The sequence below is a fragment of the Ranitomeya imitator genome, chromosome 2 (genome assembly GCF_032444005.1).
Source record: "Ranitomeya imitator isolate aRanImi1 chromosome 2, aRanImi1.pri, whole genome shotgun sequence".
NCBI lineage: Eukaryota > Metazoa > Chordata > Amphibia > Anura > Dendrobatidae > Ranitomeya > Ranitomeya imitator.
Genome location: NC_091283.1, coordinates 640,818,041 through 640,890,129, shown reverse-complemented (window position 1 = coordinate 640,890,129; position 72,089 = coordinate 640,818,041). Strand labels below are relative to the sequence as shown.

Here is a 72,089-nt window from a genome sequence, read left to right as displayed (position 1 = left end):
GCGCATGCGCAGTGCGCCCGCCTAATCTGGCAGATTCGTTCCAATGTGAATTTTGATCACTGTGATAAAACCTCACAGTGATCAAAATAAAAAAACAGTAAATGACCCCCCCCCCCCCCTTGTCACCCCCATAGGTAGGGACAATAATAAAATAAAGAATTTTTTTTTCCCACTAAGGTTGGAGTTAGGGTTAGGGTTCGGTATGTGCACACGTATTCTGCTCCTCTGCAGATTTTTCTGCAGCGGATTTGATAAATCCGCAGTGCTAAACCGCTGTGGATTTATCGCGGATTTACCGTGGTTTTTCTGCGCATTTCACTGCGGTTTTACAACTGCGATTTTCTATTGGACTAGTTGTAAAACCGCTGTGGAATCCGCAGAAAGAAGTGACATGCTGCGGAATGTAAACCGCTGCGTTTCCGTGCAGTTTTTCTGCAGCATGTGTACAGCGATTTTTGTTTCCCATAGGTTTACATTGAACTGTAAACTCATGGGAAACTGCTGCGGATCCGCAGCGTTTTCCGCAGCGTGTGCGGATTTTTCAAAAATGGTGCTGAAAAATCTCACACGAATCCGCAACGTGGGCACATAGCCTTAGGGTTAGGGTTGGAATTAGGGTTGTGGTTAGGGTTAGGGGTGTGTTGGGGTTAGGGTTGTGGTTAGGGGTGTGTTGGGGTTAGGGTTGTGGTTAGAGTTATGGCTACAGTTGGAATTAGGGTTAGGGATGTGTTGGGGTTAGTTGGAGGCAGAATTGAGGGGTTTCCACTGTTTAGGCACATCAGGGGGTCTCCAAACGCAACATGGCGCCACCATTGATTCCAGCCAATCATGTATTCAAAAAGTCAAATGGTGCTCCTTCACTTCCGAGCCCCGACGTGTGCCCAAACAGTGGTTTACCCCCACATATGGGGTACCAGCATACTCAGGACAAACTGCGCAACAATTTTTGGGGTCCAATTTCTCTTGTTACCCTTGAGAAAATAAAAAATTGCTTGCTAAAACATCATTTTTGAGGAAAGAAAAATGATTTTTTTATTTTCACGGCTCTGCGTTGTAAACGTCTGTGAAGCACTTGGGGGTTCAAACTGCTCACCACATATCTAGATAAGTTCCTTGGGGGGTCTAATTTACAAAATGGGGTCACTTGTGGGCGGTTTCTACTGTTTAGGCACACCAGGGGCTCTGCAAACGCAACGTGACGTCCGCAGACCATTCCATCAAAGTCTGCATTTCAAAACGTAACTACTTCACTTCCGAGCCCCGACATGTGCCTAAACAGTGGTTTACCCCCACATATGGGGTATCAGCGTACTCAGGAGAAACTGGACAACAAATATTGGGGTCAAATTTCTCCTGTTACCCTTGGGAAAATTAAAAAATTCTGGGCTAAAAAATTATTTTTGAGGAAAGAAAACGTATTTATTATTTTCACGGCTCTGCGTTATAAACTTCTGTGAAGCACTTGGGGGTTCAAAGTGCTCAACTCACATCTAGATAAGTTCCTTGGGGGGTCTAGTTTCCAAAATGGGGTCACTTGTGGGGGGTTTCTACTGTTTAGCCACATCAGGGGCTCTGCAAACGCAACGTGACGCCCGCAGAGCATTCCATCAAAGTCTGCATTTCAAAACGTAACTACTTCACTTCCGAGCCCCGACATGTGCCTAAACAGTGGTTTACCCCCACATATGGGGTATCAGCGTACTCAGGAGAAACTGGACAACAACTTTAGGGGTCAAATTTGTCCTGTTACCCTTGGGGGAAAAAAAATTGCGGGCTAAAAAATCTTTTTTGAAAAAATAAATTTTTTTTTTAAATTTTCATGGCTCTGCGTTATAAACTTCTGTGAAGCACTTGAGGGTTCAAAGTGCTCATCACACATCTAGATTAGTTCCTTTGGGGGTCTAGTTTCCAAAATGGGGTCATTTGTGGGGGATCTCCAATGTTTATGCACACAGGGGCTCTCCAAATGCGAAATGGTGTCCACTAATGATTGGAGCTAATTTTCCATTTAAAAAGCAAAATTGGCGTGCCTTCCCTTCCGAGCCCTGCCTTGCGCCCAAACAGTGGTTTACCCCCACATATGGGGTATCTGCATACTCAGGACAAACTGGACAACATTTGTGGTCCAATTTCTCCTATTACGCTTGGCAAAATAGGAAATTCCAGGCTAAAAAATCATTTTTGAGGAAAGAAAAATTATTTTTTATTTTCATGGCTCTGCGTTATAAACTTCTGTGAAGCACCTGGGGGTTTAAAGTGCTCAGTATGCATCTAGATAAGTTCCTTGGGGGGTCTAGTTTCCAAAATGGGGTCACTTGTGGGGAAGCTCCAATGTTTAGGCACACAGGGGCTCTCCAAACGCGACATGGTGTCCGCTAACAATTGGAGCTAATTTTCCATTCAAAAAGTTAAAAGGCGCGCCTTCCCTTCCGAGCCCTGCCGTGTGCCCAAACAGTGGTTTACCCCCACATATGAGGTATCGGTGTACTCGGGAGAAATTTCCTAACAAATTTTAGGATCCATTTTATCCTATTGCCCATGTGAAAATGAAAAAATTGAGGCGAAAAGAATTTTTTTGTGAAAAAAAAGTACTTTTTCATTTTTACGGATCAATTTGTGAAGCACCTGAGGGTTTAAAGTGCTCACTAGGCATCTAGATAAGTTCCTTGGGGGGTCCAGTTTCCAAAATGGGGTCACTTGTGGGGGAGCTCCAATGTTTAGGCACACAGGGTCTCTCCAAACGCGACATGGTGTCCGCTAACGATGGAGATAATTTTTCATTCAAAAAGTCAAATGGCGCTCCTTCCCTTCCGAGCCTTACCATGTGCCCAAACAGTGGTTTACCCCCACATGTGAGGTATCGGTGTACTCAGGAGAAATTGCCCAACAAATTTTAGGATCCATTTTATCCTGTTGCCCATGTGAAAATGAAAAAATTGAGGCTAAAAAAAATTTTTTGTGAAAAAAAAGTACTTTTCATTTTTACGGATCAATTTGTGAAGCACCTGGGGGTTTAATGTGCTCACTATGCATCTAGATAAGTTCCTTGGGGCGTCTAGTTTCCAAAATGGGGTCACTTGTGGGGGAGCTCCAATTTTTAGGCACACGGGGGCTCTCCAAATGTGACATGGTGTCCGCTAAAGAGTGCAGCCAATTTTTCATTCAAAAAGTCAAATGGCGCTCCTTCCCTTCCAAGCCCTGCCGTGCGCCCAAACAGTGGTTTACCCCCACATATGAGGTATCAGCGTACTCAGGACAAATTGGACAACAACTTTCGTGGTTCAGTTTTTCCTTTTACCATTGGGAAAATACAAAAATTGTTGCTAAAAGATCATTTTTGTGACTAAAAAAGTTAAATGTTTATTTTTTCCTTCCATGTTGCTTTTGCTGCTGTGAAGCACCTGAAGGGTTAATAAACTTCTTGAATGTGGTTTTGTGCACCTTGATGGGTGCAGTTTTTAGAATGGTGTCACTTTTGGGTATTTTCAGCCATATAGAAACCTCAAACTGACTTCAAATGTGAGGTGGTCCCTAAAAAAAATGGTTTTGTAAATTTCGTTGTAAAAATGAGAAATCGCTGGTCAAATTTTAACCCTTATAACTTCCTAGCAAAAAAAAATTTTGTTTCCAAAATTGTGCTGATGTAAAGTAAACATGTGGGAAATGTTATTTATTAACTATTTTGTGTCACATAACTCTCTGGTTTAACAGAATAAAAATTCAAAATGTGAAAATTGCGAAATTTTCAAAATTTTCGCCAAATTTCCGTTTTTATCACAAATAAACACAGAATTTATTGACCTAAATTTACCACTAACATGAAGCCCAATATGTCATGAAAAAACAATCTCAGAACCGCTAGGATCCATTGAAGCGTTCCTGAGTTATTACCTCATAAAAGGACACTGGTCAGAATTGCAAAAAATGGCCAGGTCATTAAGGTCAAAATAGGCTGGGTCATGAAGGGGTTAAGGGAGAGGGAGTCTTTTAGGCCGGTTTCACACGTCAGTGGCTCCAGTACGTGAGGTGACAGTTTCCTCACGTACCGGAGCCACTGACACACGTAGACACATAAAAATCAATGCATCTGTTCAGATGTCATTGATTTTTTGTGGACCGTGTCTCCGTGTGCCAAACACGGAGACATGTCAGTGTTCGTGGGAGCGCACGTATTACATGGACCCATTAAAGTCAATGGGTCCGTGTAAAGCACGTACCGCACACGGACGTTGTCCGTGTGCAGTCTGTGTGCCGTGCAGGAGACAGCGCTACATTAAGCGCTGTTCCCCCCACTGGTGCTGAAGCCGCGATTCATATCTTCCCTGCAGCAGCGTTTGCTGTAGAGAAGATATGAATAAGTGTGTTTAAAATAAAGATCTATGTGCCCCCCGCCCTCCCACCCCCTGTGCGCCCCCCCGCTGTTCTGAAAATACTCACCCGGCTCGCTCCCTCGCCGGCGCTGCTTCCTCTCCTGGCCGCATCTTCTCCTGTATGCGGTCACGTGGGGTGGAGCCGCATATTCATTATTGTAAATGAGCGGCCCCACCTGACAGCTCATACAGTACAAGGTGCGGCCAGGACAGGGCGAGGTGAGTATTTTAATCACAGCGGTGGGGGCGCACAGGGGGTGGGAGGGGGTGGGGACCTGGATATTGATTTTACACACTAATATTCATATCTTCTCTACAGCAAACGCTGCTGCAGGGAAGATATGAATGGGGCTTCAACACGATGCTGGGGACAGCGCTAAACTTTAGCGCTGTCTCCGGCACGGTGCGTGTGGTACCCAGTGGGCACACGGGCGGCACACGTGTGCCGCACATGTGCCACACTGATGTGCCACAGAAACGCACCGGCACACGGATAATTCTGGTACCGATTTTTCCGGTACTGGAAATATCTGGACGTGTGAGACTGCCCTTATACAGGATCTGGGTGGTGAGTATGCTGGCATTCCTGCATGGAGGATGAAGGGGACACCATGCAGGGGTGTTGGCACTAACGCTGCATCTAATACCCTGCAATATGTGAACATTGAGTTTTATGTGAATGATCAAACTGAAATATGTTCAAGTCCTATAGCGGGACTAAGTAAATAAAGGTAAAAAAGTAATAAAAAATAATAGAAAAAAAATAAAAGAATATACAAATTAAAAAAACGTTTTGCCAGTAATTATGGTAATCATTTTTTAATGTAAAAACAAAACTAAATAAAAACATACTCACACATATATGGTATTGTCATGTCATAAAGACCTGATATATAAGACTGTCACAACTGTAGATGAATTCACTGATGAATGTAGTTTGTAAAATTGGGTCAACTTTGGGGTGTTTTGCTGGTCTAGCACCTCAAGGGTTCTGCCAATGGTACATGGCATCAGGAAACCAATCCTGCAAAATTTGGACTTGAATATGACTTTCTGAGCTTTGCAGTGTGCCCCAGCAGTAGTTTCTGACTACGTATGAGGCAGGGGCGGACACTGACAGCTTGGGGTCCCTGTGCAAGAATTGTGTCTGGGTCCCCCTCCTTTTATGGCGACAAACCTATATATATAGAGAGAGAATTATATATAGCCACACACACATACATGTACAGTGGGGCAAAAAAGTATTTAGTCAGTCAGCAATAGTGCAAGTTCCACCACTTAAAAAGATGAGAGGCGTCTGTAATTTACAACATAGGTAGACCTCAACTATGGGAGACAAACTGAGAAAAAAAAAATCCAGAAAATCACATTGTCTGTTTTTTTAACATTTTATTTGCCTATTATGGTGGAAAATAAGTATTTGGTCAGAAACAAAATTTCATCTCAATACTTTGTAATATATCCTTTGTTGGCAATGACAGAGGTCAAACGTTTTCTGTAAGTCTTCACAAGGTTGCCACACACTGTTGTTGGTATGTTGGCCCATTCCTCCATGCAGATCTCCTCTAGAGCAGTGATGTTTTTGGCTTTTTGCTTGGCAACACGGACTTTCAACTCCCTCCAAAGGTTTTCTATAGGGTTGAGATCTGGAGACTGGCTAGGCCACTCCAGGACCTTGAAATGCTTCTTACGAAGCCACTCCTTCGTTGCCCTGGCGGTGTGCTTTGGATCATTGTCATGTTGAAAGACCCAGCCAAGTTTCATCTTCAATGCCCTTGCTGATGGAAGGAGGTTTGCACTCAAAATCTCACGATACATGGCCCCATTCATTCTTTCATGTACCCGGATCAGTCGTCCTGGCCCCTTTGCAGAGAAACAGCCCCAAAGCATGATGTTTCCACCACCATGCTTTACAGTAGGTATGGTGTTTGATGGATGCAACTCAGTATTCTTTTTCCTCCAAACACGACAAGTTGTGTTTCTACCAAACAGTTCCAGTTTGGTTTCATCAGACCATAGGACATTCTCCCAAAACTCCTCTGGATCATCCAAATGCTCTCTAGCAAACTTCAGACGGGCTCGGACATGTACTGGCTTAAGCAGTGGGACACGTCTGGCACTGCAGGATCTGAGTCCATGGTGGCGTAGTGTGTTACTTATGGTAGGCCTTGTTACATTGGTCCCAGCTCTCTGCAGTTCATTCACTAGGTCCCCCCGCGTGGTTCTGGGATTTTTGCTCACCGTTCTTGTGATCATTCTGACCCCACGGGGTGGGATTTTGCGTGGAGCCCCAGATCGAGGGAGATTATCAGTGGTCTTGTATGTCTTCCATTTTCTAATTATTGCTCCCACTGTTGATTTTTTTCACTCCAAGCTGGAAAGCTTCTTTTCTAAAGGAGGAGCTGATGGACTGGTCATCTGGTCACAGGCTCCTCCATCAGCAGTCATTTAATATCTAAAAAGAGAGGGGACTATATCATAAAAGAGGGCGCTGTGAATAACACAATTAACAAGAATACACTATGTAAGAAACAGTACTGTACTTAACAGCAGAGCAAGCTATATAATAAGGAATGACACCATATATAACTAGAGATGATGGTCCGTAATAAGGAATGATGTTATACATAATAAAAGAGGAAACTATGTAACTAAGGATGTATTATAAATTCTGCTAGGCAAAGCTGAGAGGAAACGAGATTTCCAAAGGGTATTGTTCTATCAGGAGGGAGAAACAGTGGGACATATGCTGTCGGTAGTGGCTGCTGCTCAGAGAGGTTCTTCATATATACACTCTTTGGATTCTGCTAGTGGAGGTAAAATAACGGAAACACCTGAAATTTTGAGAGCCTTTGCGGACTTCTATGCAGATTTGTATTCCTCTCGGGTTGGTGAATCGGTCGAGGATGCACTGACTTTCTTGGAAGGTCTGGATTTGCCGAGACTGAGTGAGGCAGATAGGGAGAGCCTTGAGGCCCCTATCACTGAGGAGGAATTGAGTCGGGCATTGATGTCTATGGCCAATGGGAAGGCGCCTGGGGTCGATGGGTTACCCGCTGAGATCTATAAAGGGTTGGCAGAAGTGTTGATTCCTAGATTAAAAATGGTATTGGAGGAAGCTAGGTCTTGTGGGCGCTTGCCAGCCTCTATGAGAGAGGCCATAATAGTGGTCATTCCAAAGGAGGATAAGGACTTGGGGAAACCGGAGTCGTACCGCCCAATTTCTTTACTAACAATTGATGTCAAGCTTCTGGCCAAGGTGTTGGCTCTCCGCCTCTCTAGTGTTATTGCGAGTCTGGTGCATTCGGACCAATCTGGCTTTATGCCGGATAGATCAACGGCGATCAATTTGAGGAGGTTATATGTAAATTTGCAGGTAGAGTCTGATAACTGTGGTCGAAGAGTGATTGTATCGCTAGATGCACACAAGGCGTTTGACAGCGTCGAATGGGGGTACCTCTGGCAGGTGCTGGAATGTATGGGGTTTGGCCCGCAGTTTGTGGCCTGGATACAGCTGTTGTACTCATTACCATCCGCCAGAATTAGAGTAAATGGGGAGCTATCTCGTCCTATAGGGCTGGCTAGGGGTACTAGGCAGGGATGCCCGCTTTCACCCCTCCTGTTCGCGTTGGCTGTAGAACCTCTTGCTGCTAAGATTCGGCAGTCGGATGGGGTCCCTGGGTTTAGGTATGGCAAAGTAGAGGAAAAAATAGCGTTATATGCGGATGATGTTTTGCTGTTCCTGGAGGATCCAGACAATTCACTAAGAGGGGCCGTTGAAATTGTTGAGAGATTTGGTACTGTGTCGGGACTAACAATTAATTGGGATAAGACGGTTCTTTTTAGAGTGGATGACGTAGGAGAGAATGTGAGTGAGGATGTTGGGGATGAGAGGCTGAAGGTGGTTTCCCAATTTAAATATCTTGGAATATGGATTTCGGTGCCGGTGGCGGAGTTTCTGCAAAGAAATTTGACTCCTGTTATGGGGGTACTCAAGGCAAAGGTAGACGCCTGGAATAAGCTACATCTATCGGTCGTCGGTAGGGTAAACCTTATTAAAATGGTCCTTATGCCCAAAATTCTTTATGTTCTGCATAACGCACCAATTTGGATCCCTCGGGGGAAGTTCAGGCAGATTAATGCCCTTTAGAAGTTTGATATGGGGTAGACAATATCCACGTATTAGCTTGGAGACGCTTCAACGACCCAAGGAAGATGGTGGTTTGGCTTTGCCCAACCCGGAAATATACTTCCTTGCGGCCCAGAGCCAGCATTTGAAGGGCTGGGCGCGAGGGGCGTCATCCAGTGCAGTACAACAGCTATTGGAAGAGGTGACGGACCGACGACTGATGGCCAGGTGTTTGGAGGATGGCTCATTGGGCGCGCTGGGGAAAATATACCCAACCCTGTTCCTGATTCGTAAATTATGGAATAGATTAAGGCAGATTCGTGGGGTTACAGGGTTGACTAAATTCACACCGATATGGTCTAACCACAACTTAAAGGATTTTGAGGCCCTGGGAGGATTGATGGAATGGCAGAATAAGGGAATTTGCTTTGTTCACCAGATAATCCAGCAGCAGGAGCTGAAGTCCTTTTCCCAATTGCAGGAAGAATTTGGTTTGCGATCCACAGGGGAATATCAGTATGTGCAGATGAGACATGCCTTTAGAGCTCAGAATAAGAAGGCTGATATCAGGGTTCAAGATGATATAGTGTTGGAGTATGTGTGTGGTGAGGGTACTACAAGGGGAGTTATTTCCACTCTGTATAAGGACCTTATGCACACATTTCTGCTAGATTTCCCTATAAAGGCGAGAGCTAAGTGGGAGAGAGAAGTGGGGCCGATGGAAAATGAAACCTGGGAATCGGTGATGGAGTGGGTTCCGCGACTATCCTTGAGTGAACCATATAGGCTCTCGCAGCTATACATTTTGCATAGGGTATATAAATCTCCGGAAGTGTTATACAAAGCGGGATTGCGTGCCAATTCTGGGTGTCCGAGGTGTGCGAGTGAGAAGGCAGGAATATATCACATGATGTGGACGTGTCCGAGACTGGCTGCCTTTTGGGTGGTGGTTTTGAGCCGAGTTGAAGCAGCGTATAAGTGCAGAGTTGTTAGAGACCCGATAGTATGTGTGCTGGGATATGTGGAAGAAATTGGAGTTGACAATACTTGGAAGATTGCAATTGCTAGGCTACTCTACATGGCCAGGAAAGTAATAGCACGAAACTGGATAAACGCGGAACCACCTGTGAGAAGGGAATTTCTCCAATATGTTCAACATGGTCTAAAATTGGAAAAGGGGGTGTACAGTAAAAGGGGGAAAATAGAACTCTTTAATAAAATATGGTCTCCTTGGCTTGATTTGGATTGAGGAGTATAGGCGTCGTGTTTCCTAAGACCTGGAAGAGGATAAATTACAAGAGGCAGATAATGCCTCGGTGCGGTGGAGATTGAGACTGAGCTGTCTTATGGGGGAGGGGGGTAGTTGGGGTAATGTTGGGGTTTATTAAAAGTAAGAAAATGTGTATCTGATATAATGCAATGTAAATGGCATTCTGTTGTTCTCCTTTTTTTATATTGTTAATAAAAATCTATTTAAATTAAAAAAAAAACTAAGGATGTATTATACAGAATTAGTGAGTACAGTATATACTAAGGGACTGTGTTATACATAATAAGTACGCACACTCTATACTAAGGGACTGTTAGACATAATAAGCGATAATAATGTCTTCCTCCACCTCCCCCTGCTTATAAGTCCATTATAAGTCCCCCTTCTTCCCATTCCAATCGCCCACACCCCTCATCGTCCTCCTCCCCCACATCCCATTATTTTTCTCTTCACCACCCCCATCATTGCCTCCTTCCCCACTACCACCATCATTGTATTTTTCTCCCCCACCAGCCCATCATTGCCCTTTCCACCACACCCATCATTTCCTCCTCCCCACCATCCCTATTATTGCCCTTTCCACCACCATCTTTATCCTTTCCACCACCACCATCCTTGCCCATTCCACCACCTGGGTCATTCCATGTCAAGTTAACCAATGATTTTTACCACTATATTTTTAATTTTTTTGAGATTTTGTTATTTGGTAACAGTGTGTCAGAGAATGTAAAATGTGAAGAAGAAAAAATTCTAGATTTTTTTAAATTTTTTATTGATTTTGAAAGTTCGGAAAAAGTGCGAATTTCGGTGTTGTCTGCCTTTACATTTCTCCCCATAACTCAGGCTAGAAAAGAGATAAACAAAATAAACACCATTCTACTCAGAACTGTACAGGCTATCACCAGATATGTCATAAGATTATCTTTGATAATATTTTACCTATGCGAACGCAAGCGCAAAACTTTAAAACGCATTTCCGAAAAAAACGTTTAATTTAAAAATTTCAAAATCTGCACATGTGCCTGCTATGCTCCTATCCACATCTGTACCAAAATACAAGATGGGATCGTGATGGGATCATATTTTAAAAAATATAACTATTAGGCTGCCGTCACACTAGCAGTATTTGGTCAGTATTTTACATCAGTATTTGTAAGCCAAAACCAGGAGTGGGTGATAAATCCTGAAGTGATGCATATGTTTCTATTCTACTTTTCTTCTGATTGTTCCACTCCTGGTTTTAGCTACAAATACTGATGTAAAATACTGACCAAATACTGCTAGTGTGACGGCAGCCTTACAGTGTCAGTTCAAAAATCTTGATTTCAGATCTGTTCAGCCTGTGGTCTAAATGTGTGGGGTCTAGATTTACCAAATAATCCATGATTGCTAGATATTACTGTATTATTTTATTATGTTACCACTTAGAAGCAGGAGAGGACAGAGGAGAAGCTTTGTTAGGGCTGAGAATGACCAGGCGTAGACAGTGACTGCAGAGCAGATGACCGGCCGGCAGCTCGGGCCTCCACAGACCGTATTCACACCAAATCTTATCACCCAGGCAACTCCTCAAATGGAGGGAGAAAAATATTCTTAACATCCAGTTCATGTATTGTACAAACCAGGACTACGAAGAGGAGAGTTTGTGAAAACCTCGGTTACAGGAAGCAGAAAGGGGACTCAGCAATACCGCACTGTCATCCCATGTAGTATCATGATTAAGGGTGCTTTGTCACCAGAAACGCGTTGATATCGCTTTTTATCCTTTGTATTGCTGATGTTTTTATCCTCCACTGAATATATTTCCAAGTGAATAAAGAAAGAAGTTTTTTTCACTACCTCGTTGAGCTGGATTTCTCATTTCTTCTTTGAGTGGAAATAAAGACAGTGATGACCATGACGTGGTAGAAGGCGGCACAAGATCGGCAATGGATGATAGAACTTGTGAATATGATCGGCGCTGGCGGCTACTGGACTCTCCAAAGATTGTGAAAATGAAGACGTAGAAGTGACTTTTCTGCACTTTCTGGTCCAGCGCCATCCTTTGTGTATCCAAGAAAATCAGACATTGTAAAAGTGAACAAAAATCAGATATAACTCAGGTGGAGCCGAGCACCATAACAGGCCGCACATACTCTGACACAAAAGGAAACGGCCATTGCTACTGAGCCCTTATGGACAAGATGACATTTCACCCACTAGAAGGGACACATTGATGATAAAAGGCCAGCGTAAAAACCTACTATTGTTTGATTAGTTCATATTTTATAGAACGAGGATTTAACTACTGTACTATTCTTCTTAAACACTTCAGAAATGACGTTTAGTGATATAGTAGAAAAGAAATTGTTCCATTTATAAATAGGTGGTAGAAATATTGGTTCTTTTAATCTTGTTTTTAACATATAATTAGGATCAGACTGTATTTAGAAAATCACACTTGAGGATGTGATCACTTTTTATGATTTTGGCTTGTTCAAAGAATTCAGGTTGAAAATGCTGAGCAAGTTGTTATGATGATTAAGATGTATTTATTCTGGCACTTCGGTATTTGTTTTTTGTGTTTCTTTATTGTTACATATAAATGTTGAATGCAATAAGTTGTAATTTGAAAAGAAAAAAGGAAGAAACTCACACAAACATAAAATAAGATGAATCAAGGCTTAAAAAAAATACAAATTTTTTATAGATCCCAAGTTGAGTCCCTGTACAAATATAAACAAGGACACGAGTAACACACATGCATGTTTTCACAATTTTAAAACATACGTTTTTTTCAGAATTGCGCATCAAAATATTAAATTTGATTTCTCCAAAACAAAATATAAAGAAACATAGTCTTGTGACATATCAAATGAAAGCTAGTACCGTTCTGAGAAAAATGATGCCTCTGCCACCTCTATATCTTAATTCTAGCCCGAGATATGATAAAAAATGTAAAGCCATACCAGGCCAAAATCCGCGCTTTTTCAAAACTTTAAAAATCTGTAAAAAATTATCTGATGAAGAAAAAAATTCTAAACTTTTAATTTGTAATTAACTAAAGTTGTACTTCATAAAAACAAAAAATAAAAAAAAATCTCAAGACGTAAGGTAAAAAAATATTCATATTTGGATCACTTGATATGGAATGACCCACCTCCATCATTTCATCCCCCCTCCATTATTGCCTTTCCACCACCTCCATCATTTCCTCCCCCACCATCATTATCCTTTCTACCACCACCATCCTTGCCCATGCCACCACCTCCATCATTTCATCTCCCCTCCATTATTGCCTTTCCACCACCATCATTTCCTCCCCCACTCCACCATCATTATCCTTTCCACCACCACCATCCTTGCCCGTTCCACCATAGTTGCCCTTTCCACCATATCCATCATTTTCTCCTCCCCCACCATCCCCATCCTTGCCCTTTCCACCACTTTCATCATTTCCTCCTCCCCATCATTGCCTTCTCCCCATCAGCACCTTCATTGCCCTCTCCTCCCCCTACAGACACAGCACCATTCACCTCTACACATTCCCCCGCGCTACGCATGCATGCATGCACACACACACAGCACCTCTCCGCATGCTCTGCCGCATCACCATCGCCTTCTGCTCTCTGGCAGTCAGCCGCTGAATGATGACATCATCCAGCGGCACTGCTGTCTGTGAGAGGAAGCGCGTGCAGGAAGCAGGACAGATCGCTGCAGCTCCGCTGCTATTTTCTCTTGTAGGCAGCGGAGCTGCAAGGATCTCTCCCTGCCCGCTGCACATTAGGACAATCTGGCCAGGGGCCAGATTGCCCTCATTATTAGCCACTCAGCAGGGGCCCCCCTCCACCTCCGGGCCCCGATGCAGCCACACATGCGGTATGTCCACCCATGATATGGGGTATATGCATGTTCAGGAGAAATTTTGTTAGAATTTACCGTCTCTTTTCTCTTATTACCATCAACATTTTAGTGGACAAATTCTGTGTAGCAATTTTGCATACAAAATGCTCACTACATTCCTAGTTTCTAAAATGGGGTCACTTGTGGAGGTTTTCTGCTGTTTCGGCATCTCAGACCTCTGTAAATGCGCCATGGCATCTGCAAACTATTCCAACCAAAATTTCACTCCGATAGAAAATAACGCACCTTTCCTTCAAGTCCTGCTATGTGCAGAACAGTAGTTTCCGACCACAAATATAGTATTGCTGTATTTGTGAGAAATTGTGTTATCAAATTAAGAGGTTAATTTTCTCAAATTACCCTTTGTGAAAGTTAACAATTTGAGGCAAAAGCAAAATGGAAAAAACATAAATTTTAATTGTATCAGCACTCTGTTATAAATTCCGTAAATCACCAGTGGTTTCAAAATGCTCACTACATGAATTTCTTAAGGGGTCTAGTTTTCAAAATGGGGTCATTTGTGCATATGTTCTGCTGTTTTGGTACCTCTGTGGCTCTAGATATGCAACATGGCATCCGCAATTTTTCAAGCCAAAATTCCTCTCCAAATGTCAAATAGGGTACTTCTCTTCTGCGCCCCGGCATGTGGCCAAAGTGTAGCTTCTGACCACATTCAGGGTATCAGCGTACTCAGAAGAAATTGTATAACAAATTGATAAGTTCATTTTTATCTATAGTCCCTGGTGAAAATGTAAAATTTGGAACTAAAGCAACATTAATAAAAATAATTGATAAAAATCCTTTTATGTCCAAAAATGTCAAAACTATTCTAGGAGTGATACCTTTATTGGCTAACCTAAAGAATTATGTTTGCAAGCTTTCAGAGAACAGAGGACCCTTCTTCAGGCAGGTTTACAAAGTTAGGAAACGTGTCACGGCCTTCCTTTTGTAAAACTGCCTGAAGAAGGGTCCTCTGTGCTTTGAAAGCTTGCAACCATAATTCTTCTGGATAGCCAATAAAGATATCACTCCTACAATACTATTGTCAATTTTGGGCATAAAAAGATTTACATCAATTATTTATACTAAAATGTTACTTTAGTCCCAAATTTTTCATTTTTACCAGGGGCTATAGGTAAAAATGAACTTCTCAATTTGTTATACAATTTCTTCTTTCTTTTCTGGCTAACACGATACCACAATATAATTTTTTTATTGTACACCATAGTAAAAATTATGTCATTTCTAATTTTTTATCTTACACTTTGCTTTAATACCTGTGAAGAGTTGAACTTCATGAATGCGGCACTGAATACTCTGTTTATTTCTGACAGTAGGTTTCTCAAAGTCACTTAAAAGGTAGGTTCACATTAACATATATATATAAAAAAAAATAAATAAAAACAAAATCGGTCAGACTATCATCCAGAAAATTGGGATGATTATCTTCCCACTCGTCTTTGTGCAATCTATATACAGTGCGTTGCAAAAGTATTCGGCTCCCTTGAACTTTTCAACATTTTCCCACATATCATGCTTCAAACATAAAGATACCAAATGTAAATTTCTGGTGAAGAATCAACAAGTGGAACACATTTGTGAAGTTGAACAAAATTTATTGGTTATTTTAAGATGTTGTGGAAATTCAAAAACTGAAAAGTGGGGCGTGCAATATTATTCCGCCCCTTTACTTTTAGTGCAGCAAACTCACTCCAGAAGTTCATTGTGGATCTCTGAATGATCCAATGTTGTCCTAAATGCCTAATGATGATAAATATAATCCACCTGTGTGTAATCAAGTCTCCATATAAATGCACAAGCTCTGTGATAGTTTCAGGGTTCTGTTTGAAGCACAGAGAGCATCATGAAGACCAAGGAACACAACAGGCAGGTCCGTGATACTGTTGTGGAGAAATTTAAAGCTGGATTTTGGTACAAAGTGATTTCCAAAACTTTAAACATCCCAAGGAGCACTGTGCAAGCGATCATAATGAAATGGAAGGAGTATCATACCACTGCAAATCTACCAAGACCCGGCTGTCCCTCTAAACTTTCATCTCAAACAAGGAGAAGACTGATCAGAGATGCAGCCAAGAGGCCCATGATCACTCTGGATGAACTGCAGAGATGTACAGCTGAGGTGGGACAGTCTGTCCATAGGACAACAATCAGTCGTACAATGCACAAATCTGGCCTTTATGGAAGAGTGGCAAGAAGAAAGCCATTTCTCAAAGATATCCATAAAAAGTGTTGTTTAAAGTTTGTAACAAGCCACCTGGGAGACACACCAAACATGTGGAAGAAGGTGCTCTGGTCAGATGAAACCAGAATCGAACTTTTTGGCAACAATGCCAAACGATGTTTGGTGTAAAGGCAACACAGCTCATCACCCTGAACACACCATCCCCACTGTCAAACATGGTGGTGGCAGCATCATGGTTTGGGCCTGCTTTTCTTCATAAGGGACAGGGAAGATGGTTAAAGTTGATAGGAAGATGGATGGAGCCAAATACAGCACCATTCTTGAAGGATACCTGTTGGAGTCTGCAAAAGACCCAAGACTGGGAAGGAGATTTGTCTTCCAACAAGACAATGATCCCAAACATAAAGCAAAATCTACAATGGAATGGTTCACAAATAAACACATCCAGGTGTTAGAATGGCCAAGTCAAAGTCCAGACCTCAATCCAATAGAGAATCTGTGGAAAGAGCTGAAAACTGCTGTTCACAAACGATCTCCAGCAAACCTCACTGAGCTTGAGGTGTTTGCCAAGGAAGAATGGGCAAGAATTTCAGTCTCTCGATGTACAAAACTGATAGAGACATACCCCAAGCGACTTGCAGCTGTAATCGCAGCAAAAGGTGGCGCAACAAAGTATTAAGTTAAAGTGGCCGAATAATATTGCACGCCCCACTTTTCAGTTTTTGAATTTCCACAAAAATTTTAAAAAAAGCAATAAATTACGTTCAACTTCACAATTGTGTTCCACTTGTTGTTGATTCTTCACCAAAAATTTACATTTGGTATCTTTATGTTTGAAGCATGATATGTGGGAAAACGTTGAAAAGTTCCAGGGGGCCGAATACTTATGCAACGCACTGTATCTGTCCACTTTGAAAACTATTGGCTGTAGCCCCCTTTTGTGCCTTATCTATAGTGTGTCACTTTAAAGCCATACCCACCATTTTCCCCTGTTTTTGTACTTGTCTGGTTCCTCTATTTTTATGTACTTTTATAAACCTGTGTTTTTTAACTGTTGTGAAAAAATAAAAAATATATTTTTTATTAATCCAAGAAAAGCGTTAGTGTTGGTGGCTAAATCACAGCTGACATCAAACCCAACTACCATTACCCAGCTTGCCACGCGCACCAGAGCAATGTGCCAGAATTGGGCATCTAATGTGATATGACACTTCTGGGGCATGGTATTTTCAAGCTGTATAAAGCCTAATAACCAGGGACCTTCCCAGTCTAATATAAGCCCACAGCTGTTTGCTTTACCTTTGCTGGTATCAAAAATAGGGGGACCCCACATTGTTTAACCTAATAAATAATTTAAAAAAATAAAGTTAAACACCATTTAGTACCTCATAAAAGGCACTAAAGGGTGTACCTTTAGAATATGTAAGGGGCTTGTGAAATTATTTGTCTACAGAATTTCTATCTATCCTGGGGGTTCTGGCTTTGAATTTACTGTACTTGGCTGATATTTATTGTTTCCTTTGAGACGTGTGGGGGAAAAAAAAAAATAATAAATCGGACAACATACGCATGATGTTTTTTTTTTTTTCTCGCACCCATTGATTTACCAGTCTCGTCCGATATACATGTCCATACGCAGCATCCGGAGATTTTTCCTGCAGCCTGATTACAGCTGAGGAAAATCTTGCAGATGAGCACTGACTCATTGAGCTCGTGAATTGTATTCATGAGTAGGAGCAAGGCCTTGAAGCGCAATAGCTCTTTTACATTTTTATTACATATATAAACATAATAAGATGCTTTGTAATATATCTTATCAGAGAAATCTGATTTTTTTTATCCTCCAGGACTGATAATTCAATTCTCAATTCAAGGGTAAAATCTGAATTCAGATAAGACAGATTTTTACATTACAGAGATAACAGCCATCTCCTATGTAGATGAGATGTGGAAGAAGCTCTGCCTCTAATTTATCTGCCCCCCCCCCCCCCCATACATTGGAGATGACAGTTGCTAATAAGATTCTCTCAGTAATGTAACTTTGTCATCACTGAATACAGATTTTACCCAGGAATAGAGAATTTTGAAAATTAAGGATTCCTAGAGGAGTAAAAAGCAGATTTTTTACATAAGATATATTACAAAGTGGCCCGTTTTCATGTGTACTATTAATTTATGAAAAATTAAAACGGTTACAACTTCCTGTAGGACACATACAAAACTGTACTGACCTTTTCTCTTCACAAGCATAGGTGAGGGGTGCTAAACTAATGTTTGTGCTAAAAATGAGGCACATTATTAACAAGCCTATATTAAACCAAATTCTTGAGAAAAATCTGTATTCGAGAGTTAGGAGATATTATATTATTGTCTATGAATGTTCTTTATAATCTCAGCTATAGCAAAAGTAAACGTCACAGTATGTCCTATAAATACTGTAACATGCTGGATGTTGTCTAATACCATTAGATGAGTTTTACTCAGTGATGACCACACTGTGGTAGTCCAATCGCAACCAAACGGGTTGTCCAAAAATAGGCCACCAGAAGGCAAGCTACTGAAGCACTGGCAATCAGCTGGAAATGTAGAAGCTGGGGTGTCAACACATGACATAGTACATTGAGTCTACCAGAACTTAATCCATACTTTCCATTAGTTCTCTCCATCAGTAATTAAGGAGGTGGATTCAAGAGATGCCCAATATTGGCAATACAATGGAACACACACAGAAAGGCACAATAAAATCCAAATCAGTATAATTAATTTAACATAGAAACATAAATGGACATACATCAACCAACACTACAATCAGATCAAAACAGTGGACAAAACTTTCTAATTATTATACAATGAAATATTATTAAGTATCCACAAGACTTGTGTGCAGAATCTTGATTATAATAAATTTCAGTGTTGACTAATTTGTAATTTATGTTCATTCATTTAAAAGCAGATCAACTTCTGAATCAACCGAGTAGTCAACAAATAAGGCAGAGAATAATGGAGAGCGATAAGAGCAAGGCTTCTGAAGTACATAATATTGAGTCACCACAGGAAGACAAATTAACATAGATCAAAAGGAAAAGTTCTGGTTTCTTGGGCTACAAGAGTTACAGTATCTAGCTCTCCTAGGGTTTTGTGTGATTTTCATGATGTTTAAGGAAACGAGATCTCCGCGTAAAACTTTTCCCACAGTCAGAACACGAAAACGGCTTCACGCCTGTGTGCATGGACTGATGTTTTATGAGATTGGATTTCCGAGTGAAAAATTTGCCACAAACAAGGCAGGAAAAGGGCTTCTGTCCTGTGTGCATTATCTGATGATTAAGGAGAACAGACTTCTGTGTGAAAGATTTTCCGCATTGATTGCAGGGAAAAGGCTTCTCTCCTTTATGAATTCTCTGGTGTATGACAACATCAGATTTCTGTGAGAAACACTTCCCGCATTCTGAGCAAGAAAACGGTTTCTCCCCGGTGTGGATCCTTTCATGTCGAACTAGATCAGATTTAAATTTGAAGAATTTGTCACAATCGGGACACGAAAAAGGCTTCTCACTGTTATGAATGAGCTGATGTTCGTCAAGATCAGCCTTTTCCGAAAAGAACTCACCACAATCAAAACATGGGAATGGATTCTCACTGAAGTGGCTGCGCTGATGCTCCAGAAGAACAGATTTCCTTGTAAAGTATTTCCCACAATCGGGACAGGAAAATGGACGCTCTTCTGTGTGAACCTTTTGATGCTTGATGAGAATCGATTTCTGGGTAAAGCAGCGACCACACTCAGAGCATGAAAATGGCTTTTCACCGTTATGAATTCTCTGGTGTTGGATCAGAACAGATTTCTGTGAAAAAGACTTTCCACAGTCCATGCATGGAAATGGCCGTTCTCCAGTATGGATTCTTTGGTGCCGAACCACATCTGACTTGTGGGTGAAGCATTTTCCACATACGGAACATGGGAAAGGTTTCTCGCCTGTGTGGATCTTTTGATGTCGCATGAGATTTATTCTTTGGCTAAAACACTTGCCACATTCAATGCATGGAAAGAAAGCGTCAATGGCATGATCCGACTTTAGCGTATCTGGACACACATCTTCATAGTTGGAGTAATCATGCGGGCTACTGGAGTATTCGCCCTCATTCTCTTTCATTTTAAAGTCTGAGGCCTTATCACTACTTTCCCCATCTGTCAAAATAATGAAATAACATAGTAAGATGAACATCATTAAACGTGAAGTACCTAAATATTTTATTATCCTGAATATAATTGTGAACACACAACTGGTTCTGACATCAGAAGGCATCTATGGCCTCATTGGAGCAACCCCCAAAACCTCCCACGGTAGTTTCCAATACCCTCTAGTTTTAAAGGGAACCTGTCACCCCGTTTTTTGAGATTGAGATATAAATACTGTTAAATAGGGCCTGCGCTGTGCGTTACTATAGTGTATGTAGTGTACCCTGATTCCCCATGTATGCCGGGAAATACATTACCAAAGTCGGCGTTTTCGCCTGTCAATCAGGCTGGTCTGGTCAGGTGGGCGTGTTCACAGCGTTCTTTTCTTCCCCAGGTTTCCGTTGGTGGCGTAGTGGTGTGCGCATGTCCAAGGTCCGGATTCCCTGTGCCCACGTGAAGACACAGCGCGCGATCTGCGCTGTCATTCCTTTCATCGGTGGGGGCGGCCATCTTCCTGGGGCCGCGCGTGCGCAGATGTAGTGCTCTGCTGCACGGGGCTTCAGGAAAATGGCCGCGGGATGCCGCGCATGCGCAGAAGAGATCGCGGCGGCCATTTTCCCAAAGCCAAGTTTGCATCTCGGCTTTGGGAAAATGGCCGCCGCGATCTCTTCTGCGCACGCGCGGCATCCCGCGGCCATTTTCCTGAAGCCCCGTGCAGCAGAGCACTACATCTGCGCACGCGCGGCCCCAGGAAGATGGCCGCCCCCACCGATGAAAGGAATGACAGCGCAGATCGCGCGCTGTGTCTTCACGTGGGCACAGGGAATCCGGACCTTGGACATGCGCACACCACTACGCCACCAACGGAAACCTGGGGAAGAAAAGAACGCTGTGAACACGCCCACCTGACCAGACCAGCCTGATTGACAGGCGAAAACGCCGACTTTGGTAATGTATTTCTCGGCATACATGGGGAATCAGGGTACACTACATACACCATAGTAACGCACAGCACAGGCCCTATTTAACAGTATTTATATCTCAATCTCAAAAAACGGGGTGACAGGTTCCCTTTAATGTTCACCCCCACACCTGTCAAAGCAACACTCCAATTTTTATTGTACAATGTTTTTATTCTGGTTAGACCAGTGACAAAATGAATATATTTTATATATATTTATTAACTTATTCATCCAAAGGCCACCTCTACAAGTGGCTATGACACCAGCAAATCATTTTTTATATCAGCCTCATACATATTCACACAAAGTCAGGGAAAGCTGTGTAGTGAAGTGTTAGTAAGGACACTGCAGTTTTTTTAAGTGTTGAAAATAAAAAGTAGTGTCATCACTCAGAGGTTTGTCCAATAATTTTCTTTATACGTCAATGGTTGATGATTGAAATATCAGGTTGACTCATTTGAATCTACCATTTAGTAAAATCAGAGGAAAAAAAAATAGCATTTGAAGTGTGTGTGTGTTTCTTAGGAGCAACAAGACGTCTTCTTCTTAGGAGCAACAAGACAGGATGTTGACTTGCAGAGAAACTGCTGAAGACGTTGAGAAGGGTGGTTTGCATGTTAATGTCCGGGCCAATTTTTACAATTCTGACTACTGTCCCTTTATGAGGCAATAACTCGAACGCTTCCATGGATCCCAGTGATTCTGACAATGTTTTCTCATGGCATATTTACTTCATGTTACCGGTAAAATTTCCTCAATATTAATTGCATCTATTTGTGAAAAAAAAACAAACGGAAATTTGGCAAAAATGTTGAAAATTTCACAATTTTCCAACCTTGAATTTTCATGCCCTTAAAATCAGAGATATGTCACACAAAATACTTAATAAGCAATATTTCCCACATGTCTACTTTACATCAGCACAATTTTGGAACCAAGATTTTTTTTTTGTTAGGAAGTTATAAGGGTTAAAAGTTGACCAGCGATTTCTCATTTTCACAACACCATTTTTTTTTTTTTTTTTTTTTTAGAGACCACATCACCTTTGAAGTCACTTTGAGGGGTCTATATGATAGAAAATACCCAAAAGTGAGACCATTATAAAAACTGCACCCCTCAAGGTGTTCAAAAACACATTCAAGAAGTTTATTAACCCTTCAGGTGCTTCACAGGAAAAAAATAAATAAAAAAAAAAACGAACATTTAACTTTTTTTTTTCCCCACAAAAAAATTACTTCAGATCCAATTTGTTTTATTTTCCCAAGGGTAACAGGAGAACTGGGACCCCACAAGTTGTTTTACAATTTGTCCTGAGTACGCCGATACCCCATATGTTGAGGAAAACCACTGTCTGGGTGCATGGCAGGGCTCGGAAGTGAAGGAGCGCCATTTTACTTTTTCAACACAGAATTGGCTGGAATTGAGATCGCACGCGATGTCACTTTTGGAGAGCTCCTGATGTGCCTATACAGTGGAAACCCCCAAACTCTAACTTCAACCCTAACCACAACACACCCCTAACCCCAACCCTATTCCCAACCATAAGCATAATCCAAACCCTAACCCTAAATTTAGCCCCAACCCTAACCTTAGCCCCAATCCTAATAGGAAAGTGGAAATTAATACATTTTTCTTATTTTATTATTTTTCCCCAACTAAGGAGGTGATAAAGGGGGGTTTGATTTACTATTTATAGCGGGTTTTTATGTTTGGCAGCTGTCACACACTAAAAGATGCTTTTTATTGCAAAAAATTGTTTTTGCATCATCACATTTTGAGAGCTATAATTTTTCCCAATTTTTTTTGCCCACAGATTCATGTGAGGTCTTGATTTTTGAGAGACGAGTTGACATTGTTATTGGTAATGTTTTCGGGCACATGATATTTTACGATCACTTTTTATTATGATTTTTGGGAGGCAGAATGACCAAAAACCAGCAATTCATGAATTTCTTTTGGGGGAGGCGTTTATACCGTTCCGTGTGTAGTAAAAATGATAAAGCAGTTTTATTCTTCGGGTCAGTACGATTACAGCGATACCTCATTTCTACCTTTTTTTTTTTATGTATTGGCGCTTTTATACAATAAAAACTATTTTATATGGAGGGCTATAACTTTTTTATTTTTTTCCCTGATGATGCTGTATGGCAGCTCGTTTTTTGTGGGACAAGATGACGTTTTCAGCAGTACCATGGTTATTTATATCCGTCTTTTTGATGGTGTGTTATTCCACTTTTTGTTTGATGGTATGATAAAGCATTGTTTTTTGTTTATTTTTTTTATGGTGTTCACTGAAGGGGTTAACTAGTGGGACCGTTTTAAAGGTCAGGTCGTTACAGACACTGCGATACTAAATGTGTACTTTTATTGTTATTTTTTTACATTGTCCCACGGTGGGACATCACTGTAAAGTCAGATCGCTGATCTGACACTTTGCACAGGACTGTCAGATCAGTGATCTGACAGGCAGTGAAGGAGGATTCTCAGGTCCTGCTCTCAGCAGGCACTGACAAGCCACCTCCTGCAGGATCCCGTGGCCATCTTGGATTCAGAGGTCTGCAGGCAGAGAGAACCTCAGAACAATGTGATCACATCGCGTTGTTCTGAGGGTTTCAGAAAAGCACGCAGGGAGCCCCCTCCCTGCGCGATGCTTCTCTATGCCACCGGAACGCTGCGATCTTGTTTGATCGCAGTGTTCCAGTGGTTAAAGTGCCGGGAACGGTCCATGACTGCTCCTGACAATTAGTCCCAGGTGTCAGCTGTGATAATCAGCTGACACCCAGCCGCAATCGGCCGCGCTCCCCCCGTGAGCACGGCTGATCGCGTATGACGTACTATCCCGTCCATGGGAATTAAGTCCCAGGTCACATGGATGGGATAGTACGTCTGATGGCAGAAAGGGGTTAAAAACCCCTCTCTTTGTGTAGGAGATACAACATTGTACAGTGACTGGGGCGCTTGTGCATTCTCTTGTCTCTGATGCATCTCCCCCCAATTTGTCTAAACGCCGGCAGATCTGGAGACCCCCCTAGTTTCTTTCTCCAAAGTATCGCTCCCAGGAAAGGCATTTCCACAACATAAGAAAGCACTGATTTTTATCAAAACTACACAAAGCAGCCAAGTGACACGTTGCTGGAATCGGGGTCTCTACGTGGTGTTGCCATCAGATTAGGCAGCAAAAACCTGGTGACAGATTCTTTTTAAGGCAGAATAAAATACATCAGCGCAGTGATTGGCTGCAGCGGATCATAAGTTTATATGGCAAGAGCAGAATAACAGGAAAAAGTGGCAATTTTTGCATGAGATATACTTCCGTTTTAAAACGGAAGTATAACAATTTTTTTTTAAACTAGAACTTAACCATGTTTGTAATCCTTTCATTTTTTTGTACACATTTGTGGGGACAGCCATCTAACCTAAGATGCTGACACCAATAGGATGACATATTTAGGTAGAAAATTACCAGTCAATATTACTTCTGTGTAGGAAGGTTGATGAAGAGTTGTGTAGGAGGTCTCTTGGTGACTACCAATTATCTGACGTACGTAGGAAGGGAAGTAAACAGAAACGTTCTCCCCCTTAAAAGGTACTCAGTAGAGATGAGCGGATCGATTAGTGGGACTTCGGTCCAGGTCAGTGGTACCTGCTGGCTAGATGGGAGACCAGCGAATCTCTTACCTTCTGACATCTCTGGCTTTAGATTAGCCAAGGCTGGTGGGACATCATCTGTGCGTCACTTCGCACAGATTATCTCATGCCAGCACTGACAAACTAAAAGCTGTGCTGGGGATGCAGGACGGTAAGAGATTTGCGGGCTCCCACCTGTCTGCCACTGACCTGGACCGGAGTCCAATAATTCAATCTGTTCATCTCTAGTGCTCAGTGACATTTCGTACTCACCCTGGCTGATATCTGTAGAATAATCCTCCGTGGGATGCCCTTCAGTTCGGATGTACCCCTCATCGCCCTCTGGATCTTCCACTTTAACAATAACCAAGTCTTCAATCTACAACAGAAATATGAAGGCTTACACAAGATTTCATGTAATGACTGCTCGGTCACCGTACTCCAGGGACGTACCATATTGTCGTCGTCGTCATCATCATCATCATCCTGTGGGAGCTCATCATCAGAATCTTCCTCTTCCTGCTGGACTTCTTCACCATCATCGTCCTCCTGCAGGACATCATCATCATCTTCCTCCTGCTGGACATCGTCACCATCATCATCTTCCTCCTGCTGAACATTGTCACCATCATCATCTTCCTCCTGCTGAACATTGTCACCATCATCATCTTCCTCCTGCTGAACATTGTCACCATCATCATCTTCCTCCTGCTGAACATTGTCACCATCATCATCTTCCTCCTGCTGAACATTGTCACCATCATCATCTTCCTCCTGCTGAACATTGTCACCATCATCATCTTCCTCCTGCTGAACATTGTCACCATCATCATCTTCCTCCTGCTGAACATTGTCACCATCATCATCTTCCTCCTGCTGAACATTGTCACCATCATCATCTTCCTCCTGCTGAACATTGTCACCATCATCATCTTCCTCCTGCTGAACATCGTCGTCATCATCCACTGGCCAGTCATCGGAGTATGGGCTCTGATATCTCTCCGGTGTGCTACTCTGAATGGATCCATCTGTAGTAAACACAAAATGAGTGCCTCTGTAAAGAGGAAGACCGGGCTGCGGGTACCTGCGTCCCATGTTGCCTGGGTGAAGGAATGGGGGACCGTACAAACCACATGACCCGGTAAGAGGGGACGTGTTAAGAGGGAAGACAGAGAGGAAAGCAAGCGAAGCAGTTTCCCGCTGTCAGGGAGAGTGCAGGGCAGGGAGAAGCTTGCTCTCCGCTCCGAGCAGCAGTGCCGCGACGTACTGCGACTGAGATCTCCTGAGCGCTTCAGCAGGACAGGGAGTGTGGGAAGCGCTGTGCACCCGGCTAAGCATAAGACCGCGCGCGTGCAGAGAAGCTTGGACCGGTTACAAGACATTGAAGTGCGTCTTCCTTTGCTGGCCAGCACACACCACCCCAGGGTTAGTACAGAGACTTTTGCAGCTTTTCCCGCTTTGATTGCGTGGGCTTATGGACTAGTAGCTAGGCGGGTAAAACCGGAGACTGCCCGCTGCCGACAGAAGACGGATCGCTAACCTTGGACCCCATCGGAGGACCTTACACCGGCCGTTGCTGGTACTACTACCCCCATCGGACTGTGGACTAAGGACTAGCGATGAGCGCGTGCACTTGTTGCTCGGGTTTTCCTGAGCACGCTCGTGTGATCTCCGAGTATTTGTTAGTGTTCGGAGATTACGTTTTTATCACCTCAGCTGCATGATTTACAGCTATTAGCCAGGCTGAGTACATGTGGGTGTTGCCTTGTTGCTAGTGAACCCCCACATGTAATTATGCTGGCTAACAGATGTAAATCATTCAGCTGCAGAGATGAAAACTAAATCTCCGAACACTAAAAAATACTTGGAGATCACCCGAGCAATGAATATACTCACTCATCACTACTAAGGACCCCACCAGGAGCTGCGAGAAGTGTTTGAAACTTAGACTGTCGCATTCATTCTGCTTACTTTCGTTTAACCCTTGTTATTCCAATAGCTCTTTGCTACTGCCTATTAACTCCCTGCGAGGAGACTACTTTAGCTTTTAGCGTTAAATAAATAAGTACTGTTATACCGTACTGCTCTGCAATCCCTGCGTGCCACGCTCAGCACCTGCACTGGGACAGGGGTCGGAAACATGGAGCAGCTACTTATCGCAATCAGATGGCGGCTCCTGGAGTATGTGATGCTTGATAAGAGGTCTCCTCACCTGGCGATGTGGGGGGGGTCTGGTCCATGGTGATGGCTTGGGGCAGACCCTAATGTGTGAGGCGTGAGTCAGCGATCTCGGGCTTGTTGGTTCTCATGGAGGTTCCAGATCCATATCTTCATGGGACCCGTATACTTTATAACCCTGTGGGTGAGAAATAATAAAAGAAGCGGAGCCATTAGGACTTCTCATGTCACAATGAGCAGAAGACTCCAGTCAGTGAAGGAGACCCCGAGTCCTGGGGTGAGAGGCGCAGGAGGATGACGCCCACCCTTGGTTTACCGGAGACCACCCCCATATTAACGTTCGCATAGAAGTGTCACCGCTCACTATACTACGAGGGTGTGTGCAGAGATGAGGGGCGGCAGTCACGTGACTGCCCAGCAATAACAGGGGCATATATAGAGAAGGGCAGCAGGTGCGCAGCCACGTCACGTGAATTCCCGGCTGTGCACCCCCGTCCCACTCACCGCTCCGCTGCTTTTCCAGCCTCCTCCGCCGCAGCGTCCTCATCCCCTACCGGCCGCCGCACACTGGTGAAGTCACAGCCCCTGGGCGGGAGCACGCAATGCATGCCGGGCGCTGAAGTCCTGTTTCTCTTCTCTGACGAGATCACGTGACTTGTGAAGCGCCGGCGTCTGGGGCGGTTACCCCGGCAACGGCTCCACACTCCAGTCTCCTCAGGTGAGCGCACAGCCAGGAGCCCCGGGATGGCGGTCAGTGGCCTCAGTCATGGGCGGGAACTCGTGTGGCCGCAAAGGTTATTTGCTGTAGCAATAGCAATGTTTGTAGTGTGACCCCGTCATTTATTGTATTTCTCAGTGTTGCCAGCAGAGGACGCAAAGCCAGGACCTTGGACGAGCTGGAGACCCTGTGGGAGCCCCCCTGACTGGAGGACATGACGGCACTTTCCTGCCCTTTGTGGCTGTTGGCACCAGGAGGGAACATGGTAGCACCTGGCAGCAGCGTGGTTGTTCATTGTTCACCTGCCGCCATCATCCTGTTATTTGCCCCTTGTCCGTTCTCTCCCCCTACATTTCATAGTTCCTGGTGGGCTGCTGTGACCCCCGGTGGGGCAACCCCACTACCTTCCACCTCCACTGCCCGTCTACTACCGCTACCATCATCTGCATGTCTTCTGTAAAAAAGGTTAAAAAAACAAACAACACTATCCTATACCTCTCCGGCGCTCAGTCACGTCCCACCATCTAAATCCATCTGAAGGGGTTAAATAATTTTACAAGCAGAAGCCTGCTAATGCAGCTGTGCTCCTGGCTGTAAAAACTGGGGAACGTAGCATTGTAGACTTGCCGTGCTGCGCCCCCTGCTGGCATAACCTCATATGAACTCGAGCGTGGGAATTTTTCAAAATATTTTCCCACGCTCCAGTTCATGAGTTTAAACCAGCAGGGGGCGCAGCACCGCAAGTCTACGATGCTACGTTCCCCTGTTTTACATTCATTCCCCAGTTTTTACAGCCAGGGGCAGCTGCATTAATAGGCTCCTGGTTGGAAAATTATTTAACCCCTTCAGATGGATTTACATCGTGGGACATGACTGTACCGGTGGAAAGGTATGGGATATTGTTGTTTGTTTTTTTTTTTTTTACAGGAGACACGGGTCATTATTTGGATTGAGCATATAATAAAACTATTACAACACCCTGTGTCTTTATTTCATTAAAATACTTTTTTCCTAATGTGTGTGTGTGTTTTTTTTAACCCTTTACTACTAGTTATATGTACTGTTATATGTTGTATGCTTTATGTTGTATGTTCTGTTATATGTTGTATGTTCTCTTATATACATTGGCTAATGTGTCAATCACTATCATTGTAGCAGGCATAGCCCGATGAGACTTGTAGTCCCATCGGACGATGCCTACACACACACACACACACACCCCACCCGGCATGAGACTTGCAGTCCCATCGGACGATGCCTGCACGCACGCACACACACACACACACACCCCCCCCCCCCCCCCCCCGGCAGGCCCGCACAGACCCCCGAGAGGCCCGCACTGACCCCCGGCAGCCGGCACAGACCCCCCCCGCACACACAGACACGCACAGTCTCCGCCCACACTCTTCCCCCCTCCTGATCTGCAGCGTTTTCACCCGCAGCTAAACCGCAGATCTTTTTTACATCTGCGGTTTTGCTGCGAAAGAGCCCGACTCAATACAAGTCAATGGGTGCAGAAACGCTGCAGATCCGCACAAAGAATTGACATGCTGCAGAAAAAACAATGTTGCGTTTCCGCGCATTTTTATCCGCAGCATGTGCACTGCGGATTTGGTTTTCCATAGGTTTAAATGGTATTGTAAACCGCATGGGAAATTGCTGCAGATCCGCAGAGTCAAAAATGCTGCGGATCCGCGGTAAAAAAAAATAAAATGTGAACATGACCTCAACAGCACATCCTCCATAGTCCTGCATCATCAGCTGGAGCTTCTGGCCAGCACTGGGTCAGAAAGGAGAGGGAGGGTGGGCAGCACGCACAGCAGGACAAGAGGAGGAAACTGCCTGCAGTCCTGCGTGGGTGCTGTCCCCCTCCTCCGTGCTGGGACGTGGAATTGTGAAGTACGACCTGTGTGTGAATATCCATCTGTTTTTGCTGTAATGAGTGGGAAAATATCATGGGTTATACACTGCTCAAAAAAATAAAGGGAACACTTAACAGAATATAACTCTTAAGTAAATCAAACTTCTGTGAAATCAAACTGTCCACTCAGGAAGCAACACTGAATCAATTTCACATGCTGTTGTGCAAAAGACTAGACAACAGATGAAAATGATTGGCAATTATCAAGACACACTCAAAGGAGTGGTTCTGCAGGTGGGGACCACAGACCACATCTCAGTACCAATGCTTTCTGGCTGATGTTTTGGTCACTTGAATGTTGGTTGTGCTTTCACACTCGTGGTAGCATGAGATGGACTCTATAACACACACAAGTGGCTCAGGTAGTGCAGCTCATCCAGGATGGCACATCAATGCGAGCTGTGGCATGAAGGTTTGCTGTGTGTCAGCGTAGTGTCCAGAGGCGCTACCAGGAGACAGGCCAGAACACCAGGAGAAGTGGACGGGGCCGTAGGAGGGCAACAACCCAGCAGCAGGACCGCTACCTCAGCCTTTGTACAAGGAAGGGCACTGCTAGAGCCCTGCAAAATGACCTCCAGCAGGCCACAAATGTGCATGTGTCTGCCGGTTAGAAACTGACTCCATGAGGATGTTCTGAGTGCCCGAGGTCCACAGATGGGGATTGTGCTCACAGCCCAACACTGCAGGACGCTTGGCATTTGCCACAGAACACCAGGATTGGCAAATTCGCCACTGGCGCCCTGGGCTCTTCACAGATGAAAGTAGGTTCACAGGGCATGGCACCAGGAGATGGAACAGGATCCTTGATGCAAACAACTGGCTAAGACGATGGTGCAGACAACAAGGATTTGGATTCCTGGACCACGGTGTGAATTACTGGTATGATGGACTCCTCGCCAGAGACGGACTACACCTCAACAAACCTGGGAAACACACATTCGCCAGAAGACTCGCTACACTCATCAGGAGGGCGTTAAACTAGAAGAAGAGGGGACGGGAAGAAAAACATTAGACTCGAACAAAGACGACCCAGGAAAACATACTCAGAAGGGAGGTAAGAACATTTCTAAAACAATCCACAGTGAGGAGATTGGAACAAAACAAAATCCTCTAAACTGCATGCTCGCAAATGCCAGAAGCCTGACAAACAAGATGGAAGAACTAGAAGCAGAAATATCTACAGGTAACTTTGACATAGTGGGAATAACCGAGACATGGTTAGATGAAAGCTATGACTGGGCAGTTAACTTACAGGGTTACAGTCTGTTTAGAAAGGATCGTAAAAATCGGAGAGGAGGAGGGGTTTGTCTCTATGTAAAGTCTTGTCTAAAGTCCACTTTAAGGGAGAATATTAGCGAAGGGAATGAGGATGTCGAGTCCATATGGGTTGAAATTCATGGAGGGAAAAATGGTAACAAAATTCTCATTGGGGTCTGTTACAAACCCCCAAATATAACAGAAACCATGGAAAGTCTACTTCTAAAGCAGATAGATGAAGCTGCAACCCATAATGAGGTCCTGGTTATGGGGGACTTTAACTACCCGGATATTAACTGGGAAACAGAAACCTGTGAAACCCATAAAGGCAACAGGTTTCTGCTAATAACCAAGAAAAATTATCTTTCACAATTGGTGCAGAATCCAACCAGAGGAGCAGCACTTTTAGACCTAATACTATCTAATAGACCTGACAGAATAACAAATCTGCAGGTGGTCGGGCATCTAGGAAATAGCGACCACAATATTGTACAGTTTCACCTGTCTTTCACTAGGGGGACTTGTCAGGGAGTCACAAAAACACTGAACTTTAGGAAGGCAAAGTTTGACCAGCTTAGAGATGCCCTTAATCTGGTAGACTGGGACAATATCCTCAGAAATGAGAATACAGATAATAAATGGGAAATGTTTAAGAACATCCTAAATAGGCAGTGTAAGCGGTTTATACCTTGTGGGAATAAAAGGACTAGAAATAGGAAAAACCCAATGTGGCTAAACAAAGAAGTAAGACAGGCAATTAACAGTAAAAAGAAAGCATTTGCACTACTAAAGCAGGATGGCACCATTGAAGCTCTAAAAAACTATAGGGAGAAAAATACTTTATCTAAAAAACTAATTAAAGCTGCCAAAAAGGAAACAGAGAAGCACATTGCTAAGGAGAGTAAAACTAATCCCAAACTGTTCTTCAACTATATCAATAGTAAAAGAATAAAAACTGAAAATGTAGGCCCCTTAAAAAATAGTGAGGAAAGAATGGTTGTAGATGACGAGGAAAAAGCTAACATATTAAACACCTTCTTCTCCACGGTATTCACGGTGGAAAATGAAATGCTAGGTGAAATCCCAAGAAACAATGAAAACCCTATATTAAGGGTCACCAATCTAACCCAAGAAGAGGTGCGAAACCGGCTAAATAAGATTAAAATAGATAAATCTCCGGGTCCGGATGGCATACACCCACGAGTACTAAGAGAACTAAGTAATGTAATAGATAAACCATTATTTCTTATTTTTAGTGACTCTATAGCGACAGGGTCTGTTCCGCAGGACTGGCGCATAGCAAATGTGGTGCCAATATTCAAAAAGGGCTCTAAAAGTGAACCTGGAAATTATAGGCCAGTAAGTCTAACCTCTATTGTTGGTAAAATATTTGAAGGGTTTCTGAGGGATGTTATTCTGGATTATCTCAATGAGAATAACTGTTTAACTCCATATCAGCATGGGTTTATGAGAAATCGCTCCTGTCAAACCAATCTAATCAGTTTTTATGAAGAGGTAAGCTATAGGCTGGACCACGGTGAGTCATTGGACGTGGTATATCTCGATTTTTCCAAAACGTTTGATACCGTGCCGCACAAGAGGTTGGTACACAAAATGAGAATGCTTGGTCTGGGGGAAAATGTGTGTAAATGGGTTAGTAACTGGCTTAGTGATAGAAAGCAGAGGGTGGTTATAAATGGTATAGTCTCTAACTGGGTCGCTGTGACCAGTGGGGTACCGCAGGGGTCAGTATTGGGACCTGTTCTCTTCAACATATTCATTAATGATCTGGTAGAAGGTTTACACAGTAAAATATCGATATTTGCTGATGATACAAAACTATGTAAAGCAGTTAATACAAGAGAAGATAGTATTCTGCTACAGATGGATCTGGATAAGTTGGAAACTTGGGCTGAAAGGTGGCAGATGAGGTTTAACAATGATAAATGTAAGGTTATACACATGGGAAGAAGGAATCAATGTCACCATTACACACTGAATGGGAAACCACTGGGTAAATCTGACAGGGAGAAGGACTTGGGGATCCTAGTTAATGATAAACTTACCTGGAGCAGCCAGTGCCAGGCAGCAGCTGCCAAGGTAAACAGGATCATGGGGTGCATTAAAAGAGGTCTGGATACACATGATGAGAGCATTATACTGCCTCTGTACAAATCCCTAGTTAGACCGCACATGGAGTACTGTGTCCAGTTTTGGGCACCGGTGCTCAGGAAGGATATAATGGAACTAGAGAGAGTACAAAGGAGGGCAACAAAATTAATAAAGGGGATGGGAGAACTACAATACCCAGATAGATTAGCGAAATTAGGATTATTTAGTCTAGAAAAAAGACGACTGAGGGGCGATCTAATAACCATGTATAAGTATATAAGGGGACAATACAAATATCTCGCTGAGGATCTGTTTATACCAAGGAAGGTGACGGGCACAAGGGGGCATTCTTTGCGTCTGGAGGAGAGAAGGTTTTTCCACCAACATAGAAGAGGATTCTTTACTGTTAGGGCAGTGAGAATCTGGAATTGCTTGCCTGAGGAGGTGGTGATGGCGAACTCAGTCGAGGGGTTCAAGAGAGGCCTGGATGTCTTCCTGGAGCAGAACAATATTGTATCATACAATTAGGTTCTGTAGAAGGACGTAGATCTGGGGATTTATTATGATGGAATATAGGCTGAACTGGATGGACAAATGTCTTTTTTCGGCCTTACTAACTATGTTACTATGTTACTATGTTACTGAGCACGTTACAGACGTGACAGAGTCTGGAGATGCTGTGGAGAGCGATCTGCTGCCTGCAACATTCTTTAGCATGACTGGTTTGGCAGTGGGTCAGTAATGGTGTGGCGTGGCATTTCTTTGGAGGGCCGCACAGCCCTCCATGTGCTCGCCAGAGGTAGCCTGACTGCCATTAGGTACCAAGATCAGATCCTCAGACCCCTTGTGAGACCCTATGCTGGTGCAGTTGGCCCTGGGTTCCTCCTAATGCAGGACAATGCCAGACCTCATGTGGCTGAAGTGTGTCAGCAGTTCTTGCAAGATGAAGGCATTGAAGCTATGGTCTGGCCCGCCCGTTCCCCAGACCTGAATCCGATTGAACACATTTGCAACATGTCTCGCACAATCCACCAACGTCACGTTGCACCACAGACTGTCCAGGAGTTGGCAGATGCTTTAGTCCAGGTCTGGGAGGAGATCCCTCAGGAGACCATCCGCCGCCTCATCAGGAGCATGCCCAGGCATTGTAGGGAGGTCATACAGGCACGTGGAGGCCACACACACTACTGAGCATCATTTCCTTGTCTTGCGGCATTTCCACTGAAGATGGATCAGCCTGTAACTTCATTTTCCACTTTGATTTTGAGCATTATTCCAAATCCAGACCTCCATGGGATAATCATTTTGATTTACATTAATCACTTTATCTGTTTTATTGTTCTCAACACATTCCACTATATAATGAATAAAGATTCACAACTGGAATATTTCATTCAGTGATATCTAGGATGTGGGATGTTAGGGTTCCCTTTATTTTAGTCCCAGTTAGAGACTTCATGTCGTAATCAATTGATATTATATACGCACTATAAAGTGCAGAGTGCGCAGCTACAGGTAGGGATCCAGGAGAGTGTGCGCACTACCTCTAGCTGCGCACTCTGCACTTTATAGTTAGTAAATAATATCAATTGATTACGACATGAAGTCTCTAACTGGGACTTGATACAGCTAGGAGTCACATATGTGACGGATGGTCGGTGCAGGGTAGCGACAAGTATGGGGTTAAGACCCCCTTGGTAGTATAATAGATTATTTTGATACCTTCCAAACAGGAACTCACCCTGGCACGGGATTGTACATAATCTAGATTTAGACTGTGTATCCCCTTCCATCCTTTTAGCCAGAGGGGTCGACGAGCTGCATTGACAAGGCCCGCTGATCTTGCTGCCAGCCTTAGAGAATCTGCTGAAGCATCAGCTAAGAATGCCGCAGCACTTCTAATCAATGGAACTGCTTGTAAGATTTTGTCTCTCGTCACTTTGCCTTTTACCTGTTGCTCCAGCTGGTCTATCCATACTAATAATGACCTAGCTGTGCATGTACTTGATATGGCGGGCTTAAAGGCTCCTGTATTTGTCTCCCAAGACCTTTTAAGAAGAGCTTCGGTTTTACGGTCTAATGGGTCTAGTAAGATTCCTGCATCTTCCACAGGGAGAGATGACTGTTTTGAGGTGGATGCCACCGCCGCATCCGCTTTTGGAACCTTGGACCATACTTCTAACTCTTCATCATTGAAGGGGTAACGCCTTTTAGAAGAGGATGGGAGAAACCCCTTCCCTTGTTTGTCCCATTCTTTTTTTACAAGGTCTTTGATAGCGGAAACAACTGGGAAAGCTCGCCGTTTTTTGCGACCTAGGCCTGCAAACATGATATCCTGGGCTGATCTTACCCCTTTAGTGTCTGGACAACCCATAGTGTTTCTCGCAGATTTTATAAGATTGTCTATACTGTCAAGCGGAAAGCATGCTCCGCCCTCATCCTCAGAAGAACTGGATGATGATCCCGAGGTATTAGAGGACCGGATTAAAGCCTCCTCAGACTTTTGAACTAGAAACGAGGGAAAGATTTTTGCTTTCTTGTTTTTTTAGGCTTTTTGATCCCAAAGATTGGATCTCCTGCCTAATTATGGCCCTGATATTAGTGTTTGTAACCGCAGCCTCGTCCTGTAAGGTTTGATTTATGCAGCTTGGACACAACCTTTTTGGATATGAATCGGGCAGGGGCTGTACACACAGGACCCACTCCTTATGCTTCGATTTACTGGTTTTCTTAGCCTATGGGAAGAGGGATAGAGAAGGAAGGGATCAGCTTATAGGTAGAGGATTATATTCACTCACCCAGTGAAGCATTCATTATACTGGTCTTGGAGGTGGAGACGCTGTGCGGAGTCTAAGTAGATCCGTATCTCTACTTCTTCTTGTATGAGTGTCAGACCCATTAGCAGAGCGACCACTCTTTCTCAAAGGCTTTGCTGCAGACATTGAGCCCTTTGCGATGCTGTCCTTGCCAGTGCTATCCTGCTCCACCGCTGGTGGATGCTCTTCCTGCGCTGGAGACCCCATTCTGAGCACGATTGCTCTGTGTCCCGGCTCCAAATTTAAACTGTGCAGCGGTTTTTTGTTTTTTCCAGCGCTCCGGGCTGCGAACCGGAAGTGATCCCACTACTTCCGGTTCAGTGAGGCAGAGCGCACTTACCCAGGAGATGCCATCGGCGCCGCCTCCTAGAAGCAACCTCTTCTGCGTCCTCCACTCCATATGCCGGGCCTGCTGCCCGGAACCTGCCGGGAATGTGATCAGACAAGGGGGGAGGCTGCATGCAGTGGCTCCCCCGACGCTGCTACTGACGCCGCAGCCCCTGCTGTTCGCACGGAGACCACACAGGCGGGTGCACAGGCTCAGGTAATCTGGAGGTGCTCCAACCACCTCCGTCCATGTAGGTATTCCAGGGATTTCCGATAGGAACAGGAAACCAACTGAGGAGGAGAGGGGGACCGCCCTTTTTATCTCTGTAGGTTTCCTGTTCCTATGGGCGGGTCCCTCTCTCATTGTGGGTGCTGTCGTGGTGAAGGGTAAAAAGAGATTTGGACTATAAAAGAGGGATATGCCTCTGTTTCCAGAGACTCTACATGACAGTAGCCAAGGATCCATGAAACCAACTGGAGGAATACAGATTTGATTCACTGCCCATCACTGAACCTACAGAGCTGTTTGGAGAACCCAGATTGGAACAATCGGGTCACCTGGCCACATACCTCAATGTACTCTGTCAGCCTCCTAAGCCTGCAACTACCTCCTTTCTGTGGGTAACCACTAAAATGGGGGTGCCACTGGTTTGTGTAGTTGGCCCTGAAAGCTCTGAAGCTGCAGATGTTCTGATTCCCGGCAAGCCAGCAGAAGGGTGAGACTCTGTCATTTGCACCATCTTATGTACTTGCTGGGACTGTACTGTATGTCATTGTTGGTGGCTAAATAAAGTATTGATACACTGTTACCCTCACACACTGTTTGACCACAGGAAAGGAGAATGGACGTTCCGTGTGATGAGCACTGGTCCATTTGATCTTTCTGAAGACAGCCGGGCCAGTGGACGAGAGCACCCACTGATCCTCGTGTCTCCACAAATGGCACAACAAATAGGGACCAAAGAATTATGGCACACTGATCTATACAACAGTACCTTTGGTTGACAGTAGAAAATGAAGGCAACACGTTACGTCTAACTACTTGCGGACAGCTTTTCAGCAACTTAAAACATTAGGCTGGTCCACATGTGACTCTGAAATGACATTTTAGAATGTAATTGCAGAGTCAACAGCTACACAAGCATGGAACTGGCTGTCAGAGATGTTTCTGGTTATGAATGGGGGAAAAATGGCCCGGCCGTGAAATGGTTAAGGTGTTCAGACACCTTTTGATATGATAAACGTATTTTGAAATATTATAAAGGAAATTATTTCCATCATCTAGCCCTTTGTTTCATATTACTTTGATTCATAACCATGAGAACATTTTTGATTTGTCTAGCAAATTATTGCTTATGCCTACAAATTGCTGTCCATGCACTTTTACAAAATACAATTGTGAAGAAACTCACCAAGCTTAGCCTATCCACACCTGGCAAATTCAAGAAGCCAAGCAGTATCCGATGAAGTTTCAAATTCTACAATTTTTATTCCTACATTAATTTTCAGATCCTTTGATATTCCGATTCCAACCACTAATATAACCAAAAAACTTGTAAAGCTTTGTAAAATGTAAAGAAAACAAGTATGCACTGATTTTGAAATCCTTAGACATATTTAATTCGGAGAACACATGAAAGAGAGAAAGTGAAAGACATTTCAACATTTCATTTGAAAAAAAAAAGCTCATTTAGAAATTGGTGTCAGCAACACGTCTCAAAAAAGTTGACAGACCCACGTCTACCATTGTGTAGCATCCTCTCTTTATTTAACAGCCGTCTGGGATGTAAGGAGACCAATTGCTGGAGATCCCAGTCTTGTCTGAAGTAGGATTGTAGCTGCTCAACAGTTACGGGTCTTTGCCAGATTTTTTGTTTCATAATGTGCCCAGTGTTTTCTATTGGAGAACGGTCTGGACTGCAGACGGCCCGTTAATCGCCCAAACTCTGTTTCTCTCCAGCATGTGGTTTAGTATTGTCTTGCTGAAATATGCATGGCAATCCTTGACATATACATTGCCTGGAAGGGAGCATACAGTGGATATAAAAAGTCTACGGACCCCTGTTAAAATGCTAGGTTTTGTCAAGAAAAAAAATATCATAACAAATCATTTCAGAACTGTGCACTTCAATTAAAAAAAAAAACAAAACAACAGATTTTTTTGGCAATGCATATTTGGGTTTGGGCATTTGTCTTTGTCTTGCCACCATATCTCACAGGCCAGACAAATGTAGAATACGGGAGATTGTTGTAACGTGCAATACGCACCCAGTACTTGCCAGAAATTCCTGCAGCTGCTTTAATGTTGCCCTGGGCCTTTTGGCAGCCTCTCTGACCAATTTCCTTCTTGTTCTTACATCAATTTTTGAGGGACGTCCAGTTCTAGGTAATGTCACTGTTGTGCCAAATTTAAGCCACTTCTTGATGACCGTCCTCACAGTGTTCCGTGATATATGTAATGACTTGGAAATCTTTTTGTACCCTTCTCCTGACTGATAACTTTCAACAATGAGATCCCTTTGCTGTGTTGTAAGCTGTTTACGGATCATGGCTTTTGCTGTAAAATGCAATTAAGAAGATGTCAGGAAAATCCTACTAGTAGGGCTAAACTTTATATGCGGTTAAACAGAATCGCTTTAACCCTCCGTCACATACAACTGATCTGACAGGCGCTTCTTTTTTACTTTCATTTCTCCTTCCTCACCAGATTGTGAGGAAACCCCCTCCCTCCAGGTAGTCTCCTGTCTCTTGAAGGTCTGTGAAACCTGATATCACAGTTGGATTTCAGAGCTTCAGGGGAGAGGATATAGCTGCACAGATCTCTCAGGCTCATTGTATGTGAATACGTCACATTCAGTAAGGTTGGTATTTTATGTTTTTATTCATCACAATAGTTTATTTAGCTTGTTTTATGAATGTATAGCACAAAATGTGAGGATATTTCATAGAAATAAGGGAGATTTTATAAAAGAAAGTGTGCTGCTCAGGCATATACAGTAGTTCCCTAACATATTCCTTCTCTTGCTTCAGATTATCTGCTGAAATGGAGAGGAAAATGTACAATTTATCCAAACAACTTGATGTTGAGGAAGTAACAAACATGCTGTTAGATGATAGAGACCTCACACTGAATGAGGATTTAGGAGAGGAAAGTGAGATTGATTCTCACGATGAGGTGGAAGAATGTGTCCTGGATTCTGAAACAGAGCAAGATGGTGACAGTGGTGAGGATGAAGAAGTTGGATCATATTATATTGGAAAAGATAAAAATACTAAATGGAACAAGAAGCCATTCCAGAAAAAACGTAGGGAACCTTTAAACATTATTACTCACCTTCCTGCAGTAATAGGAACTGCACGTAATGCAAAAACTGCAGTTGAATGCTGGAACAGTATATTTACAGATGACATTCTGGACTCTATTGTCACATATACCAACCAATATATAGACATTATAAAGGACAAGTACATCTGCAACAGAACCATCAAGCCCACAGATGAAATAGAACTGCGTGCTTTTTTTGGATTACTGTACCTTGCAGGAGCTTATAGGGCAAATAGACAAAGTTTGGAGGAACTTTGGGGTAAAGATGGGGATGGAGTTGAAAAATTTAGCCTTGTTATGTCCATAAACAGATTCAAGATTCTAATTCGTTGCCTTCGGTTTGACGACAGAACTACCCGAACCGAACGCAAAACACATGACCGACTTGCTCCAATTCGTGATATATTTCAAAGATTTGTTGTAAACTGTAAACAAAGTTATTACCCTGGAGAGAATCTCACTATTGACGAAATGCTCCCTGGTTTTCATGGTAGATGTGCCTTTCGTCAATATATTCCATCAAAGCCAAACAAATATGGAATAAAAATTTATGCCCTTGTTGATGCCAGTAAGACCTACACTTACAACCTGGAAGTTTATGCAGGAAAACAACCAGAAGGTCCTTACTGTGTGAGCAACAAACCCATTGATGTTGTAAAAAGACTGGCTGAACCCTTATTTGGATCGGGTCGCAATATTACAGCTGACAATTGGTTTACAAGTTGTGATCTGATTGATTATCTGAAAATTCAGAAGCTGTCATATGTGGGAACTGTAAGAAAAAACAAAAGGGAATTGCCGCCACAGTTTGTAAGTGTGAAAGAGAGACAACAGTACAGCAGTATGTTTGCATTCCATAATGGAAAGGCTTTAGTTTCCTATGTACCACATGCCAAAAAAACAGGATTTTTGGTTGCTTACCGTAAAATCCGTTTCTTGAAGCCTCCATTGGGGGACACAGGAACCATGGGTGTATGCTGCTGCCACTAGGAGGCTGACACTATGCAAATAAAAAAGTTAGCTCCTCCTCTGCAGTATACACCCCACCGACTGGCATTATACTCTTCAGTTAGTGAGAAAGCAGTAGGAGATAAGTAGCAAGGTTGAAAACCATAACCACAAACTTGAGAACTGTAAACGTGAGAACAGTCATAGAACAGAAGAATTGGGAGGGAGCTGTGTCCCCCAATGGAGGCTTCAAGAAACAGATTTTACGGTAAGCAACCAAAAATCCTGTTTTCTTTATCGCCTCTCATTGGGGGACACAGGAACCATGGGACGTCCCAAAGCAGTCCCTAGGGCGGGAAAAACAGACTTCCATCAGGTCAGGGGACTCACCACTGCCGCCTGCAAGATCCTTCTGCCTAGGCTGGCGTCCGCCGAAGCGTAGGTATGGACCTTGTAAAATTTGGCGAACGTGTGGATGGAAGACCAAGTTGCCGCTTTGCAAAGCTGTTAGGCGGAAGCCCTGTGGTGCACCGCCCAGGAGGCGCCCACTGCCCGGGTAGAGTGAGCCTTAATCCCAGGAGGGGGCACTCTGTTCTTGACCCGGTAAGCCTCCAAAAATTGCCATTCTGATCCAGCGAGCAATAGTCGCTTTAGAAGTCGGCTGGCCTCTGCGCGTGCCATCAGGAATGACGAAAAAGGAATCCGTCTTCTGGAAAGTGGACGTTCTATCCCAGTAGATCCTCTCTGCCCTGACGAGGTCCAGCCTGTTCAACGATCACTCCAGGGGATGAGCCGGAGCTGGACAAAAGGAAGGTAGAACGATGACCTCGTTGAGGTGGAAAACCACCTTAGGAAGGCAGGAAGGCGGAGGCATGAAGACCGCCTTGTCCTGGTGAATGTCCAAGTACGGAGGTCAGCAGGACAGGGCCGCCAACTCGGAAAAGCGGCAGATAAAGGTGATGGCCACAAGAAAGGCCACCCTCAAAGATAGAACCGACAGGGGAAACTCCTTGAGAGGCTCAAAGGGGGAAACCCTCAGAACGTCCAGAACCAGGTTTAAATCCCATGAAACCACGGGGGCCCTGTACGGAGGGACAGCGTGGGCTACTCCTTGAAGGAAGGTCTTAACCTGTGGCCGAAAAGCTACAGTCTTCTGAAAGAGGATGGAAGACGCAGAGACCTGGCCCTTCCGGGAACTAAGAGCCAGGCCCGAATCCAGTCCTGCCTGAAGGGAGGCCAAAATGGAAGGCAGGGAAAAGGACATAGGTGAAAAGCAGTTGGACTAGCACCAACGAAGGTAAGCCTTCCAGGTACGATAGTAGATCCTGGAAGATGAAAGCTTCCGAGCCTGAATCACGGTGTGAATCACCCGGTCCGAAAGGCCGGACGCGCTTAGAACTGCGGTCTCAACAGCCACGCCGTTAAACTGAGCGACCGAGAATTCGGGTGGCAGATCGGACCCTGAGACAGCAGATCGTGCCTGTTTGGAAGGCGCCAGGGAGCGTCCGCAAGAAGATTGACGAGCTCCGCAAACCAAGCTCTCCTGGACCAATCCGGGGCGATCAGAATGACCGGCACCTTTTCCACTTTGATCTTTTTCAACAGTTTGGGAAGTAATGGAAGGGGTGGGAACAGGTAGGGCAGCACGAACTGTGACCCAGGAATGGCCAGAGCATTGACGCCCACTGCAAGAGGATCACGAGACCTGGAGATGAACTGCAGAATCTTCCTGTTCATTCAAGACGCCGAGAGATCCACGTCCGGAGTCCCCCATCGAAGAAAAATCTTGATGGAAGACCTCCGGATGCAAGGACCATTCCCCTGCCGCGAGGCCCTCGCGGCTGAGGAAGTCGGCGGCCCAATTGTCCACGCCGGGGATATGCCCCGTGGATAACACCGGAGCCGTCGTCTCTGCCCAAAGCAGGATCTCGGATACCTCAGCAAGGGCCAAGGAGCACAGAGTCCCCCCCTTGATGGTTGACATATGCCACAGCGGTGGTGTTGTCAGTCTGGATCCGGATAGGCAGACCCCCTGAGAATCCTTTCCCAGTGGTGGAGGGACAGAAAAAGGTGGCCCGAATCTCGAGGACATTGATCGGCAGAGACGACCCCTGCGCCGACCAACAGCCCTGAACCGTGCGGTGGCGAAAAACCGCACCCCAGCCGAGGAGGCTGGCGTCCGTCGTCACCACTTCCCAGGAACTGGAAAGAAGGACCTGCCCTGGGAGATGAGAGGTGACATCAGCCACCAGTTGAGAGACCGTTTGACCCGAGAAGAGTCGGATCGGACGGACCAGGGCGAAGACAGACCTGTCACACTGAGACAGAATGGCATGCTGAAAGGGTCGCGAATGAAATTGGGCGAAGGGAATCGCTTCCAATGATGATACCATCCTCCCCAGAACCTTAATGGCCGATCGGAGGGAGGGAGGCCGAGGACCCTGGAGCAAGCGTATGTCCCGACATAGAGAGGATCTCTTGTCTTTGGGAAGGAAGACTTTGGTCTAACAAATGTCGAAGAGCATGCCCAGAAAAATGATGCGCCGAGAAGGAATAAGGCAGGACTTCTTCTGGTTGACCAGCCACCCGAAACGGCTAGGGTGTCGAGAACGACGGACAGACTTTCGTGAGCCTGAGAAAAGGGCAGAGCCTTGATGAGGATGTCGTCGAGGAATGGAAAAAGGACCAGGCCTCTGACTCTGAAGATGGCCAACAGCGCCGCCATGATCTTCGTGAATACCCTTGGAGCGGTTGTGGGACCGAACGGCAGGGCAACGGATTGAAAATGTACCGGGAGCACCGCAAAGCGCAGGAATCGGTGACGTCCAGGAAATATCGGGACATGGAGGTAGGCGTCCTGAATATCTATGGAACACAGAAATTCTTGAGCCTGCATGGGAGCAATTATTGAACGAAGGGATTCCATCCCGAAGTGTCTCAGACGAACTCTCCTGTTCAGTAATCTGAGGTCCAGAATGGGGCGAACCTTGCCGTCTTTTTTTTTTTTTTTTTTTTTTGGTACCACAAAAAGGTTCGAGTAGAAACCTGTGAACCGTTCCTTTCCTGGGACGGGAACGACTTCCCCGGCTTTGAGAAGAGAAGCGATGGCTGCGAGGAAACCCGGAACTAGAGCGGGATCTCTGGGAGGTCGGGATTCGAAGAAACGATCCCGGGGTCGTGAAAACGAACTCTATCTTGTATCCCGAGGATACAACTTCCCTGACCCATGCATCCTCTACTGCGGAGGTGCAGACGTCCCTGAAAAAAAGAGAAGACGGCCACCCAACCTGGGAGGTGGGTTGGAGTCTTGTCAGAGTCATGCTGAGGTGGATCTTCCAGTCCTGGCCTGGAGGATCTACCCGGGGAGTAGCGAGGACGCCAGGACGGAGTGGGCCTAAAGGGCACCGCTTTCTTCTCTTGACGTGCCTGTGGACTCTGGTGCTGCTGAGAAAAGGAGGTTGGTGCCGTGAGGCGATGAAAAAGGCCGAAAAGACCAAAACTGCCGTCTAGGAGGAGGGCGACGAGGATTAGCCTGGGGGAGAGGGGACTTGTACCCCCGGTGGCGTCCTTAATGATTTGGTCCAGCTTGGAACCAAAGAGACGTGAGCCCTGAAAGGAGAGACTGGTGCGGGACTTTTTGGAACATAAGTCTGCCCCCCAGGCCTTGAGCCAAAACGGTCCGGCGGATGGTAACGGCATTGCTGGACGCCTGAGCCGCACAAGGCGCGGCATCCAGAGAGACGGAGACCAGGTATTCACTCGCGTGGGAAATCTGGATGGCAAACTCCGCCAGTTGCTCAGGAGGCGCTCTGTCCAGGATATCTCGACGGAGCTCTTTGGCCCATTTGGAAAGGGATTTCGAAACCCAGGTGGAAGCAAAAACTGGGCATTTGAAGCGGCTGCAGCTGCCTCAAAGGCTGACTTCGCAAAGGACTCTATAACTATCGTTAAAGTCCTTCAGGGCTGCTCCGCCGGACAGTGGAAGCACCGTGTTGGTGGAGAGCCTGGAAACGGGGATCCACCGAGGGGGAGACCGTCCAATTGGCAGTAAGTTCTGGAGAAAAACTTAGGTGGTATAGCCCGTCTAAACGAAACCGCCTGATCTGCGGGTTCCGTAGAGGGATCCATAATGCCACAGGTTTGGTTTATAGCTCCAATGAGATTCTGGACCATATCCCTCATGGTGGCGATTTGGTTAGAATCCAGCTCCGAAATGTCCTCCGAGGGCTCATCAGATAACGCCTCGCCTGATTCAGGGGAGAAGGATCGGGAGGACGCCGACCGCAGAGGAGGACCATGTGGCGAGATGGAGCGAGAAGAGGACTCAGACCGATGTTCCTGTCTGGACCTTTTGCGGCTTATCAAGGAGGGCTCGGGCGGAGGCTCCTGCAACCCGCTGGCCACTGTGGGGGCTGCGGAGGTTTTGAGACACCCGCATTAGATCGGCCACCGATTGAGACAGAGAGAAAACCCAGCCTGGGATGGGGGTATCACTCTTGGGCGGACCGGCCGGAAGATCCTGGGCGGTGGGAACAATCGGGTTGCTGCAGGCCTGACAGAGCGGAGAGGCAGAAGAGGATGAAGTAGGAGCAAGAGAGCGGCCCCCTTTAGAGTTAGCCATTTTAGAGAGGTCCGTGAAGAAAATGCAAGAGGGTTAGGGGACAGAGGGGAGTGTCAGTCTGCAGAACTACTCACGGCAGACGGATTGCGGAGTGAAGCTGACCAGCTTGATGCATGGACCTCTGGCGAGAAGTGGACCCTTAGGCAGGAGGGTGGAATGGCCTCCTGGCGCAATTTTGCCGATCTGCGGCTGTCTTGTATCCTGTGTGGAGGAGAGGGCTCGTGGCTAGGGAGTCCCAAGATGGCGCTGGTGGGCAGGGAAAAGAGGCGGTGCCTCAGTGCAATTGTCGGGCGGGAGAAAAACCCGCCCGATGAAAGAGGGAAGGGGGCGGAGCCCGCCACCGGAAGTAGGCCCGGGCAGAAGCCGGGGCCTAAATTAGGAAAAGGAGACCGGCGGAGAAGGGCCGCGGCGTAGGCACAGTGCGCCGCATGGAGGAAGCGATGCGGCAGGTGAGCGACCGTTAACAGCGGCCGCATGCCCAAGCAGTGTGGCGACCTGGCAGGCCGCCACGCTGAGGGAGAAGGAACGGCCGCTTACCGTGGCCGGATAGTAGTGGTGGAGAAATGCGGTGGCTGTCAGAGCCCCCGCGCTGATGAAAAAGAATGGCCGCTGTAGGAGCAAGAACGCCGGGGGCCAAAGCGATGTGGCGGCTGGCAAAGCCGCCGCGCTCAGAGGAAAGGAACGGACGCTTACAGCGCCGGAGCAGGGAAGCCGCAGGGGCCCGAAGCGGTGTGGCACGGCCGCGCTTTTAAGGAGGCCGCTGAGAGCACAGCGCAGAGACAGATAATAAGCGGCGCGGTAGACCGAAAAGGCAGCCGCGCCGGAACTAGGAGAGAGGGCGGCCGCAGCCGAATAGGCGCGGCGGCTGGGAACAAATGTGACCCACATAATGAACCCCTTAACAGGCACCCCCTTTTTGAGGATACAGGGCCGCAGAAAAAAATAATAAATAAAAAATACTCACCTTAGACATCCCACGCCGGTACTAACCTGGAAAAAATGACACGTCCAGGGAGCTGATGGACGTCCTCGTCTCCGCAACCGACAGGCTCTGGTGGGCGAGTGGGTGGGGGACGGAGCCAGGACCGGACTTCTAAGCACGCTGGTGTGCTAGGATCTTGGTCCTGGTGAGGGATCTATGAGGATACGGGGTGGCAGTACACGCCGTACTCATAGTCCGCATTGTGGGAGTACAGGTGTGACTGCTCACCCTGTATCCCTCCGGAAAAACCTGAAAAGAAACGACGCACATTGAGGTAGATAAGGGTCTAATGAAAGACCCGTGTCCACCTCCTACTGACACTAAGCTAAACTGAAGAGTATAATGCCAGTCGGTGGGGTGTATACTGCAGAGGAGGAGCTAACTTTTTTATTTGCATAGTGTCAGCCTCCTAGTGGCAGCAGCATACACCCATGGTTCCTGTGTCCCCCAATGAGAGGCGATAAAGAAAATCGTACTTCTTCTATCAACACTTCATGATGATGCTGCCATCGATCCTGGGACTGGGGCAGAAAAAAACCCGGAGATAATTACATTTTACAATGCCACCAAAGGGGGTGTGGATACAGCAGATCAGATGTGCTCCACTTTCAACGTCAGCAGAAACATCAAACGCTGGCCAATGGTCATATATTTTGCTATGTTGAATTTGGGTGGTATAAATTCACAAGTAATTTATCTTGAAAACAAGCTTGAACCACTCCGTAGACGATTGTATCTGAAAAAATTGGCCCATGAACTAGTACTTGGAGAGCTACGCAGGAGAAGCGTGAAAACAATCGGTATCCCCTCTCGCCTTCAAGTTCAGCTCAAAAGGTTCCGCCCAGAAGATGATGGTGAAAAGTCACCATCTGCACCACCTCACAAAAGAAGGAGATGCACCACCTGCCAAACGGAAAGCGGAACCAGAAGGCTTTCAAATTATGAATGTCTCAAATGTCATAAAGCAATTTGCCTAACACATGCAAAAATGGTGTGTAATTCTTGCTATTTGCTCTGCAAGTGTGACTTTTCTGGGGAAACCTCAGCATCTATTTCTGATTGAATATGTTTTTAATAGTACTTAAGGTACCTTAAAATTAAGTTTGTGTTCAAAAATTTTCTTTGTACATTTTTTTGAGAGAGTCGAACTGGGGACTATTTGGCGGGAGTTTTGAAAAGTTTGTATGTCATAGTTATTAGTTTTATGTTAAGTAAATGTTTTTTTTGCAACTGATTATGTGTAGTCTCTTTTATTACATCCCTATGAAGGTCACTGATCACTTTTAGAGCACTGAAATTGCAAACATTAGATATTATAGGTATTTTTCCAGCAGGCGCCTGACAGGCACATTGTAGGTGAACTCGTTAGTCCGAATATTGTATGTGACGGAGGGTTAAATGATGGCAGCATATTTATGAGTTCATAGAAGAAAGCATAATTAGTAGCTCTTGATGGTCATGTGAGGCTATGCTGATGCATGAAAACTGAGTTACATGAAGGCTAAAGGGAAAAAACAGTAGGCTGAGCTACATAGTAATATCTACTATATAATTGTCTAAGGGTCACTTTCGTCTTTCTGTCCTTCTGTCTGTCTGTCATGGATATTCATTGGTCGCGGCAAAACAGCCACGACCAATCAGCGACGCGCACAGTCCGGAAGAAAATGGCCGCTCCTTACTCCCCGCAGTCAGTGTCCGGCGCCCACATACTCCCCTCCAGTCACCGCTCACACAGGGTTAATGCCGGCGGTAACAGACCGCGTTATGCCGCGGGTAACGCACTCCGTAACCGCTGCTATTAACCCATTGTGATCAACTTTTTACTATTGATGCTGCGTATGCGGCATCAATAGTAAAAACATCTGTTAAAAATAATTTTAAAAAATAAAAAATCGTTATATACTCACCGTCCGTCGGCCCCTCCTCGTGATGCTCCGGTGAACGCGCCATGCATTGCGATCTCGCGAGACCGCTACGTCATCATCTCGCGAGACCGCAATGCACTCTTGAGACCGGAGCGCACGAGGAGCGTCGGTAACCGCTTCCTGGATCCAGGGGCCAACGGAGGGTGAGTATATAACTATTTTTTATTTTAATTCTTTTAAGCCGCTGTGGATTTGCAGCAGTTTTCCCAGAGTTTACAGCACCATGTAAACCTATGGAAAACCAAATCCGTAGTGCACATGCTGCGGAAAAAAACGTGCGGAAACTCGGCCTTGTTTATTCCGCAGGATGTCAATTCTTTGTGCGGATTCTGCAGCGGTTCACACCTGCTCCATAATAGGAATCCGCAGGTGAAATCCGCACAAAAACCGTGGTAAATCCATGGTAGTTCTGCAGTGCGGATTACCTGCCGATTTACCAAAATCATTGCAGAAAAATCCGCACACCTTTCTGCAATGTATGCACGTACTCTTAAATTTTTTTAAACTCAATTTAACAAAAGAAGAAAATGCTAGCAGTGTTTGAAGCAAAAATTGAGAAATAAAAATCTCAAAAAGATGCCTTCCCAATCCATTGACTTCCATTATAAAGTATTGAGCATCTTCAGAGTGGAAGCTGCTTTTAACAATTTAACAGCTTGGTGTCTTTTGAAACCTGAAACGGTTAAGAATGGATCTGCTCCAAACTCGCCAGAAAATAAGATTTATGTCAACATACCCTTTAGTGTTTAACCCCCCCAAAAAACATTGGCAGAGCCGCTGAGCTCAGCGCTTGGCTGCAGCGTTGTCAACGTCAAAGCTGTAGTCAAACAATGTCAGAGACACAGCGCTAGACCAGGGGAGACAAAGATAAGCAGAGGTTATGGCCTTTCTAATCTGAGTCTGCAGGCAGAATATCGCTGAAAGAAGACCATCTGTTTATAGAGTGAAGTGAGATAGACAATCAGGTGGCGGTTTGACAAAGTTTTTTAGCCTCTTTAAACCTTATTTTCATAGCTAATCACATTTTGACACTTTTAAAAGTGTCAAGAATGGCATAACATAGGAAAAGTCTCGGGGGCGTGTCCTAGCTGGCCATGTGAGTGGAAGCAGGGAAGAGTGCTCCCGCTGCCAGAAGGACAAAAATCCTGCTTTAACCCCGATTTTCGGGTAAACTCACCTAAATCCGGCTGGCTGAATGTCCGGAGAGTGCAGCGGTGCGGAGCGGCGGGTCCGGAGTCGGCAGCGATGACCAGGAGGCAGCAGAAAGACACTGGCACCGGCGATGCAGGAGCCGGCCAAAATGGCGCCGAAGTCAGGGAGGACGCTGACAGGGAGAACGCCGCATGTCAGCAGCGCATGGAAGTGGCTGCGAAGCTGCAGCAGTTTGCCAGGGTGGAGGCTGCGGACGAGGCAGAACAAGGATCTGGAGCTGACCAGGAGGTGGAGGAAGCAAGCGAGGCTGAGCAGCATGAGGTACAGAGGGGGAAGAAGGAGGCAGCATGGCGGGGGCTAGTGGGGGACCTGGAGGCATACCGCAGGGAGAGGAGCCGACCCTTAGGGATGTTATCACCCTGATCTCCTCATGCCAGCAATCCCTGAACTCCTTGGCCCAGCAGATGCAGGAGGTTAAAGGGGACATGGCACAGATTAATGTGGCCCTACAGAAAATGGACAAACGTATAGGAGTGGTGGAGGAGAGGGTGAGCACGGCAGAAGATCACATAGTGAAATTACAAAAAGCTGAAAAGAAGTTTGCCCAAGCAATAGCCGAGCTCGCTGCCAAAAATGAGGATCTGGAAAATAGATCCAGAAGGAATAACATACGTATAGTGGGGCTGCCTGAAAAGACTGAGGGGAGAAATCCCACAGAATTTGTTGAAAACTGGCTGCTGGAGAAGATTGGGAGCACAGTGTTGACAAAAGTCTTTGCTGTTGAACGGGCTCATAGGGTCCCGCCACAGCCCCCTGCCCCAGGAGCGAATCCCCGTACCATGCTTCCTAAAATACTCAATTACAGGGACAGAGACATTATCCTTAGAAAGGCTAGAGAGATGGAGGATCTGAGGGCTGGAGGTCAAAGAAAAAAAACGCCATTTATCCAGATTATTCCGCTGTGGTTCAGAAGCAGCGGATGAAGTTTACTGGAGTCAAGCGCCGACTGAGGGAGCTGGGAGTGCAGTATTCAGTGATGTTTCCCGCCAAGCTGAGACTGGTGGCTTTTAATAAGACCCACTTTTTCTTGACACCGGAGGACGCTACCCAGTGGCTTGATACTCATGAGAAAAAGCTTAAGGGAATGGGCGACTGACATTTCGGCGAGATCCAGTTGGGATTTGTTTTTTCTGTCGATGGAGGAGAGTTTTGCGCTCGTTAGCAATGGTTAAAGAGTTGAGCAACTGTTGGGGGTTTTGCTGGGCCATAATGAAGGAATGGCCGGAGGGGACAGTACCGACTACTAAGTACGGGGGAGGAGGGTTATGCTGGGTACTGTGAACTGGGTTGGTACTTTTTCTATATGTTCATATAAGTTGAAATGTTAAGATACAATAAAGTGAAAGTTGGGGGGGAAATTGTGATTGCTATGGCAGCGGGACACGAATGGAGAGGGTTAAGGCTAGGTTCCCATTGCATTAATGGGAACGCGCTAACGGACAGCGTTGCACGGCGAAATTAACGCCGTATAACGCGTCCGTTAGCGCGCCCATTCACGGCAATGGGAACGCGCAGCACTAGCGCGTGCCATGTTCGGCACGCGCTAGCGACGCGCCGGAATTTGTGGCGCGCCGCGGACGCTGCTTGCAGCGTCCGAGGCGCGCCCGCGGTCCGTTCCCCACTCTCGCAGATCGGGGATCTGCGAGAGCGGGGACGTTACCGCGAACCCAGAACGCGGCCCCGGTAAAAACATTGCGTTAGCGCAATCTGCTAGCGCTAAACGGATTGCACTAACGCAATGTGACCCTAGCCTAAGTTAAGGAGAGTGTTCGCAGTGGGCAGTGGAGCCCCACTCTTGATGAGAAGAAGAATGCGTTATATTGGGGGGGTTAGGGGGCAAGTTGGGAGGGGGCAGGGGGGGCGGGAGGGGTGGGACAGCTCATGCTTGGGAAATTGGATACTTTAAGAAATGATGAGCCGCATGATGGGAGATTGTATTAAAATATTGAGTTGGAATGTGAGAGGTCTGGCGGATAAAACACGGCGGGCGGCAAGTCTGCAGTATGTCCGAGAACAGAAGGTCTCAATGATATGTCTGCTGGAGACACATTTAGTGCGGGAGAGGGTAAACGTATTGAATAGGCGCTGGATACAGAGGGCGTATCATTCTACTTTCTCGACGTACTCTAGGGGTGTGTCTGTGTTAATACCTGCAGGGGTGCAGTATGAGGAGGTAATGGTAAAAGAGGATGTGGATGGTCAGTATGTGGTGGTGAAATGTAAAATAAATGGAGTGTTGATGTGTATAGCGGCAATGTATATTCCGCCCCCATACTCAAGTAAGAAGATAAGAGAGGTGCTGGAGAGGGTAGAGCGTTAGGGACCGTTACCATTTCTAATTATTGGCGATCTTAATAATATCTGTGATGACTTTTGGGACAAAAACAAAAATCCCCAGAATAGAACAGGGGGACATATCACTACGTTTGGGACCTATGTCCGGGAAGTAGGTATGATTGATTTATGGAGAGTTAGACATATTGGGGAAAGGGCGTATTCATGCTACTCGCCAGCTCATGGTACTTTGTCTAGGATTGACTTGGCGCTGGGTAACTGTTTACTGGACACGATGGTAGGGGATGTGAGATATTTGCCTAGGGCTCTCTCAGACCATAGTCCAGTTGAGGTGGAATTTCGGTTGGTGGGAATACGGATCGGGAGCAGGAAGGAGTGGAAGATTCACCCTAATTGGCTACACAGTATAAACTTGGAGAAGATTAAGAAGGAATTGGTGGAATTTTTTGAGATTAACGAGGGAAGTGTGGATGTTCTTACTGTGTGGGAAGCCATGAAGGCGTACTTGAGGGGACTGCTGTTCAGGGATATTTGCAGGTATAAGAGGAAATTGAGAGAGACAGAGAGGTTGGCGGTTGACGGGCTGAGGATAGCCGAAGATGAGTTGGTAATAGCGGGTACTCCGGAAGCTGGGAGGAGGCTAAAGGCAGCTCAGAGTCAGTTGGAGGAGGTATTGCTCGGTAAGGCTGAAAGGAAGAGGGAATTCATGAATCTGGCTTTTTACCAGGAGGGCAAATCTGTGGGTCATTTGCTATCGATGGTGGCTTCTGCCCAGAGAAACACTTCCTTTGTTCATTCTTTGGTATCGGGGAGCGGTATGGCTGTCTCTGAGACTTCAGAGATTTTGGACATTTTTGCGGATTCTTATGCGGACCTATATTCCTCTCAGGTAGATGGGTCGGGGGAGGACACGGTGGCGTTCCTTGAGGAATTGGAGCTCCCGAGGCTGAGTGACATAGATAGAGAGGATTTGGAAGCTCCCATCACGGAGGAGGAGTTGGGTCGGGCACTGCAGTCTATGGCTAATGGGAAGGCACCTGGCGTAGATGGATTTCCTGCTGAAATTTATAAAAACTTTGGGGAAGTGCTGATCCCTAAATTAAGGGTACTTCTGGAGGAGGCTAGGAGTGGCGGTCGTCTACCGGCATCTATGCGGGAGGCCATAATAGTGGTGATTCCTAAGGAGGGGAAGGACCCGACACAGCCGGATTCATATCGGCCAATCTCCTTGCTTAATATATTAAGACGTTAAACTCCTGGCTAAGGTGTTGGCGATGAGGTTGACAGGTGTTATTTCCGGCCTGGTGCACTCGGACCAGTCTGGCTTTATGCCTGATCGGTCCACTGCGATCAACTTACGAAGGCTGTATATGAATTTGCAACTCAGAGCCGACAACTGTGGCCAGAGATTTATTATTTCTTTAAACGCTCATAAGGCGTTCGATAGTGTGGAGTGGGGATATCTCTGGCAGGTGCTCCGGAGTATGGGGTTTGGACCGCAGTTCATATCCTGGATTTGACTGATGTACTCGATACCGATGTCTGGGGTTAGGGTAAATGGGGAGTTATCACGAACCATACAACTGGCTAGAGGGACGAGACAGGGGTGTCCGCTCTCTCCTCTTTTGTTTGCTCTGGCTGTGGAACCACTGGCTGCTAAGCTTCGACGGTCTGATGAGGTGACTGGGTTTAAATATGGGATGATTGAAGAAAGGGTGGCGTTGTATGCGGATGACATTCTGCTCTTTCTGGCTGACCCGGGTACGTCCTTGGAGGGAGTCATTGGGATTATTGAGCGTTTCGGATCGGTGTCGGGACTTAGGATAAACTGGAGTAAGTCTGTCTTGTTTAAGGAGGATGATGATGGTGGGGAGCCACTGGAGGATGGGCGACTGGAGGTGACTAGCCAATTTAAGTACCTTGGAATATGGGTATCTATGCCTGTTACTGACTATATACATAGAAATCTGATTACAATCTTAGGTGTCCTTAAGGCTTGGTTCCCATTGCGTTAATGGGAAAGCGCTAACGGACAGCGTTGCACGGCGAAATTAACGCCGTGCAACGCGTCCGTTAGCGCGCCCATTCACGGCAATGGGAACGCGCAGCACTAGCGCGTGCCATGTTCGGCACGCGCTAGCGACGCGCCGGTGTTTCCTGGCGCGCCGCGGACGCTGCTCGCAGCGTCCGAGGCGCGCCCGCGGTCCGTTCCCCGCTCTCGCAGATCAGGGATCTGCAAGAGCGGGGACGTTACCGCGACCCCGGGACGCGGCCACATTAAAAACATTGCGTTAGCGCAACCCGCTAGCGCTAAACGGGTTGCACTAACGCAATGTGACCCTAGCCTTAGGCAAAAGCGGATGCTTGGCTTAAGCTGCATCTATCTGTGGTAGGTAGGGTGAATCTTATTAAAATGATTTTGATGCCAAAAATACTGTATATTCTTCATAATGCGCCAGTTTGGATACCGCGCGGGAAATTTAGACAGATTAACTCTCTGTTCAGGAATTTAATATGGGGGAGACAGCATCCGCGTATCAAACTGGAGACACTTCAGCGACCCAAGGAAGATAGGGGATTGGCACTGCCTAACCCTGAAATATATTTTCTTGCAGCCCAGAGTCAGCATTTAAAAGGCTGGGCGCATGAAGGGTCATCTGGAGCGGTACAGCGGCTGATGGAAGTGGTGACAAAAAGAAGGCCAGTAGTACAATGTTTGGAGGATGGATCCCTGGGGGCTCTGGGGAAATTATACCCGACTGTGTTGTTGATACGCAGGCTGTGGGGTAGGCTGAGACATATACGGGGGGGTCACGGATTTGACTAGATTCTCACCGCTATGGCATAACAGCAACTTACAGGAGTTTGAGGCACTGGGGGTACTGACAGAATGGCAAGTCAAAGGGATTCAATACGTGTATCAAATAATTGAGCGAGGTGAATTGAAATCATTTTCCCAATTACAGGCGGAATTTGGTCTTGGGACTGTGGGGGAATTTCAGTATTTGCGGATGAGGCATGCTTTTGGAGCTCAGAGTAGAAACGGAGGTATTGGAATTCAGAGGGATATAGTACTGGAGTATGTGTGTAATGAAGGGACTACTGGGGGAGTCATATCTACTTTGTATAAAGATCTGTTGCATACTTTCCTATTGGGGTTTCCAATAATGGCGAGAGCTAAATGGGAGAGGGATCTGGGTCCAATGGAGAATGAGACTTGGGAGTCGGTGCTAGAATGGGTCCCACGATTGTCACTGAGCGAACCGTATAGACTGTCACAGCTCTATGTGATACACAGGGTTTATAAGTCACTGATGGTGCTATATAAGGCTGGTTTGCGTGATGATTCTGAATGCCCGAGGTGTAAAACTGCAGATGCTGATATACTCCATATGATGTGGACGTGTCCGAGACTGGCTGCTTTTTGGGTGGTAGTTTTGAGTCGTATGGAAGGTGCGTATGGATGTAAGGTGCCAAGGGATCCTATAGTGTGCTTGTTGGGATGTGTGGATGAGATTGGAGTGGATAACAACCTGAAGATAGCTATTGCCAGATTGTTATACATGGCTAGGAAGGTAATAGCTCGAAATTGGATTAGGGAAGAACCGCCGTCAAGAGGAGAGTTCCTCCAGTATGTGAAGCACGGCCTGACACTGGAAAAGGGGTTTTATAAAAAAAGAGGGAAAATCGAAAAGTTCAATAAAATGTGGTCTCCGTGGATTGCTATGGGATAGGGGTATTATAAAGGGAGAGTTAATTAACCCCTTTCTGCCAGCTGACGGAATAGTACGTCAGCTGGCAGATCCCCTGCTTTGAGGTGGGCTCCGGCGGTGAGCCCACCTCAAAGCCGCGACATGTCAGCTGTTTTGTACAGCTGACATGTGCGCGCAATGAGCGCGAGCGGAATCGCGATCCGCCCGCGCCCATTAACTAGTTAAATGCCGCCGTCAAGCGCTGACAGCGGCATTTAACTAGCGCTCCCGGCCGCGCGGCCGGAGGTGCTCGCACTGCGGACCCCCGTCACATGATCGGGGGTCAGCAGTGCATCGCCATAACAACCAGAGGTCTCCTTGAGACCTCTATGGTTGTTGATGGCCGATTGCTTTGAGCGCCACCCTGTGGTCGGCGTTCAAAGCAACCCTGCATTTCTGCTACATAGAGGTGATCTGTACTTCACCTCTATGTAGCAGAGCCGATCGAGTTATGCATGCTTCTAGCCTCCTATGGAGGCTATTGAAGCATGCCAAAATTTAAAAAAAAAAGTGATTAAAAATATAAAAAAAATAAAAAATATATAAAAGTTCAAATCACCCCCCTTTCGCCCCAATCAAAATAAAACAATTAAAAAAAAATCAAACATATACATATTTGGTATCGCCGCGTTCAGAATCGCCCGATCTATCAATAAAAACAAAGGATTAACCTGACCGCTAAATGACGTAGCGAGAAAAAAAATCAAAACGCCACAATTACGTTTTTTTGGTCGCCGCGACATTGCATTAAAATGCAATAATGGGCGATCAAAAGAACGTATCTACACCAAAATGGTATCATTAAAAACGCCAGCTCGGCACGCAAAAAATAAGCCCTCACCTGACCCCAGATCACGAAAATTGGAGACGCTACGGGTATCGGAAAATCGCGCTTTTTTTTTTTTTTTTAGCAAAATTTGGAATTTTTTTTCACCACTTAGATAAAAAATAACCTAGACATGTTTGGTGTCTATGAACTCGTAATGACCTGGAGAATCATAATGGCAGGTTAGTTTTAGCATTTAGTGAACCTAGCAAAAAAGTCAAACAAAAAACCAGTGTGAGATTGCACTTTTTTTGCAATTTCATCACACTTGGAATTTTTTTCCCGTTTTCTGTTACATGGCATGGTAAAATCAATGGTATCGTTCAAAAGTACATCTCGTCCCGCAAAAAATAAGCCCTCACATGGCCATATTGACGGAAAAACAAAAAAGTTATGGCTCTGGGAAGGAGGGGAGCAAAAAACGAAAATGAAAAAGCGGAAAAAGCTCCGGGGGTGATGGGGTTAAGGTTCCTAATTAATGGTAATGTTAAATGTGGCTTATGGGCTAAGGGATTAGATATATTGGTCTAATGATGGAAGTGCTAAGCAAGGTGAGCTGCTTTGTTGGGTGGGGTTGGGGGGTGGTGGGATTGAAGGGGAATGTTTGAAGGGGGGGAAAAAAGCTTTGTATTGAAAATGAGAATGTAACATGTCATTTATCTTGTTATTCTTAATAAAAATGTATTTGAAAAAAAAAAAAAAAAATAGGAAAAGTCTCACTCTTTTTGGAAAATAACCTCCTTTAAAAGGAAATATAACCCATTTTTTTAAAACTAGAACCTGCCTTTTTTTGAAATTCCTTTTATTCTCTGTACATGATTGTGGGGACAGCCATCTAACCTAAGGTGGTGCCAATACAATGGCACATTGAGGTAGAAAGTTGCCAGTCAATATTAGCCATTTTTAGGAATGTTGATTTAGGGTCATGTATGAGGTCTCTTGGTCGGTTACTATGAATTGTCTTATACAAGTAGGAAGGAAATAAGGAGAAAGATTCTCCACATCACTTGATATTCAATGATATTTCGTACTCACCCTGGCTGATATCTGTAGTAGAATAACCCTCCGTGGGATGCCCTTCAGTTCGGATGTACTCCTCGTCACCCTCTATCTCTTCCACTTTAACAATAACCAAGTCATCAATCTACAACAGAAACACGAAGGCTTACACATGATTTCATTCAGTGATTGGCCGGTCACCGTACTCCAGGGACGTACCACATTGTCCTGCAGGATTTGGTCATCATCATCATGCTGGACATCGTGATCATTATGTGGGATGTGGTTATCATCATCATAATCTTTGTCCTCCTGCGGGACATCGTCATCGTCCTCCTGCGGGACATCGTCATCATCCTCCTGCCGGACATTGTCATCGTCCTCCTGTGGGACATCGTCATCGTTCTCCTGCGGGACATCGTCATCGTCCTCCTGCCGGACATCGTCATCGTCCTCCTGCGGGACATCGTCCTCCTGCGGGACATCGTCATCGTCCTCCTGCGGGACATCGTCATCGTCCTCCTGCGGGACATCGTCATCGTCCTCCTGCGGGACATCGTCCTCCTGCGGGACATCGTCATCGTCCTCCTGCGGGACATCGTCACCATCCTCCTGCGGGACATCGTCACCGTCCTCCTGCGGGACATCGTCACCGTCCTCCTGCGGGACATCGTCATCGTCCCCTGACCAGTCATCTGAGTATGGGATCTGAAATCTCTCCGGTGTACTATCCTTAATGGATCCATCTGTAGAAAACACACAAAATTATTGTCTGCAGTGGGACAGGGGTCTGAAAATGGAGCAGCTACTTATTGCAAACAGATTGTGGCTTTTTGAGTATGTGATGCTTGATAAGAGGTCTCCTCACCTGGCGATGTGGGGGGAGTCTGGTCCTCCATGATGGCTTGGGGCAGACCCTAATGTGTGAGGCTTGATTCAGATCTTGCGCTTGTTGATTGTCATGGAGGTTCCGGATCCATATCTTCATGGGACCCATATACTTTATAACCCTGTATATGAAAAATAATAAAGAAGCTGAGCCATTAGGACTTCTCATGTCACAATGACAAAAATACAACAGTGCTGAAGTTGGTTTCTCATTCAGAGGTTACCCAAGTTTAATATCAGGCAGAAATGTTCACTGTAATAAAATACAGTGCAGAGGTCACTTGTGGTTGTGTCCTGGGTAAGAAGGTGTATATACTTCGAAACGCGTCGGCAAGTAAACTGCATTTTATCTGGTGTCATGCTGACTGGCAGCTAGCTTCCCCCAATTAGGCAGTGGGAGCCAGCTGTCAATCAGTATGACACTAGTAGTCCCTCCCTGTCAAGAGCAAGTGAAACTGCTGCTCTGTTGATAGGGAGCTGCTGAATCTCTGGCAGGAGCGGTCAATGACCGGCACTGGGTACAACAGTCAGGTAGCTGCCTCTGTTAGCAACTACATGTCTTTTTTCTAAAGTCCTGCATATCCCCTTTAATTATATCCATATTGCTTAATAGCAAGATTAATATTATATGTATAATCCACAGCTAAACCATCCCCCCCCCTTGTTTTCTATCTCATGACACCACCATTAGATACATAGGGATCAACGCTATTTTGCCAGAATTCTTCAATTTCAAAATTGCTTTTGGCGTCGTCATCCCAGTTTCTTCCAACTCCGTCAAAATGGGAGAAGCTACGACGGGGCGAGGAGCGGTGCCACACCTTGTCTAATTCATTACGAATTATGCCAGAAATCTTATTCTAGTCAGAGACTGGAGGAAGACTTCTGGTGTGGTGCACAGACGCTCGCGCCACTTGTCATGTGCTCCTGATTCATTTGGCAATTCTGAATCCAACCAGCCCCTCATCAACATCAGCGATTTTCTAGTGATTAATCGTGGCCCATAGTTGCTGTAGGATTGGAAGGTTATCCCCAAAAGATTACGTTTTCCTCTATAGAATAGGGGCTAACTTAGTTACCGATGTGATCCCACCACGATCCCAAGATCTGAAGTGTTTGTGATCCTGTTTGCATTAATGTCCAGCTCTTCGTCACATCTGACAGTAGGAACGGGACCACTAACAATGGTGCGAGATCAGTGGCCCAAGGTCATTTAACTCTTTAAATCCACCAATTACAGTCAACATTTTGTTACGTTTCTGTATATGTGGTTGTTCTATTTCTCACCAAACTATCAGATATCTGTAGCAATTGAAGCATGAAGCAGCAATATGTCACAGGACTGCTGTCACCACAGGGGAATTGTCAGGGGGCTGTGAGGGTCCCGCAGTGATATCTGCAATCTTCACAGAAAGAACAGCGCTAGTATCACCCTCTACCTACTGTCAGATGGGACAGGAAATTGGTCATGAGTGTAAACAGGATCGCAAACACTTCCGTCTTGGGATGGTGGTGGGACCCCCAGTGACCCCTTAGTGATAACGATGTCAGCCCTTTGCTCTGATATGCACCCCAATATACAATGGCGCCAGGCACTGCTATTGATATAGGGCATGGCTATGTGTGGGGGCAGGGATAGAGCAGTGGCCTAAAGTCATTTAACCCTTTAAAATATCAGTAACCAGCTGCAATTTGCCAGTTTTAATGACCAGAACACATTTAGATTGGCCAGCAACAACCCGAATCTGATGCGGGACGTGCTGATAACGTGAGGTCCCGGGCCCAAAATAAATTAACCCTGTGAAAACACCAGATACCTATTCAAATCTGGGCCTGATGGCTGTCTGACACTTTAATGCCAGTTCTTATCACCAGAACTATTTTGGCCAGGCTCTGTTACCTGTCTAATGGTGGAGAGCGATCAGTGACCCACAGCCATGACCCTTCCCTGCATTCTATGTTATTATTGTCATCGTTTTTATTCTTTATTAAAAATAATAACAATAATTGGTGACTAGGGAAGGTGTGTGCAGAGATAAGGGCGGCAGTCACGTGACTGGCCAGTACTAAAGGTTTCATATATGGAGGAGGCAGCAGGTGCGCGGCCACGTCACGTGGATTCCCGGCTGTGGACCCCCGTCCCACTCACCCCCTACCGGCCGCCGCACACTGATGGTGGTCACCTGATGGGAAGAACAGCAATGCATGCCGGGCGCTGAAGTCCTGTTTCCCGTCTCCCCCGAGATCACGTGACTTGTGAAGCGCCGGCGTCTGGGGCGGTTACCCCGGCAACGGCTCCACACTCCAGTCTCCTCAGGTGAGCGCACAGCCAGGAGCCCCGGGATGGCGGTCAGTGGCCTCAGTCATGGGCGGGAACTTGTGGCCACAAAGGTTATTTGCTGTAGCAATAGCAATGTTTGTAGTGTGACCCCGTCATTTATTGTATTTCTCAGTGTTGCCAGCAGAGGACGCAAAGCCAGGACCTTGGACGAGCTGGAGACCCTGTGGGAGCCCCCCTGACTGGAGGACATGACGGCACTTTCCTGCCCTTTGTGGCTGTTGGCACCAGGAGGGAACATGGTAGCACCTGGCAGCAGCGTGGTTGTTCGTTGTTCACCTGCCGCCATCATCCTGTTATTTGCCCCTTGTCCGTTCTCTCCCCCTACATTTCATAGTTCCTGGTGGGCTGCTGTGACCCCCGGTGGGGCAACCCCACTACCTTCCACCTCCACTGCCCGTCTACTACCGCTACCATCATCTGCTGTCAAATCCGCCACTGCTGCCATCAGGCTCCTGGGGTGGATGGTGTGCCAGTGCTTACCGGGCACCCGGACCCCAGAAGGACGTATCCAGCTGCAGCTCCCATAGCGATCATCACCTCAGTCATAGCAGAGACCTCCAGGAACAACGTCATGGTGGAAGGCCCCCACGATCCACATAGGGTCGGTGTCACATCAATGTGTCACAGTCCGACTACAGGCCGTGATTTATGATCCAGCCTCTGTGGCACAGATGAGGGTGTCAATTTCAGGTCAGGAGGGGCTGGTTTGTGAATCACATTTCATCTTCAGACTTAGGCCGGCATCACACTTGGCGTATGAAAATACGGTCCGTTTTTTACAGGCTTAATATGCAGAAATGATCCCAAAACAGTGATCCCTATGTCATCCGTAGGCAGGGTGTTGCTGCGTATTTTAGGCTGGGTTCACACTGCATTCCCCAAGTCCGTTAGACGGACTACGTTACACCGCGGCATAACGCGGTGTAACGTAGTCCGCTAGCGCCGCCATTGACTCCAATGTCGGACGCATCGCTAGCGCACGCCCACAATGGGCGTGCGCTAGCCATGTGCCGTCATTGATTGACAGACCCTGAGACACGGGCTGCAGCGTTTCCGCTAGTGCAGATCTTGTTGTAGCTGTTTGCGTTCTGACCCAATGTCAGACATGCCAGATCACCAGTGAGGCCAAATCAGGAGGTTACGCCTGTCATTTTACAAGCGCGCTTGGAGACAAAGGACACCTCACACATATTCTGTGAGCAAGTCACTTTTATCTGATGTAATGCAGCAAGATGCAGTAATTTATACCATTTACAACAAATGTAACTCTCAATGTAATTCATGTAGCCCCCTCCATCACCCAGTGTCATACTTTACCACACACCCAGAACATGTTGTGGCTGACTATTGAGAACATACATGATAGGAAGTATAGTCTCCTTGAAGAGGAGACTAGCAGACTACTTCAACAACAGATTCTAGAAATTCTAACAATTAAAGGGACTCTGTCACCTGAATTTGGAGGGAACAATTTTCAGCCATAGAGGCGAGATTTTCGGGTGTTTGATTCACCCTTTCTTTACCCGCTGGCTGCAATATTGGATTGAAGTTCATTCTCTGTGCTCCGTAGTGCATGCCTGCACAAGGCAATCTGTGCAGGCATGTACTACGGAGGACAGAGAATGAACTTCAATCCAATATTGCAGTTAGCGGGTAAGGAAAGGGTGAATCAAACACCTGAAAACTCGCCTCTATGGCTGAAAATTGTTCCCTCCAAATTCAGGTGACAGAGTCCCTTTAAAACTTTGCATCAGACATCATTTGTCAGACTCATCTAATAAAATAACCACCAAATGTTCAGTGGCCTCTAAACACTTCAGCAGAAAAAAATGGAGGAGATACCTTTCACTGCAGGGTCTAAGAAATAGAAGGGTTAAAAAACCTTATAGATGCGGGGATCATCACAGAAAACTATAAAATCATAATTTTTTTTTTTTTACATTCAACACATTAGCCAGGTGATGGGACTACTACTGTCCCATCATTGGCTAATGTGTCATTCACTGACAGTGTACATTTCAAAAACCTGACCGGCACATCCAAACATAGACTAAGTGTGAACAGGTGCTGAACCTAGAGTCGCCAACTCGTATATAGTTAAGTAAATAAGGCAGCACACTGCAGCGCTAAAACATGTAAACTTGAAATATGAAATTTGAACTGCATTACTGCACTAGAAATATGAAAAATGAGAGCTTTTAGCTTCTCTCTCTCTGTGGAGGGGTACTGGACCTGCTGTAATTTTTGAAATGTATTCTTTAGCCTTCTGATCGTGCACTCCGCCTCCTAGCCCACAGGTGTTTTAATTACAGCAGGTCCAGTACCCCTCCACAGAGAGAGAGAATTTTAGTCTAGGAAGAGGTTTTCACATGTACCCATTCAGATGGAGACGTTTGTTCTCAGCGAGGTATGGCAAGTTTAGGACCAGGTATAAGAGAGATGCCGTAAAGGGGCTACCAGGTACACATAAAATTGGCCATTTTTATGCGCTAAAAGCTCTCTTTTCATATTTCTAGTGCAGTAATGCAGTTTAAATTTCATATTTCAAGTTTACATGTTTTAGCGCTGCAGTGTGCTGCCTTATTCACTGACCGTGTAGCAGGCATAGCCTGATGGGACTTATAGTCCCATCGGACGATGCCTGCATACGCATATACACACACAGCCCGCAGACCCCACTGCACAGCCCGCAGACCCACCGCACAGCCCGCAGACCCCAGCACTGCCCATAGCCCAGTCACTCTTGTTGAGTGACTGCTGTCTTTGGAGGCTGGGTCACGCCTGCTGCTGATGTCACGTCAGTTTCCAGAGTCAGGAAATTGACGTGACGCTGGTGAATATTAGCGGTGGCTGCAGCCTGGGGGTCACGTGACCCGGACTCAGCGGCATAGCGCCGCTCACAGGCAGTATCGGCAACAGAAGGTATTTACAAAATTCATTAGGGGCCCCGGGGGGGATACATTGGGGGATTAATTGAAAGTAGTGGACAACCCCTTTAAGTTTTTTCCATATAACTTTCTAGTTGGCTTATAGTATGTATACGATTGGCGAATCAATATCATGTTCCTGATGTGACAAAAAATGCCATAGTATATGTATATGCGATGAGCAATGAATAAGGGTCTGTCCGAAACGCATTTGCCCATAACTCCCTGGTGTGGTTGTGACATTGGATGATACATTTTATGCTTTTGTAGTAATAAAAGTTTACATTTTACTGAAGACCACTTTGCTGGATTGCTCTTCCTTCATGTCACTGTTGCTCGCAGACACGCTTTAGTGAAGGTCTCTCCAGCTATGCCTTCTGCTACAGCCAGATAGTTCACATTTTGCATCACCAGTCCAGAGCACTTGTGATTTTTCTGCAACCCTGTTCCTATAATTTCATTCCTCGTTGAGTCACTTTGGCCTTGTTTTCCAATTAGTCTACGAAATGTAGAGGGTGTAACGGAGTCCAACTGACTGCTGTCCGTTTTGGGCTAATAGCACTGCTGGACATCTTCCGATTTCAAAAGGAAATAAGCATGATGTATTTTTCCACTAAGTCATCTTTTGCCGATCACTGTGTACTTGGTCCTCATTTCTTGGTGCTTCTTTAAGTTAGCTTGAACAGTATATCTTAAAATCAAAGTCTGTTTTTAATTCTGAAAAGGTAATAATTGCTTTTAATTCTGTGCCTGGGAGACACCTTGCTACTTGCAGTAGAAGTACCATGTGTCTTGTTGGTGTGCTCAGTCTTGTCATGCTGTGTTACTTGTGACATGAAACTATCTTCCATAACCTAAACTGTGCAGCAGAGGTTGGCAGTTCCTCACCCAGCTTTAAGCCCTCTCCAGAGTTGTTTTAATTACCCTGTTTTAAACTACATAAATTGATGATTATTATTATCATGCGTTGGAAGCCAACATGGAAAATATATGTAATAAACAATTAAGGGGTAAAATTTGATCATTTATCACTAGATTACTCCATATGTTATGAAAGGGATAAGAACAATAAAGTGATGTACAGCATGCTTGTGAGGGTCATACAGTTAGGTCCAGAAATATTTGGACAGTGTCCGAATCTCCATGATCTGGGCTCTGCATGCTACTATTTTAGATTTCAAATGAAACTGAGATGCAATTGAAGTGTAGACTTTCAGGCTTCATTAAAGGGGGTTGAACAAAAATATCCAGTGAAATGTTTAGGAGTTGCAACCATTTTTCTACAAAGCCTCCTCATTCCAGGGGCTCAAAAGTAATTGAACAAATTAACTTTACTATGAAATGAGAAGTTCATTTTTAATACTTTGTAGAGAATCATTTGCAAAGACTGCCTGATGTCTAGAAGTGATAAATAAATAAATTAATAATAATAAAGATTTATTTTATTTATTATTTAAGTGATGGACATCAAACGCTCGGGTTCCTCCTCTGTGATGCTTTGCTAGCCATTACTGTAGCAGACTTCAGTTGTTGCTTGTTTATGGGTCTTTCTGCCTTAAGTTTAGTCTTAAGCATGTGAAATGCGTGATCGATGAGGTTGAGATCTGGTAATTGAAGATTATTCCATTTCTTTGCCTTAAAAACTCCTTGATTGCTTTTGCAGTATGTTTTGGGTCATTGCCTATCTGTACTGTTAAGCGCTGTCCAATCAACCTTGCTGAATTTGGATGAATCTAAGCAGAAATTATTGCCCAGTACACTTCAGAAATCATCCGGCTGCTTCAGTCACATCATCAATACACACTTGTGACCCAGTACCATTGGAAGCCATGCATGCCCATTAATCACACTGCCTCCACCATGTTTTACAGAGGACGTGGTGTGCTTTGGACCATGAGCGATTCCAAGCCTTCTCAATACTTTCTTCTTCCTATCATTTTGGTACAGATTGATCTTCATTTCACCTCTCCAAAGAATATTTTTAAAATGTATAAAACATGTAGCTCATCGGCCTTGATGAGTGTACAGGATCTAAATCCATCAACAATAAAAAAAAAAAAAAGTCCAACAGAGATCAGCACCTCTAAAATAAGCTTGTAGAAATGTTCAAAATTATTAAAAAAGGCAATGTAGGATGACATGCAAAAGAGATATACAGTACAGACCAAAAGTTTGGACACACCTCATTTAAAGATTTTTCTGTATTTTCATGACTATGAAAATTGTAAATTCACACGGAAGGCATCAAAACTATGAATTAACACATGTGTAATTATATACTTAAAAAAAAAATTGTGAAACAACTGAAAATATGTCTTATATTCTAGGTTCTTCAAAGTAGCCACCTTTTGCTTTGATGACTGCTTTGCACACTCTTGGCATTCTCTTGATGAGCTTCAAGAAGTAGTCACTGGAAATGGTTTTCACTTCACAGGTGTGCCCTGTCAGGTTTATTAAGTGGGATTTTTTGCCTTATAAATGGTGTTGGGACCATCAGTTGAGTTGTGCAGAATTCTGGTGGATACACAGCTGATAGTCCTACTGAATAGACTGTTGGAATTTGTATTATGGCAAGATAAAAGCAGCTAAGTAAAGAAAAATGAGTGGCCATCATTACTTTAAGAAATGAAGGTCAGTCAGTCCAAAAAATTGGGCAAACTTTGAAAGTGTCCTCAAGTGCAGTTGCAAAAACCATCAAGCGCTACAAAGAAACTGGCTCACATGAGGACCTCCCCAGGAAAGGAAGACCAAGAGTCACCTCTGCTTCTGAGGATAAGTTTATCCGAGCAGGTTAACAGCAGCTCAGATTAGAGACCAGGTAAATGCTACACAGAGTTCTAGCAGCAGACACATCTCTACAACAACTGTTAAGAGGAGACTTTGTGCAGCAGGCCTTCATGGTAAAATAGCTGCTAGGAAACCACTGCTAAGGACAGGCAACAAGCAGAAGAGACTTGTTTGGGCTAAAGAACACAAGGAATGGACATTAGACCAGTGGAAATCTGTGCTTTGGTCTGATGTGTCCAAATTTGAGATGTTTGGTTCCAACCACCGTGTCTTTGTGCGACGCAGAAAAAGTGAATGGATGGACTCTAAATGCCTGGTTCCCACCGTGAAGCATGGAGGAGGTGGTATGATGGTGTAGGGGTGCTTTGCTGGTGACACAGTTGGGGATTTATTCAAAATTGAAGGCATACTGAACCAGCATGGCTACCACAGCATCTTGCAGCGGCATGCTATTCCATCCGCTTTGCGTTTAGTTGGACCATCATTTATTTTTCAACAGGACAATGACCCCAAACACACCTCCACGCTGTGTAAGGGCTATTTGACCAAGAAGGAGAGTGATGAGGTGCTACGCCAGATGACCTGGACTCCACAGCCACCAGACCTGAACCCAATCGAGATGGTTTGGGGTGAGCTGGACCGCAGAGTGAAGGCAAAAGGGCCAAAAAGTGCTAAGCATCTCTGGGAACGCCTTCAAGATTGTTGGAAGACCATTCCTGGTGACTACCTCTTGAAGCACATCAAGAGAATGCCAAGAGTGTGCAAAGCAGTCATCAAAGCAGAAGGTGGCTACTTTGAAGAACCTAGAATATAAGACATATTTTCAGTTCTTTCACACTTTTTTGTTAAGTATATAATTCCACATGTGTTAATTCATAGTTTTGATGCCTTCAGTGTGAATTTACAATTTTCATAGTCATGAAAATACAGAAAAATCTTTAAATGAGAAGGTGTGTCCAAACTTTTGTACTGTACAGTGAAATAAGTCCCCTTAGTGCACAATAGTTGACGCGTTATGAGGAAGAGGAAAAGGCACTTGCCTCGAAACGCGTCAACTATTATGGACTAAGGGTACACTTCTTGCTTTATCTCTCTTTGGCATGTCCTCCTACATTGCCTTTTTTAAAATAATTTTGAAAATAAAGCTTACAAGTTTTGTGGTTTTTTTTTTGTTTTTTTTTAGAGGTGCTGGATCTCTGTTGTACTTCCAATTAATACTTTTCCAGCAAAGAGATGACTTTTTTACCCTGGTTACAAGTGAACACATCGCTAGATCGGCGTCACATACGCCGATCCAACGATGACAGCGGGTGATCAGCGACCAAAAAAAGGTCCTGATCATTCCCCAACGACCAACGATCTCCCAGCAGGGGCCTGATCGTTGGTCGCTGTCACACATAACGAGATCGTTAGTGGGATCGTTGCTACGTCACAAAAAGCGTGACGTTGCAACGATATCGTTAATGAAATCGTTATGTGTGAAGGTACCTTTAGGTAGATCTTGCGGAGGTTTTTTTTTCTACCATGAAAAGTATTCTGCCATCATCCACCACTATTATCTTACATGGACCTTCAGACCTTTTTGAGTTCTCAAGCTCATCAGTGCAATTTTTTTTTTTGCAGAATGTGCCAAACTGTTGATTTGTCCACTCTAAGTAGAAATGTTATCTCTCTGATGGATATCTTCTTTTTTCAGCCTAATGTTGGTCTGTTTCATTAACATTGATAGCTTCTTTGACTGCATATTGTTGGTTTACAGTAACAGAATGCAAATGCCACACCTGGAAGCAGCTCCAGTCCTTTTAACTATCTAATTGATGTATTAACGAGGGCAAAGCCCATGCAGGCTCTAAGAGCTTTTGAGATAATTGTCCAACTTCCTTTGGTCCCTTGAAAAAGGCAGCTACATATTGAAGAGCTGGAATTTCTTAACCCTCACTCCAATTAGGATTTGACTACCCTCAAATTAAAGCTGAGAGTTTGCAGCTTTAGCCCATAATGATTATATAACTATTTTAAATATGTTTTGGTAAACCGCTAAAATGCCAAAACTTGTATCACTGTTCAAATATTTCTGAACTGAACTATAAATGCTAAACGGAAGCCTTGACATCTGAAAGTAACAGGAAACCATGTACATAACTGCTGGTATTCTCCATTGTTACAGTGATACTGAATGTCAATCTCAATGGTTTACACACCTGTGTTTGGGATAAGTGGTCTACCCGAAGCCTTTGTTATAAATATGTGAAGGGGCTAAATGTTTTATGAGGTTTTTTTTCTAGGGAGCAAAGCTATGCTTGGAATGGACAGTTGTCCAAAGGTCTGTCATAAGGACATGTCCGAACTACAAGCACGCCATCTACAGGAAAATGATAAACACTGTAACCATATTAGTAAATTACTCTTGCCCCTATATTCCATTTTGGACCAAGGGGTGCCATCTTTAGGAGAGTGTCGACGTCAGCAGCCAAGTTTGTTTCTGGAGTACTGAACGGTACTGTTCTATTGAACTGTTAAAAGGACTGGCAATGTATGGGCTATACCAGAGTGTGTGGCCGATATAAGGGTATTACAGAGTTGGTTAGGCACTTTCTATTTTCCAATACCCACTCCTACCTGCCTTTTCCTTTCTTCGCGCTCTTGTCCCTTAGTTAGGTATCCCCTATGTATGTACTTGTAAATACCCAGTAATAAATCCCCTTTCAGTCTAGTAGCTAATGTTGTTAATTACTATCTGGCACCACAAATCTCAGAAGAGTTTACCCACAAACCTGACTATAATTCTATAAAATCCCTCACCTTGTACAAGTGTACCTGTAAGAACTGATGGTGTTCTGAAGGCAAAGGGTGATCACACCATAATAATAATCTTCATTTTTATAACATAGTCCGCAGCGCTTTACAGTTTGCACACATTATCATCGCTGTCCCCGATGGGGCTCACAATCTACATACACAATCTACACCATAGTGTAGCCAGTGCTATAATCCAACCAATAGTTTGTATCAGCGTTTTGGATTAAAAAGTAACTTTTAATGTAAATATTTAAAAGGTGAAAAGCTATCAGAAGAATAATCACACAAAAGTGCAAGGTGCATAAGACATACAACACTAAAAAAATGTGGAGTTCACATAATTAATTGGGTGCTTATTGTGTTAACCCCTTATATGCAAAAAGGCTGATCCTTAAATATACTCTTGTATAACATGCAATATGTTCCAAAAGCTTTCCTTTATACGATCAGATTTTAATAGGCAGTCATAAACAACCTAATATTGCCCTTTTAGTGTCTACTCCACATAATGCAACTAGTCACAACATCCATTGACTATTTATACAGAATAGATCCCTTACCAATAATGTCAGGTCCATCTGTTTTCCACAAATAAGACCCTCTTCTGTAGTTGGATGTCCATCAGGACTAAATACATAGCAAATTGTAGGGTCACAAATGTTTGCAATGTTTAATCCCCGAGAGGTGCAATCTATTCATGCAGAAAACCTCACTAGTGCATCTTTATTGCTCCCACGACTCTCCTTACAGACCTGGAGGGGATTATAATGACATGAATAGTCAGCATATTTGGCAAATTAGAAAGATCTCACCCGCATGGATGTTGTTCTAAAAAGCGCCCTCTGCTCCAAACATGGCGGTGAATACTTCCCCCCTTGTTCCCAACGCATTTCATTGTCCTCATCAGGGGATAACATTGGGGCCAGTGTGATCATGCCATCAGGAAGACGCTGTCATTGCGCGTGTACCGCCTAGCGTTGACCGGCCTTATAAATGCGCCCTGCATTCAAATGCAAATCTGCTTCCAGTTCTGATATTGCGAAAGATCCGGTTTCCAGACCGCAAATACAAACCAGATATACGCTCAGTGGAACGCAAGCACCGACATGAAGTACAGCGCCTGTGTCCCCGAGCTTACCATAGAGTGCAAGCGCCTATTCCGCACATGCGTGTATACTGATGCACGCTTACCGCTTGTCATCAAATGATGGCGGAGTTGAGTCATGCACCATGCCCCCTCCTCAGGGCGATTCAGATTGCGCTTCCATTCCCAGCATTCATTCTGCTGTAGATGGGGGGAAAATAAAGATTCCACTTTATTATGTGCAGGTTTCACACCCCTGGGTACATCATAAAAGATACTTCTGGCCATAAGAGATAGTGACCTACAAAGAAAAAGCATGCAGCTCTCATTTATGCACTATGTTATATTATCACATAGGGATGATGAGGCTGAAACAATCTAGAATAAGGACATAGAATGATCGATGGGGAACAATATTTATTAGCCCCACATGCGTGAACAGACCAACAAATCCCAGGAGACTGAACATACAGAAAAAAATAGGTGGAAAAAACTAGAGAGGGCTAAAGCCTATGATCTCCCTAAGGTGCCCTATACTACCTCAACACTGCCTAATGTGGAGGTTGGCACCCTATAACCTGCGCAGTGGCGCCTCCACTCAATGACGACTGTCCCTTTCTATTAGCCCTACTACGTCCTACACTATAGGAAAGAAGAAAAAGAAAGTTGGTCATTAAGACCATTAGGGGATGCAGTTTGTAACCAGAATATCCATTTACCTTCCTTTTGAAGGATAATCTGGTCCCAATTGCCCCCTCTTTCTGGAGGATTAATTCTATCAATTCCCATAAACAACATTTTTTTAGAATTGCCCTGGTGGTATCTGTTTACATGATTGACTATGGAGGTGTCTCTTTTGTTGACAATATCTCAGACATGTTCCCCTTCATATTCCAGACCACATTCACATGTTGCTTTGTATACAACCCCCTTAGTTTGGCAGTTAATAAAATGTCTGATGTGCCGCATGCTTTACATTTTCCACACCTATAGCAGCCTGCGGGTTGTGTACCTAACCAGGATGGATTTCTTGGGTTATGGTAATGGCTGTGGACTAACCTGTCTTTAAGGGATTTGCCTATATGCTGGCGACAACCCCCCTCGCTCTCAGATGTTTGATTTGTTGCACCTAGTGCAAAAGTGGTTGCAGCCAGAGACTTCCACTCCTGCCGAGATGGTCGAGCGTGTGGTTATGGACAGGTTCATCCACTCCCTTCGCAGGCCAATACAGACTTGGGTTGCCGAGGGCGACCCTCGGAATGCGGATGACCTGGTTAGTCTGGTGGAGAGATACCAGGTTGTTGAGCAATCCCTCGGTAAACCAGACTTCGCCACTTCTCCCGTACTGGGATACCCAAAGGGGTGCGGGTTCTCCACGGAGGGTGTCTAGACCCATAAATGGGGGGCATCCCAATCCCACTGAGGGGTCCCCTAAGACTTGTTGAGGACGTGGTCTGTTGGCAATTACACAATCCTGGACACTTAGCCACCTGGTGTCATATGTCCCCTGAACCAATGGACTGCAGCCTAGGCAGGCGTGGCTCCTATTATGACTATCCACCTTGCAGTGTGGATTGTCAGCTCGGCGAGGGGACGCAGGTGTGTACCGTGTCTGTCAATGGGGTACTGGTTCTTGGACTTTTTGACTCTGGAAGTTTAGTGACTAATCAGTGCTACACTGCCCGCCTAACAAGTTTGTGGGCATCCACTGCATACAAAGAGATGCGAAGGACTACCATGTGGCCAGAGTGACCATGGAAACAGACTGTGGTACTAAGTCTCATGAGGTTGGGGTAGTAAAAGACTTGATATGTCTTGATATGACTTGATATGACATGGGGCGAGATTTTTCATTATTTTGAAAGTTGTGGCAAAAGGGGTCTGCTCAGAGTGTCCCGGACAAAAGACAGGTGTTATGATCAGATGACCTTGGAGCAGCATGAAAACTTTCACTGGAGTAGGTGGTAACTATACTGACCGCAAACCCTAATCTTAACAACGCAACTAGAAGTAGCTGTGGGGTGTGCCTAACAAAACCTAGACACCTCGACACAGCCGGAGGACTAAATACCCCTATAGATGGAAATAGAAATTTCTACCTTGCCTCAGAGCAGAACCCCAAAGGATAGGCAGCCCCCCACAAATATTGACTGTGAGTAGTAGAGGAAAAGAGACACGCAGGCAGGATACAGGATTTAGCAAATGAGGCACACACTAGCTAAATAGGAAAGGATAGGACAGGATACTAAGCGGTCAGTATTAAAAATCCTTCCAAAAATATCCACAGCAGAAAATACAAAAACTCCACTATCTAACTAAAGATATGGAGCGTATATCTGCAACTCCAGAGAATCCAACAAGACTGAGAAAACACTGACACAGTCTAAGCTGGACAAGAGAAAAACAAAAGAATAGCACAGAATATA

The 72,089-nt window shown here is 45.1% G+C and overlaps 2 protein-coding genes across 2 annotated transcripts; both read right to left on the bottom strand.

Annotated features, from left to right (window-relative positions):
• Positions 1–18,593: 18,593 nt before the first annotated feature.
• Positions 18,594–27,394, bottom strand: LOC138665363 (gastrula zinc finger protein XlCGF26.1-like). The gene is made up of 5 exons (XM_069752781.1): positions 27,306–27,394; positions 26,836–26,979; positions 25,077–25,651; positions 24,897–25,002; positions 18,594–20,043 (listed from the first exon to the last, which is right to left on the bottom strand). Exons 2-5 carry the CDS (start codon positions 26,861–26,863, stop codon positions 18,983–18,985), a joined length of 1,770 nt encoding a protein of 589 aa, XP_069608882.1. The 5' UTR covers positions 26,864–26,979; positions 27,306–27,394; the 3' UTR covers positions 18,594–18,982.
• A 10,022-nt stretch (positions 27,395–37,416) lies between these two features.
• Positions 37,417–59,961, bottom strand: LOC138665374 (germ cell nuclear acidic protein-like). Its single transcript, XM_069752803.1, has 6 exons — positions 59,875–59,961; positions 57,706–57,847; positions 57,057–57,583; positions 56,874–56,982; positions 38,221–38,509; positions 37,417–37,971 (listed from the first exon to the last, which is right to left on the bottom strand). Exons 2-6 carry the CDS (start codon positions 57,734–57,736, stop codon positions 37,884–37,886), a joined length of 1,044 nt encoding a protein of 347 aa, XP_069608904.1. The 5' UTR covers positions 57,737–57,847; positions 59,875–59,961; the 3' UTR covers positions 37,417–37,883.
• Positions 59,962–72,089: the final 12,128 nt, after the last annotated feature.

Excerpts from the sequence above, each read along its gene's own strand:
- LOC138665363 (XM_069752781.1), bottom strand. The coding sequence starts at position 26,863 with ATGGACCAGACCCCCCCCACATCGCCAG. Across the intron at positions 25,652-26,835 it reads GACCCCCCCCACATCGCCAG|ATGGATCCATTCAGAGTAGC; the intron begins GTGAGGAGACCT and ends TGTTTACTACAG. Across the intron at positions 20,044-24,896 it reads TTCTACAGATATCAGCCAGG|ATGGGGAAAGTAGTGATAAG; the intron begins GTGAGTACGAAA and ends TTATTTTGACAG.
- LOC138665374 (XM_069752803.1), bottom strand. The coding sequence starts at position 57,736 with ATGGAGGACCAGACTCCCCCCACATCGCCAG. Across the intron at positions 56,983-57,056 it reads AAATCCTGCAGGACAATGTG|ATTGATGACTTGGTTATTGT; the intron begins GTACGTCCCTGG and ends TTTCTGTTGTAG. Across the intron at positions 38,510-56,873 it reads TACTACAGATATCAGCCAGG|CAAAAGCCATGATCCGTAAA; the intron begins GTGAGTACGAAA and ends TGCATTTTACAG.